The sequence below is a fragment of the Triticum urartu genome, chromosome 7 (assembly GCF_003073215.2).
Source record: "Triticum urartu cultivar G1812 chromosome 7, Tu2.1, whole genome shotgun sequence".
NCBI lineage: Eukaryota > Viridiplantae > Streptophyta > Magnoliopsida > Poales > Poaceae > Triticum > Triticum urartu.
This window is the reverse complement of record NC_053028.1, coordinates 430451852-430523679: the sequence shown is the minus strand read 5'-3', so window position 1 is coordinate 430523679 and position 71828 is coordinate 430451852. Positions and strand designations below refer to the sequence as shown.

Genomic DNA, 71828 nt, shown 5'->3' with positions numbered 1-71828 from the left:
TAATCATGCAATGTTTGAGGATTGGAACTAATGCATAAAAACTGGGAAATACTGGGATATGATCAAAGTGTTACTTGCCTTGCTGACGATCCGCGAATCCTAGAGACTCGTAGTAACACGCTTCGCACTCCGGGAATTCTATCGCAAGCAAACAATAACATACATAAGTAACAAGCAACGATGCACAAGCAAAACTCAAATAAGAGAGGTTAAAGTTCAACTTAAGAACTCCGGTACGCAAAAAGAATCAAAACAAACGGAGCAACGAAACTCAAACGGCGAAAGAAAGAAGCTTCGTTTACTAATCTGAAACTAGGTCAAATTTTACAGTAACAAAAACTTGTTTGAGTTGGTTAAACGGAAAGAGGGTTTCGAGGCGAAACTCCAGGCGCTTGAATCGCCTGATTCCGATAAACGAGCGAAAAGAAAAACAGAAACTAAGATCGGATCAGAAATCGCGATCAGAAAAATCGCGGAATAAATCCGATAAAAGAAAACTGCTAAACGGACTAACGAACGAGCGTTCGTTAGCTGTATCTAACGGGCGAAGAACCGTTAGTTAAAACGAACGTTCGGACGAACGTCCGCTAACTAGAAGAACCAAAAAAATCGGCGAATCCAAAAAAAACAGATCTAGGGTTTCTAAAAAAACCGAACGGTCTTTATAAAAAAACCGGTGGCGGGGCGCGGCGGCTACCTCCGGCGGGGAGGTCCGGCGAGGCGAGGCAGCGGCGGGGCGGCGGCGGTGCTGGCGGCAGGCGGCGGCAGCTAGGCGGCGCGGGCGGCGGTGGTGGTGGTGTTGGGGCGGGGTGGCGGCGTATATAAAGGGGCGGGGACGGCGACTTGGAGGAGGGGGCAAGGCGCGGCGGAGGCGGAGTCCAACTCGGACTCCGGTCCGAGTGGCGGCGGCGGCGCGCGCGCGCGCAGGAGGCGGCGGTGGCGGCCTGGCACGGCGGGCTGGCGCGGCTGGGCCTTAGCCCCAGTCGGCGCGGGAACCCTTTTTTTTATAAATAATTTCGCCGACCGAAATAAAATCCTAAAAAAATAAATAAAAATCTAAAAATGCCAAAATAAATTTTCACCGTCTAAATAAAATATTTAGGACGAGTTGAACATTTCTTGGCCCTAAAATGCAATTTTGAAAATGTGCAATTTTTCTAATGCAAATAAAATCCGAATAAAACCAAATAAAATCCAATAAATGATTTTAATATTTTTCCTCCGATATTTCAATTATTTTGGAGAAGTCATATTATCTCCACTCATTTGATTTAATATGAAATATTTCTCGGAGAGAAAAATTATAAAATCAAAATCCTCGTTTCATTATTTGATAAAAATCAAATATGAAAACCGGAAAATCCCCAACTCTCTCCGTGGGTCCTTGAGTTGCCTAGGATTTCGAGGATTGCGGAACGGAAATGCAATAAATCATGATATGCATGGATGATCTATGTATAACATTCCAAATTGAAAATTTGGGATGTTACAATAGGTCGACAAGGATATGTACTACTCCTGAGTGGTACGGTAATCCTATCTTAGATATCATGTTGTTAGACAACAATGAACCTACGAGCTATGGAGAAGCGATGGTGGGCCCATATTCCGACAAATGGTTAGAAGCCATGAAATCCGAGATAGGATCCATGTATCAGAACAAAGTATGGACTTTGGTGGACTTGCCCGATGATCAGCAAGCCATTGAGATAAATGGATCTTTAAGAAGAAGACGGACGTGGGCGGTAATGTTACCCTCTATGAAGCTCGACTTGTGGGAAAGAATCTTTTCACAAGTTCAAGGAGTTGACTACGATGATAATTTCTCACCCGTAGCGATGCTTAAGTCCGTCGGAATCATGTTAGCATTAGTTGTATTTTTCGATTATGAAATCTGACAGATGGATGTCAAAACAAGTTTTCTTACCAGTCTTCGTAAGAAAAGTTGTATGTGATACAATAAAAGGTTTTGTCGATCCTAAGGATGCTAAAAAGGTATGCTGGCTCCAGCAATCCTTCTATGGACTAGAGCAAGCATCTCGGAGTCAGAATATATGCTTTGATGGAGTGATCAAAGCTTTTAGGTTTATACAATGTTTGCTAGAAACTTGTATTTACAAGAAAGTGAGTGGGAGCACTACAACATTTCTGATAAGTATATGTGGATGACATATTGTTGATTCGAAATAATTTAGAATTTCTAGAAAGCATAAACGGTTGTTTGAAGAGTGTTTTTCAAAGGAAGACCTGGATAAAGCTGCTTACATATTGGGCATCAAGATCTATAGAGATAGATCAAGACGTCTGATGATACTTTCAAAGAACGCATACCTTGACATGATTTTGAAGGAGTTCAAAATAGATCAGTCAAAGAAGGGGTTCTTACCTGAGTTGTAAGGTGTGAAGTTGAGTAAGACTTGAAGATTGACCACGACAGAAGAAAGAGGAAGGACGAAGGTCGTCCCCTATGCTTTTGTCATAGGCTCTGTACGGTATGCCATGCTGAGTACCGCACCTGATGTGTGCCTTGCCACATGTCTGGCAAGAGGGTACAAAGGTGATCTAGGAGTGGATCACCAGATAGCAGTCAAAATTATCCTAATAAGGAAATGTTTCTCGGTTATGGAGGTGATAAAGAGTTCGACATAAAGAGTTACGTCGATGCAAGCTTAACACCTATCCGGATAGCTCTGAGTAGAGATACCGGATACGTATAATGGAGCAATAATTTGGAATAGCTCCAAGTGGAACGTGGTAGCAGCATCTACGATATAAAGTTTTGCGAAATACATAGGGATCTGAATATGGCAAGACCCGTTGACTACAACCTCTCTCACAAGCATAACATGATCAAACCTAGAATTCATTGAGTGTTAATCACATAGTGATGTGAACTAGATTATTCAGTCTAGTAAACTCTTTGGATGTTTGTCACATGGCGATGAGACATGTGAGTGTTAATCACATGGCGATGTGAACTAGATTATTGACTCTAGTGCAAGTGGGAGACTGTTGGAAATATGCCCTAGAGGCAATAATAAATTAGTTATTATTATTATATTTAATTGTTCATGATAATCGTTTATTATCCATGCTAGAATTGTATTGATAGGAAACTCAGATACATGTGTGGATACATAGACAACACCATGTCCCTAGTAAGCCTCTAGTTGACTAGCTCATTGATCAATAGATGGTTACGGTTTCCTGACCATGGACATTGGATGTCGTTGATAACGGGATCACATCATTAGGAGAATGATGTGATGGACAAGACCCAATCCTAAGCCTAGCACAAGATTTTGTAGTTCGTTTGTTAAAGCTTTTCTAATGTCAAGTATCATTTCCTTAGACCATGAGATTGTGCAACTCCCGGATACGGTAGGAGTGCTTTGGGTGTGCCAAACGTCACAATGTAACTGGGTGGCTATAAAGGTACACTACGGGTATCTCCGAAAGTGTCTGTTGGGTTGGCACGAATCGAGACTGGGATTTGTCACTCTGTGTAACGGAGAGGTATCTCTGGGCCCACTCGGTAGGACATCATCATAATGTGCACAATGTGACCAAGGAGTTGATCACGGGATGATGTGTTACGGAACGAGTAAAGAGACTTGCCGGTAACGAGATTGAACAAGGTATCGGGATACCGACGATCGAATCTCGGGCAAGTATCGTACCGATAGACAAAGGGAATTGTATACGGGATTGATTGAATCCTTGACATCGTGGTTCATCCGATGAGATCATCATGGAGCATGTGGGAGCCAACATGGGTATCCAGATCCCGCTGTTGGTTATTGACCAGAGAGTTGTCTCGGCCATGTCTGCATGACTCCCGAACCCGTAGGGTCTACACACTTAAGGTTCGATGACGCTAGGGTTATAGGGAAAGTATGTACGCGGTTACCGAATGTTGTTCGGAGTCCCGGATGAGATCCCGGACATCACGAGGAGTTCCGGAATGGTCCGGAGGTAAAGATTGATATATAGGAAGTATGGTTTTGGCCACCGGAAGTGTTCCAGGCATCACCTGTAGTGTACCGGGACCACCGGAGGGGTCCGGGGGTCCACCATGTGGGGCCACCAGCCACGGAGGCCTACATGGGCCAATAGTGGGAAGGGACCAGCCCCTAGATGGGCTGGGGCGCCTCCCACCAAGGCCCAAGGCGCCTCCTAGAGGGGAAGGGGGCAAACCCTAGGGCAGATGGGCCCTAAGGCCCACCCCAGGTGCGCCTCCCCCTCTCCCCCTTGTGGCCGCCACCCTAGATGGGATCTAGGGCTGCCGCACCCCTTGGGGTGGGAACCCTAGGTGGGGATGCAGCCCTCCCTCTCCCCCTATATATAGTGGAGGCAAAGGGGCAGCCCAGCACACGATTCGATCTCCCTGTTGGCGCAGCCCTACCCCTCTCCCTCCTCGTCTCTCGTAATGCTTGGCGAAGCCCTGCTGGAGTCCCACGCTCCTCCACCACCACCACGCCGTCGTGCTGCTGCTGGACGGAGTCTTCCCCAACCTCTCCTTCTCCCCTTGCTGGATCAAGGCGTAGGAGACGTCGCCGGGTTGCACGTGTGTTGAACGCAGAGGCGCCATTGTTCGGCGCTTAGATCGGAATCAACTACGATCAGAATCGCTACGAGTATGACTCCTTCATCCGCGTTCTTGCAATGCTTCCGCTTAGCGATCTACAAGGGTATGTAGATGCACTCCCCTTCCCCTCGTTGCTAGATTACTCCATAGATTGATCTTGGTGATGCGTAGAAAATTTTAAATTTCTGCTACGATCCCCAACAAGAACGTCGTTGGTCCACCCGAATGGGAGCACGAGGCCTTGGGTTCTGTAGTGTGGGTACAGTGTGCTAACCTCTGCAGAGTGTGTATAATCTATCGATAGTCGTGCCCGCGGATAAGGGCCCAGTTCATAGTAGGTCACACTATGAGTCAACAGTAATAATAACCTGACTAATAAACAACCCCGGTTTGATGAGGAAAGAAGTTGGTTGATCTTTATGTGGTTACGGGAGGATCACGATGGTATTCTTGATATTGATGAGGTGATCTTGTGAGGATCCCAATGGTATTCTTGATAATGATGAGATCCTGATGGTATTCTTGATAATGATTGAAGTGATCCCGTGACCATGATGGTAAGTAAGAGTGGCATATATTTGGTGGTTACCTGGTAACCCCGAACAGAGTAAGTGATATTTGTAGCATGTTGCATGCTAGTATCATCATTGTTCATGTCTCGAGTAGTATGTTCATGCCATGCTGATCTTGTTCCAGTGGTATCATGTTCTTATGCTCATGCCATGTTGTCCTAGTAGTATCATGCTCATCCTTGTTTAACCTATAAATGCCATTGCTATTGTTTGCCCTGATTGCTTTGGTTGTTGTGAGCTTGCAAGTACATTCAATGTACTGACCTGACGTCTCATGCTAGTTTGCAGGTCATGCTTTGTTTGCTTACTTGTTTGCGATGGATCCCTTGTTGGCGAGCTAGGATAAGCGTTCCAGCCAGAGTCCCTGCGGAGTGGAGTCTGTCACTATCGTCGTTATTTCGCTGCTAGAAGTTATTCCGCTGCTATGAGTTGTTCTACTGCTAGCATAGAGCAACCTGAGCATGCGTAGTGTCGCCGTGCCGATGTAATTCCCTATTATATCGAAATCCTTGTATCCATATGGATTGTAATAAGGAGCGGATTTGTTCTATGCAAAACATGCCGTATTCCAGAAGACTTGATCTCTGGGCTAGAATATGGGGTGTTCCGGTCTCTTTGAGCCGGGGTGCCACATAGGGACCGGTCCATCCCATTCTTGTCATGAGGGGAAGGAACATGATACCTTTAGCCGCTTCCTTGGCGGAATTGGCCTCTGTCTCCGATGTCGTGGGATTAATCACAAGCAAGGGACCAGCAGTGGATTTCATCCCCTCAAGCAATTCTTTAAACATAGACTTGACTTCGGTCATCATAGATGTCTTAAGTGAAGCCATAGCTTCATTTAAGTCATCTCGTGTGATCGAAGTCAACTCCACGGCCTCGGGCATTTCCTCCTTGGTGTCAAGCATACTCTTTGGGTGGTGAAGCCCTTAATAAAGAGATGAGGCTCTGATACCAATTGAAAAGATCAATATGGTTGACTAGAGGGGGTGAATAGGCAACTACCAAATTTTAACTTTTCTTAACAAATTAGGGTTAGCAACAAAGGTTGTCTAGATGTGCAACTAGGTGAGCAACCTATATGATGGTAACAACAACAACAAGTGCAAGCAAAGGATACAACACAACAATAGCATGCACAAAGTAAAGGTAAGAGATAACCACAAGTGGAGCCGGTTGAGATGAGGATGTGTTAACGAACTTCCTTCCCTTTGAGGGGAAGTATGTCTCCGTTGGAGCGGTGTGGAGGCACAATGCTCCCCAAGAAGATACTAGGGTCATCGTACTCTCGTCACCCCCTCACACAATGCAAGATGTCGTGATTCCACTAGTGGTGCCCTTGAAGGCGGCAACCGGACCTTTACAAACAAGGTTGGAGCTCTCTCCACAACCGAATTGGAGGCTCCCAATGAACCACAGAGCTTAACCATAATGGAATGTGGCTCCGGGGTGAACTCAACCATCTAGGGTGCTCAAACACTCAAGAGTAACAAGATCCGCAAGGGATTGGTGGTGGGAATCAAATTTCGCTTGGTGGAAATGTAGATCGGGGCCTTCGCAACCATTCCATAGAAAATCAACAAGTTCAATTGGCTAGGGAGAGAGATCGGGCGAAAATGAGCTTTGGAGCAACAATGGAGCTTGGGGAAAAGAGGTAGGTCTTCTTGGGGAAGAAGACCCCCTTATATAGTGGGGGAAACAATCCAACCGTTATCCCCTCATTCAGTCCACAGCGAGCGGTACTACCGCTCTAGGGAGCGGTACTACTGCTGGCCGCAGCGGTACTGCCGCTCGACCCAGCGGTACTACCGCTGGAACCACGCATAGTGCCTAAGGGGGAAGGGATAGAGGAGAGGGCCATTGAGCGGCACTAGTAGCGGTGGTAGGTGTGGTACTACCACTCCTACTGTCACTGCTACTGCCACTGAACTCGAAACGAGAAACACCGGTCTCGAGTCGAGGCGGTACTAGCGTGGAACCGGAGCGGTACTGCCGCCTATGTTCATGGGCGGTACTACTGCGCTGAAACAACGATACTACCGCCTGCGGCGCTAGGCAGTACTGCCGCTCTGGGCCACGGTACTACCGTTGGCACCTCTTCTATGCCACTTCCACGATAACATGGATACACCACGAATGTAGGAAGGAGGGATGAGAGCAAAAGAGATGTGTACGTGCAAATTCCACCGACTCGTTTCGATACGGGCCCCCTCTTGATAGTACGGTATCTCCTACGACTCAAGTCCACCAAAACCGAAATGAAGGAGACCTACACCGTCTTCACTTTGAGCTCTGAGGGGAATGAATCATCTTGTTCCAATGAATGAATATCTGAAATGCTCAATGCAAACGATTAGTCCGCAAACGCATTGTCAGCAAACACCAAGACCACTTTAGAGGGAGATATGCCCTAATAGTACCCAAACAGAAACCAGAAATAATAGCATAGACGAGATGCCTAAGAACCAGCCAAATTTTCTTGAAGAAAGCGATAGAGAAGCCATCAGGTCCAGGAGCAGAACTGGAGTTGGACGAGGATACCACCAAGTCAATTTCGTCTGTGGCAAGAGGAATCCTGAGCGATACGCACATCCGCCAGGCATTTGGCCGCTAGAAGATCAGAGAAGAAGGAAAAGACATCTCTTTAATGATCTCAGGATCGGCCACAACCTCTCCGTTGATACACAACTAAGGATAGAACAACGCCTACAACGGCCCTTAGCGATCGGAAAATATGACCGCGTTGTTGCCAATACACCTCCTCCTGTTTATGTAAGCCTAAAAGAGCACTTTCAAGTTCACATCTATGCGCCCAACCCTCCGCATCCATACCAACCGAGTCAGCAGTCGCATCAAGCGTCTTAACACCAGATAAGAGCCTATCTTTTTTTCCTTACGAGCATCCGCCACACGATTCCAGCTCCACCCTTCCAAAAACCGACTGAGGTTGGAGGAAAGGAAACGCCAATCATCAATCGGTCCAAAGGAGCCGTGCGACAACCCAAACAAACCTAGGATCTTAGCAGAAACCAACTGTGGGAAACCCTCAATGAGAAACCAGGAGGCATCAAACCTGAACGGGCGGGAATAGGTCAGGGAGGCCAAGCCAGAGTCCAGAAGGAGGGGGGGTATGATCACTGCCAATGGCAGATTCCGCAGCAAGAGAAGAACGAGGGAAAAGAATATCCCAATTAGGAGACGAGAACACCCTATCAAGAACTGAGCGAACCGGGTCCAGCTGATGATTTGACCACGTAATTCGTGCCCCAGATCTATGAAAAAAAGCTCACGAAGCGCATAGTTGAAGACAAAGTCATTCAAACCCTCAGCTCTAGACCACGAAAAGTTGGAATTGTTTTTATCCCATGGAAATCCAATGAGATTAAAGTCACCACCAAGCGGGAAAGGCTGTAACAGAATCCAACTTAGCAAACAGCTCCAACAAGAAGGACTGAGAGAAAGAGTGGTCGGCCGGACCATAAACCCCAATAAATTCCTAGTTTTTATCCAAAACCCTATGGTACTACACCAAACTAGCAAAGTTAGAGCCCGAGTCAAACGAAACCAAGTCAAAAACATCCAGATCGGCCCCTAAAAGAATATCACCAGACCGACCAATAGCAGGGAGCCAATTCCAACCGGAAGTACCATCCCCAGCCAAAGAAGCAAGATCAGAATGGGAAAACGACTCCTTATTGGTCGCTTGCAGACAAATTAAATTTGATATATTATTAGCGCTAATATACTCTTTAAGCAGGTTCCAACGCTCCCTAGCCCCGAAGCCCCTCATATTTCAAGCTCTCACTAGACCATGATGGCGTGCGTTGCTGCACCCGTCCATTTCTACAATCAGATGGTAAGATCTTTTGTAGCCTGAAAATTTTGGATTAATATAACTTCTGTTTGCATTTTCTACATGTATAGAAAAACTTGTTATGCTTGCACAGAAGGCGGATTTTGGCTTTTTCTGTTTGCCATGTTTCCTTTTATTTTTAATGCAATGGTGGAGGTAGTACTTTCAAATTTCAGTATAAGCAAAAAAAAATACCACATATGATATGTCTCGTTTTAATCACGTAGTCTGGAATTTCCACACCTCGGTAGAATCTGCGCATTACAACAAGATACACCAAAATGAAAGAAGTATCAAGGCTAGCTTGCCTGAGTACCGAATTGCTGAAAAGAAAAGTTACCTAATATGTTGAGGACAGAGAAAAGGGTTGGAACAGTACGCTTAGTCTATAGCAGCCAAATGGTGTCAATCCTTAATCTGAATCCTCAATAACTATAGCATAAAAAGTACGTTTAGAGATAAGAATGTCATATGTCTATCTACTTCATAAGGCATAACAATGCGGGGAGGTGTTTTGGCTCCGGGAGTCATTTTCTTCCGCGTGAACAATAAAATAAAATAAAATATTGAAATTTTTGTAGATGTTTGTGTTAGTGTCACAAGCATGCTTGACAATTTTCATGCGACACATGGAATTTGCATATGTACCTGGATCAGTTCAGAACCTTTTTGTGTGTGTGCGCGCACGTAAATGTCAACAACTTTGTGATAACAAAACACTTGGCATGCAGTAATAATATTACTCTGTTAAGTGATAATTAGAGAGCACAGGGGGAGATAAGAAGGGGTGTGACCGTGTGAGCATAATTCCTCAAGCTGTGCTAATATTTGCCTATGCGTTTCTAGTAGTCTTGTTATGCTCCCACTCGAATCTTAACAGCACACATAGGAATAGAGGATACAAGTCCCAAATCGATCTAGGGTTCTAAGGAAGAAGGGGATCGAGCGAGAGAAGAGTGCCGCCGCCAGCCGAATACTTTCTCCACACCTCACGCGGGAGGGCTCGAGTCCTACTTAACCCTACGCGCTGTCACCCAAGTGTGGGCCGAAAACTTGCTGTTGGGCTTGGCTTCACGTCTTGGTCATTCCCGTCCAGCCGCTGAAGATACAGCCTGGCCCGTAGTGGTAGCTGCAGGTGGGGCCAGGGTGGCAGGGACTGTAACATCCCCTCCCCCTCGAGACACAGCTTGCCCCCAAGCTGGCGCCTCTGGGAAATGGTGTTGGAGCTCCGTGGCGTCCTCCCAGGTTGCCAGTTCCAGTGGTTGGTCTGTCCAGCGCATGCGCACCTGCGATGCGCTGGTGCTTCCGCGCCGAATGACTCGGTGCTGCAGGATCTCTTCCGGGATTGGGCTTGCCGCTGCCGCTACTGGTAGTAGCTCGAGGGCATGCTCAGTGGGTGGTAAGGCTTGACGAAGCTGGGAGACGTGGAATGCCTGATGCACTGTGTTGGAGTCCGGCAGTTGAAGCTTGTAGGCCACTGCTCCCACGCGCTGCAGAATCTTGTAAGGCCCAAAGTACTTGAAGGCCAACTTTTGGTTGGTGCGGGTGGTCATCGAACGCTGCACATACGGTTGCAGCTTCAGGAACACCCAGTCATTGACGGCGAAGACGCGGTCGGAACGACGCTTGTCAGCAGACTCCTTCATTTGTTGTCGAGCTCGCAGAAGATGTTGCCGGATCAGCGCCTCCATTTGAGCCATGTCTTGCAGCCACTCCGCAAGGTCTGGTGACGAGCAAGCCACGGGGTCGACAATGCCGAAGAAACGGGGAGCGTGTCCGTAGAGAACTTTAAACGGAGTCATCCCCAATGCCGAGTGTGGTGATGTGTTGTACCAAAACTCAACGAGGGCTAGCCATGCCTGCCACTTGGTAGGGCAAGCATTGACGAAGCAGCGAAGGAAGATTTACAGGCATTGGTTAACCTGCTCCATTTGCCCATCTGTCTGTGGGTGTCATGACGTGCTCATGCGAAGCTTGGTGTGGGTGAGACGAAAAAAGCTCCTTCCACAGGGTACTGGTGAAGACCGAGTCGCGATCTGAGACGATCGACTCGGGCAACCCATGCAGCTTGTAGATGTTAGACATGAAGGCCTGCGCCACTTGAAAAGATGTGAATGGGTGAGACAAAGCAACGAAGTGTGCATACCGGGAAACTTGTCGACTACCACCAAGATGGAGTTGAATCCCGAGGAACGCAGAAGGCCTTCGACAAAATCCATCGTGATCATTTGCCAAGCTTGGGTTGGTACTGGAAGAGGCTCGAGAAGGCCTGGGTAGCAGACCCGTTCCGGCTTGGCCTGTTTGCAAGTATGGCATGCCTCTACAAACATTTTGACATGGTGTTTGAGTCCCGGCCAGGTGAACAACCGTCGGACGCGTCGGTAAGTTGCATTGAATCCCGAATGGCCCCTAATTGCTCAAGTATGCAGAGCCTCTAGCACTTGCTTTTGCAGGGGCACGTTGTCACCCAGCCACACTCGGCCATGTTGCTTAATGATGCCATCGCATAGCTGATACCCATCCTGGGCGTCCTGGTTTGTCGCCAATCTGGACAATAGGCACTGTGTGGATGGGTCGTCTTGATAACCAAGTTGGACTGCTTCCAGCCAAGCTGGCACTGCTGCGGTGATGGTCGCGAGGTCTCCCTGTGGAGGACCAGGAAGGCGAGAGAGAGAATCAGCCGCTCGGTTGTCCAAACCTCGCTTGTAGACGATGCGATACCGCAACCCCAGTAGCTTGACCATAACTTTCTACTGCCATGGAGTAGACAGCCTTTGATCCTCCAAATGAATGAGGCTTCGTTGATCTGTATGGATAATGAACTCATCATGTTGAAGATACGGGCACTAGTGATCGATAGCCAAAAGAATCGCCAGCCCTTCCTTCTCATATGTCGAGAGCATGCGGTTGCGCGGCCCGAGCGCACGGCTCAGGAAACCGAGTGGGTGCTTTTCTTGCATCAAGACCACCCCAATACCCAAATTTGAAGCATCTGTTTCCAGCTCAAATGTTTTAGAGAAATTTGGCAGGGCCAGCACTGGCGCAGTAACCAAAGCCTGTTCCAGAGCCCGGAATGCGCCATTTTCCAATTCAGTCCAGCGAAAAACTATCCCTTTCTTAAGCAGATTTGTGAGCGGCTGGGAGGTAATAGCGAAACCATGGACGAACTTGCGATAGTACCCCACCAAGCCGAGAAAACCCCTCACTTCCTTCACATTGGTGGGTACCAGCCACCTTTGCACTGCTGCAATGTTCTTCTCGTCGGTGTGCACCCCATTGTCGCTGATTTCATGGCCTAGATAGAGTAGTTTTGAGCTGGCAAAAGTGCACTTGTTGTATTGATCTTCAACTGCTGCTCATGCAGCAACTGAAAAACTTACGGAGCAGCCGAATGTGTGAGTCCAAGTCTTCACTATAAACAAGGATATCATCAATGAAAACGAGCACTCCATGACGAAGTAAGGGTGCCAGGACCATGTTCATGCCCCCTTGAAAGGTTGGTGGCCCACCGGTAACGCCATACGACAGGACTTTGAACTCGAAGTGGCCATGGTGTGTTTTGAACGCCGTCTTGTGCTCGTCCTCGGGTCGCATCCGAATTTGGTGGTAGCCTGCCCGCAAGTCCAGACTGGTGAACACCCGAGCTGCTGCTAGCTCGTCGAGCAACTCATCAATAACCGGCAGATGATAACAGTTCTTGACTGTGATTGCATTGAGGTGTCAGTAATCCACACAGAAGCGCCAAGTAAGATCTTTCTTCTGAACCAATAAGACCGGAGAGGCAAAAGGACTCACACTTGGCTGAATAATGCCTTGGGCTAGCATGTTAGCCACTTCCCGCTCTATCTCATCCTTTTGCATCGGGCTGTATCGGTAAGGGCGCAGGTTGACAGGTCGTGCCCCCGGCACCAAAGGAATGGCGTGATCAAAGGCCCGTTGCAGTGGCAATCCTCGTGGTTCCTCAAATAGCACGCCATACTGCTCAATGAGTTCACTAATGGCTGCTGGAATGGGTGGTTGTCCCATGTCTTCCGTGGTTGAACAGAGTTGCACAACTCGAACTACTGCCTCTTGGTTCAACAAACAATGCAATTCCTCCCTCGAGATCAGATCACAGTGAGTGATATCCACCCTCACCCCACTGAGATGCACCTGGGTGCCCTTGTACTCGAAGTCCATGGTCTTCTGGAGCCGATGTACTTTCATTGGACTATGGCACACCAGCCAGTCGATACCCAATATCACACCATAACAACCAAGAGGCAAAACCTTCAGATCTATCTCGAAATCGACTCCCTGAGAACGCCAGGTGCATGCTGGTATTTCCTGATTGCAATGAAGAACCCCACCATTGGCCACCCGCACCGAAATGGCACGCTTGGCTGGCTGCACTCCCTGTAGGTGTTGAGCCAAAGACGAGCTTACAAAACTATGTGAAGATCCTGAGTTCACCAGCATGAGAACTTCCCGCTGTTGCACCCAACCATGCAGACGCATTGTTGTCGGTGATTCTGCCTCTTCGACAGCTTCTCGCTACAGGACACAACAATCCGCTTCACTAGCAGTCACCTCCACTTGAGCTGGCTCGATCGGTGTTTGTTGAAGCATCTCGATCAGTTCTTTCGACCACATGAAGCTGCACAGTAGGGGCACAACGATGGTCGTGCCCCCACCGTTCGCCACAAGTGAAGCACAGGCCCTTGGCACGGCGGTAGGCCCGCAGCGCCGTTAGCTTGTCGTCGTTGGCCGGTGGTCGGGAAGTGTCCAGGGTGCGGCAATCGTCTTGGCGCAACTCGCTCGAAGCGATGCCGACCTTCATTGGTGGGGCAGGCAGCGGCAACACCATGTGAGGGATCGCCCGTCCTCCCACTGGCGTGGAGAGAGGCACCGAAGGACGTCGTTCGTCCTGCCGGAATGTGTCCACCACCTATTCCTATAAACAAGCAAGATCACAGCAGTATCCAAATTTCGTGGGCGATGAAGAACAACAGCGACACGAATATCTCGATGTAACCCCTCCATAAACTGGGTAACAAAAAATGCAGGATCCCAAGAAGTGTGGTGAGCTAATAGGTTATGCATAATTTGTGTAAATTTCTCAGCATACTCGGTGACTGTGCCCGTTTGTTTCAGCCTGTTAAACTGTCTAATAAGATACTAAAATTCCTCCTTACCAAACTGCGTACATATGGCAGTAGCAAACTCTCCCGAATCCTGATAGTGCAAGTGTGCTTGGGAAGATTGCAACCAAGTAAGAGCTCCATCTGTGAAATACATGGCAGCACAACCGACCCAAGTGTCTGGACTAAGCGTGCATACCCAGAAATACGCCTCACATTTGAGGCGCCATGCTCTGGGGTTCATCCCATCAAACAGGGGAAAATTGAACCGCAGTGGTGGTGGCATGCGGAGGTACCCATGGTCCCCGGAAAACGACTACTCGCCATGGTGATAGAAGTCGGACGTACCAGTGGCCGGAGGTAATCGAGGGGTGCGGATCTCCCCTGACGATTTCCCTCGAAGATCAGTGAAGATGACGTGGCCATCGGGCCTGTGACCAGTGTCACCACGAGCTAGAGTGTCGATGGTGCACAGATGGGACGCGTCGGCCATCGGTGATAGAAGCCGGGGCCGCAACCCGTCCGCGAGTTGGGGAAGCAACGGCGGGCAGCTCGCTGAGCCGCAGGGGAGGGGGTGGTGGAGCGGTCGTCGTGGCCTTGTCTGATGGCAGGGTAGTGGCGACCTTGTCGATCTGAGTCCGCAAGTGACCCACCTTCGATCGGATCTCCTCCACGGACTGCTCGATCAGGGGGCGCTATCCCTACAACTCGTGGACGATGGGGTGGATGTCTTCGATTTTGGTGGTGAGGGCCGCGATTGCCGCGGTCAGATCGGCGATTGCCTTGGTGTGCTCCTCCATCATCGTGGCCTTGCCTTTTCGTGGCTGGATGATCGATGGGAATCGGCCAGCCAAATTGAGGAGGGTGGAGAAAAATTTGGGGGTGGATCGGATGGGCTCTGATACCATTTTTTATGCTCCCACTCGAATCTTAACAGCACACATAGGAATAGAGGATACAAGTCCCAAATCAATCTAGGGTTCTAAGGAAGAAGGGGATCGAGCGAGAGAAGAGTGTCGTCGCCAGCCGAATACTTTCTCCACACCTCACGCAGGAGGGCTCGAGTCCTACTTAACCCTACGCGATGTCACCCAAGTGTGGATCGGAAACTTGCTGTTGGGCTTGGCTTCACGTCTTGGTCGTTCCCGTCCAGCCGCTGAAGATACGACCTGGCCCGTAGTGGTAGATGCAGGTGGGGCCAGGGTGGCAGGGACTGTAACAAGTCTGAACCAGAGGCGGCAATTGTTCAGCTTGCCGTCCGAAGTTCCTCAACAAGACACTTAGTTACCTCAATGCTGGAACTGTAGCAGCTACAGGAAATTGATAGTGACAGGACCGCATGCAGGAGCATACCAATTTGACATGGACTGATTTGCGGAAACTGGAGCTCGAAATGTTGTTCGAGGCTTGCAGCCGAAAAACAAAACAGGTGGTGTAAAAGACCTCCTCGCACAGGAGCCACGGCCGGTAGCTCGCCACCACCACTGCGCCCACCATCATCTTTGCCTCTGCTCTGCTCCAGCCCTCTCCTCTGAACCAGCGGGTAAGTTATCCACCGCCTCCTCATGCCCACATGTTGTTTGCCTCTCCTTGGCTCCACGGGTAAGTCGCTGCGCTCCCACCGACTGCGAGGGAATTGAAAGAGACCACCATAAACCCCCCACCTTTGATCTGATCTAACTGAACTGGAGTCGCACGAACAAGAGTTTTGGGGGAGAGTAAAGTCACACGAGACTAGTGCACGAGATTATTATTGGGCCACGGCCCGGTGTACGAGAGAGCGCATAGGACGATTTGTGGAGCAGTGGCTCAGGTATGTTAGCCGGACATCTCGCGCAGGCTCACGCGGGCTAGTGTGGGAGAGTGGTAGCTGTGGGATAACATAGAAAGATCTGGTGCGTTCGTGGGTAGATCCGACGGTGTACGATCTCAAATCGCTGTAAGGGGCCATATGCCGCTCTATTATACCGTTTAGTAATTGAACCGAGGAGGTGAAATGGCCGGATATTAATCCGGCGAAGGAAACATCAGGACTAGGCTTGGTTCAAGGCATTGCTTGTGGTGGTCGGGGCGGCGGCGGCGGTGTAGCACCAGCCATCGAAGACATCGATGCCCTGAAGATGGCGTCGACATAGATGCATCATGAGAATATGTAAACGAGGCGCGTGGCGAGGTGTTTGGGCAGAGACGCCTCCAGCAGCTCCCATTACCCAATCTACGGCTGAGATTAGGCCAACTCCACCGCGTGACCCTATCCCGTTCACCCCCGTCCATTTGGGGTAAAACGGACAAACGAGGCGGCCCAGCACGCGGGAGCAAACGGACTTTTGTCCGTTTTGTGTCTGCTTTAGACCCATTTGCAGCCCAAGTTTGCGCCGCTTTTGGGGTGAAACGGACACCACGCGGATGCGCGGGCCGTCTACGCGTGTCCTCCCCTGGCCCGCCCGTCAGTGGCACAGGGCGGGCCTTTTTCTATCCGCCTCCCTCCCTTCAGCCGCACCCCACTCCACTATTCCCCACTCTTCCCCTCGCTGCCGCCGCCGCTGCCATTGCAGCCTTGCAGTTCAGACACGCGCTCGCCCTTCCCCTTCCCCTCGGCGCCGCCGAGCTACCCAACCACGGCCACCTGGTTTGCGCACCCGCCGGCCGGATTTGGGGCGGATCCGGTCGGTCTTGAGCTCGCCCGGCTGTGGGAGGCGGGCCGCGCCATGGACTGGCCGGACACCTCGCCGGAAGGCCCTGGTAGGGCAGCAAGGCCACATGCAGGCAGTGGCTCCTCCTCCAGCCGCTCGGATCTGCACCGTCAGTGGTCCGCCGGCAGATACACGAATGGCGATCGGCCGGGCTCGGTGCTTGCCCAAAAGCTCGTCGGCGCACCGTTGCCACTCATTAAGTGCAACCACTGCCCAAGGATGGTCGTGCGCCGCGTGTCTACAACGCCGGAACATCCCGGATGGGTGTTCATCAAGTGCTTAAACGATGGGGTATGTGCTCTTTTTAGCTTCGGTTTGTGCTCTAGTTTTGACTAGTTGTGCTAACTACAAATTTTATTGTGTAGCATGGATGCAAGTTTTGGTATTGGGAAGAAGAGTACATCGATATATTGATAGAGCGAAATTTAGTACATGTTCGTGCACTTTTAGCTAGCATAGAGGCTGTAGATGAGACAAGTGCACTTGTTGCTAGATTAGAGGCTAGACACGAGACTAGGTGTGAGGAAGCAACATCTACATCTGGCTTGAAGAAGAAAGGAGGATGCCAGATCGAGCCTCCTCCACAGATCAACAATGAGTGCATCGATAAGGCCCTAACCCAACTCAAGGGGGCAGTTATGGAAGTTGGGTATCTTCTAAAATGTATTCTTGTTGTTCTTAATTTTTTTGTCTTGCTTTACTAGTCAAAATGTGATGATGTATTTTTATGTACCGAAAATGAATGATGAAAAGAAGTTAAGGACTTGCAAAGAAAAATGTATGCGGACAGGATGTGGCCGGGATGCGTCCGCTCGCTGGGTGCACGGCCACCACATCCCAGGACAGGCCCGGACACGAACCCATCGCCCTACCCAAACGGACAGAATCCGGACAAAACGGACGTCCGTTTGGGGTCGCGCGGTGGAGTTGGCCTTAGTCTAACAATGAAGACGTCGGTATGTCCATGCAGGTCAGGCCCACCTGGCAAAGTTGCGTGTGTTGAACGCCCAAGATATCAGGTCAGCTCATAACTTCGTAAGTGAAGACCGAGACTCTTCTCCCTCCCCTCCCCCACCCCCGCGCTCCGCCGTCGGCCACCCCGGCCCCGGCGTCCACCACCCTCGCGCCGGTGACCACTCCGATCCCGGCGGCCACCTCTCCTGTTCGGTCGCATGCCGCCCGCTCTCATGGCGGTGAGATCTGGAAGTCCGGAGTCCGTCTCGTCTGCGTTCCCCTGCCCTCGCCCGGTGGTCTCTGTCCTTGGCCTTTCGGGCTCTCCGTGCGCGCGCTCCTCCTCGGACGGCCCCGCTTCGGCTAGGTTGTCGGTGTCGGGGCCGGCTGGAACCGGGGCAAGGCCTCCCACAAGGCTCTCTGGCGGAGGCGCAAGGCGCAGCGGCGCGTCCAGGGTCCCCCCTGCCCGCCTGCTTCCTCTTCCTCGGAGCGCAGTCAGTACCCGTGCCATCAATGCTTCAGGGGCGGCCACCGCAAGCAAGGCTGCACCTTTCCGCCGCTTTGCATCCGCTGCAACCTGGAGGGCCATTCTTCTGGCCAGCACAAGAGGCCTCGCAGTCCCACCCCGGTCGAGGAGCTGCGCCGCGCCGTGGCGGCTAAAGTTGCGCGGATGGATGTCGGATCCCCGCCGGCGTTTGGTGCTGGGTGTGCTCCGCTGGATCCTTGGAAGAACGCGTTGTCGGCGCCGCCGGCACGGTTCTCGCAAAGTGTTCCTGTGGTGCGCCCCGCGCCTCCCATGCTGCCGGTGGGGGCGGGGGAGAACATCTGCATCCTCAGGCGCTCTCAGGTCATGGACGACATGGAGGCTAGACTTAGGCTGGCAGCGGCGGCGTACGTTGGAGGTGCAAGGCCACCAGTGTCCTGCGTGGAGGCAGCAGAGGCCATCGCTGCGCAGCTCAGTATCCCCAGGCACACGTTTTCGGTGCATCGTTTCCATCCAGAGGACTTTCTGATAGTTTTCGCCACCCCGGAGTTCCGCAACACCGCCACGGGCGCCGACTCGGTGAGGCACCAGGGGTTCGAGCTCTTCTTCCGGCCTTGGATCAGGCAAGCCTAGGCCACGGCCAGAGTGATGAGGGTGCTGGTTGACATCATGATCGAGGGCATCCCGTCCCATGCTTGGGATTGGGAGACGGCGGACAAAATCCTGGGTTCGTCATGCGACATCATCAATCTTGCGCCGGAGACAGCCAGTCGGGAGGACTTGTCGCTGTTCAAGCTTCGGGCGTGGTGTCATGATCCGGACCTTGTTCCTGTGGAGAAGCGCCTGTGGATTCCGGAGCCGGACGAGGAGGCTGAGCATCCGGCGGGCCGCTGGCAGGCTTGCCACCGTTTGTTAGAGTACCCCACCTTGGTGCACATTGGGCGCATGAGAGATTTTACACCACCAAAGAATTGGTGCCGGCCGGCGAGCTTGGATGGCAGTGGGCAGAGTGGTCTGCCTGACGACTCAGACGACTCGTTTGCCGGCGGCGAGCTTCAGGTCCTGCCCTGGACGAGAGGCATGCGTGACTCCCGCGGATCAGCGCGGATGGGCGGCGATGCCGCCGGCGCTGGCTCAGGCCGTTCCTACGCGCAGGCATTGGTGGGCAAAGTGTGGCCGTCCAGCTGGCGTCTGCCGCCCATGAGCCTCGCTTTGGGGGTAGACCCCGCAGGCCGCGCCACCATGGTGGAGTCGCCCGTTGCGAGGCTGCCAGCCAGTTCACCACCTGTCCCTGTCATGGAGACTGTGGTCAGATCGCCACTTGTCCCTGGCATGGAGACTGTGGTTGGCCTGGTTCGCATCGCCTCAAAGGAGTTGGTGGCGGCTGCCCCTATAGCGATGGACCAGGGTATGGGCCCGGCCATGGGATCTGGTGTCGCACCAATTATTATGGCGGCAGAGGTGCAGGCTGTCGAGTCCGTGACAGCCCCTGCGAGAGATCAAGCGGACCAGGCCGCTTTGGGGCAGGTGCCACGCATGGTGAGCAAGGAGGATCAGATGGGCCAGGAGGCTCTTTTGACTGACTCGCAGTTGGGCGCGGACCCCACGGTCGAGAAGGATCCCGAGGCGGCTCTGCCTGTGCGGGAGACAGGGGAAGTGGACGATGTTGTCCCTGCCGGATCCGAGCTGCAACTGGATTCGTGTGGCCCACTTGTGGCCACGGAGGTTGGTGTCTCATTGGATGCAGAGAATCCTGCGCCAGTTCCGATCCCATCATTGGATCCCGACAAGCTTATTCCCTCGGCTGGCATGGGCGTTGGGGCAGACGAGTGTAGCCCGGTGATTGGCGTGCATGGGGGTGTGGACGCTGGCCTATCAGTGAGTGGGGCGTCGATCCCGGCACGGCTTGGCCCAATCATGGAGTTTGTTTCTGCCGTTGACATGCACAATGACGAGCTGCCTCCCAGGCAGGCCCTAGGAGAGGTTTCGGACATGCAGATCGCTCTTCCTGGTGAACTCGATGGCATGTCCGCCCAGGAATCAGCTGCCTACTCTAAGTTAAAATGGTTTTGCTCTAGCCTTGTGAAGAAACTGGCCCCACCCCTTCTCAAGGAAGTCCAAGCATCCAACCTTCAGGCGGAGGCTGAGCCGTTCACCCCTCGACGCTGCACCTGTGGCAGCAAGAAACTGTCGGAGCACAAGAGCAACAAGGCCAGCCAGGCGGAAAATGTTCTCATGAGAGCGTTGGGACTCGTCCCGGATGACTTGGACGTGGACGACATGGTTGTTAACGAGCTGCAGAAAATCTTCGACTCACCGCTTCGGTATCAGCACGTTCGGGTCATCGCGGCTCTCTTTGGGAAAGAGGTGCTGCCCATGGATGTTCTGGAGAAGGGTTCGGCCTCGGCGGTGCGTGTGCATTAAGCGCTTGGTGGGTCCTGGAGTTTGTCGCTTAGTTCTATATGGATATAAACCTGCAAATACTAAGTTGGAACGTGCGCGGGCTGAACTGTCCTGCAAAGAGGGCGGCGGTTAGGAAGTTTGTGCAGGCAGCCAAGGTGAACTTGGTGTGCCTCCAGGAAACTAAGCTAGATGTACTGGATCAATTTGTGGTTCTCCAATGTTTAGGTCCGTCCTTCGACGGCTTCGATTACTTGCCGGCGTCTGAGACTCGTGGTGGGATTTTACTTGCATGGGACAGAATGGTGATGGATGTGGATGCACTAGTGCATGACACCAACTCCCTTAGTGGCATGGTTCATAGCAAGGACGGTACCAATTGGTGGATCACTGTGGTTTACGGGCCACGAGGAGATGAGCTTAAAATGGCGTTTCTTGAGGAGCTGAGGGCCAGGAGACTAGCCTGTCAGGGGCCATGGATGGTCCTCGGCGACTTTAACATGATTCTTCATGCTTCCAAGAAAAGTAATGCCAATCTCAATAGGAGAATGATGCAGCGGTTCAGAGGTTTTGTTGATGCTCACGAGCTCAAGGAGCTTTACATGCACAGAAGGAGTTTTACTTGGTCTAACGAACGAGATTTGCCGACCATGATGAAGATCGACAGAGTGCTGGTTTCCGTCGATTGGGAGCTCAGTTTTTCGGACTGCCTGCTCCAGGCCCTTTTGACTAACATCTCGGATCACGCGCCCCTTCACCTCTCCATGAGTGTGTCGTTCTGTTCCAAGAAGCGTTTCTGTTTTGAGCTCTATTGGACTAAGCTGGATGGATTTGAGGAGGCTGTCAGGGAGGCCTGGTCTTGCGACGAGGGGATCGTGGACCCATTTAAGCGCCTGGATGCTCTGCTCAGGAACACGGGTACGACCCTTCAGGCCCGGGGTCAGCGCAAAACAGGGAACATTAAGATCCAGATAGCAGTGGCGAACTGGGTTATCGCGAGGCTGGACAGAGTTCAGGAAACCAGGTTGCTTTCCCTGGAAGAGCTATGGCTCAGACGCACCCTCAAGCATGCGCTACTAGGTCTCGCTTCCCTGGAGCGAACTATCGAGAGACAGAGATCTAGGATCCGATGGATCAAGGAGGGGGATGCGAACACCAAACTATTCCAAGCTGTGGCAAACGGACGTAGATCAAAGAATTTCATCGCTCATGTCAGGCACAATGGCGTTATTTACACTGATCAAGATCGGAAGGAGGAGATCTTCACTGAAGCTTACGAAGGACTGCTGGGACGTGCACGTGCGAGGGAATCTGGCTTGAACCTTGACTTTCTAGGGATTCCTGTTGTTGATCTTCAAGATCTCGAGCAGATGTTCACGGAGGAAGAAGTCTGGAACACCATAAAAGAACTACCCGCGGATCGTGCACCGGGACCGGACGGATTTATTGGGGCCTTCTACCACCGTGCTTGGCCAATCATCAAACAGGACATCATGGCCGTGATGCTCAAGCTATTCGTTGGGGATAGCAGAGGATTCAGCAAGCTTAATCGCGCCCACATCGTTCTCATCCCGAAAAAGCCGGATGCGCAAGAGGTTGGTGACTTCCACCCAATCAGTTTGCCTCACAGCGTTGCCAAACTGTTCGCCAAGATGCTCGCGAGCAGAGCTAGGAAGAGGATGAAGGATATTGTTGCGGCCAATCAGCCCGCCTTCATCCTTGGCAGGAGCTTACATGATAATTTCCTGCTCGTGCGCCAACTCGCAAGGAGAATTCATGCCCACCGTGATCCCAGAGTGTTCCTAAAATTGGATATTTCGCGCGCCTTTGATTCCTTGGTGTGGCCTTTCCTCTTTGACGTCCTTCGCGCGAAAGGATTCGGCAACAAGTGGATTGGCTGGGTGGCTGCGCTGCTCAACTCGGCAAGCACCAAGGTCGTGGTGAACGGGGTCCCCGGAAGGAGTTTTGTGCACGCCAAGGGCTTAAGGCAGGGAGATCCCATCTCGCCCCTGTTATTCGTGATCGCGATGGATGTATTAACCAGCATCATCAACAAAGCAGAATCAGATGGCATTATCAGTGCGCTCACGGGAGTCACGGCTCTGCAGCGTCTGTCGATTTATGCCGACGATGTGGTCTTGTTCATCAGGCCTTCGGCGCAGGACTTGAGTTTTGTTCGGAACGCTCTCCAAATCTTCGGCGAGGCGTCCGGCCTTAAGGTCAATTACGCCAAATCCTCCGCCATTCTCATCAGAGGGGATGAGCAAGATCAGCAGAGGGTGGCGGACGTGCTGCAATGTCAGGCGGGTGAGTTCCCCTGTAGATATCTTGGAATGCAACTGGCGATCCGGCAACTCACCAGGGCGCAATGGCAACCCCTTCTAGATTAGGAAAAGCGCTTCGTGCCCGCGTGGCAGAGAGGGCTAATCCAGCGGGCTGGCAGGCTAGTTCTGGTCAAGTCTGTCGCGACAGCTAGGCCTGTCCACCATTTAATGGTGATGGAAGCGCCGATATGGGTTCTCGATGAGATCAATAGTTGGATGAGAGCATTCTTCTGGAAAGGAAAAGAGAAGGTTAGCGGAGGGCACTGTCAGGTCGCTTGGAACTCCATTTGTCGACCGACCCAATTTGGTGGCCTGGGCGTGAAGAACCTGCAATTACAAGCTTTTGCGCTGCAAGTCCGCTGGGAATGGCTCCGTAGAACAGACCCTGGCAGACCGTGGCAAGGTATCCCCATGACCGATGACCAGTCGGCAAGGCAGGTGTTTGACAGCCTTGTGTTGATCAAGGTGGGCGATGGAAGCCGCGTGCTATTCTGGAGGGATAGATGGATTCACGGGTTTGCGATCATTGATATCGCACCGCTGATTGTTAGCGGAGTGGATACTCGCACGCGCAACAGGAGGACGGTTCAAGAGGCCCTGACCAACAATAGATGGCTCCAGGATATACATGGCAACGTTTCCTTCACGGCCCAACTCCAACTCATGCACCTGGGGCACGCGATTGGAACTGTGCAGAGGTCCGCGCAGATGCCAGACACCTTCTCGTGGCCCTGCGACAAATCTGGAGTATATACGGCGAGATCTACCTATCAAAGGTTGTGTGATGGCTTGGAGAGGGTCCCCTTTGTGAAGTGTGTTTGGCGGAGCTGGGCACCCCTCAGGTGCAAAATCTTTGCCTGGTTGGCCGTGCAGCTGCGTTCATGGACCTCGGATCGTCGCGCCAGACATGGATTGCAAGATCATCCCTCTCCTTGCTTCACTTGCCTCCAGGACCAAGACAATATCAAGCACATCCTGATCCAATGTGTTTAAGCAAGGGAGGTGTGGTATCTAGGTTTTCAAGAGCTCAACATCCGATTCAGGACGCCGGAGCCCCAAGATACATTGATGGAATGGTGGCTTCGGGCGAGGGGCCATTTCAGGTGTGCAAAGCGGCGTGGTTTTGACACCCTGGTTATCGTCACGACTTGAGCATTGTGGAAGCAAAGAAATGACAGGGTGTTTAACAGGACGAGGCAATTCATAAACCCTACACAATTGTTAGGCTAAATCGGGCAGGAGATGAAGGATCTCATGAATGCAGGGGTAGGAGTAGGAGGTCTTCAGCGTTTTGTGAGAGAGTAGCCTTAGTCCGTCTGTATAGAGTTGGCTGGCTGGAATGTTCGCATTCTACGCTAGCGTCTTGTAAATATTTTTCTGCCTTTTATATGGTACGTACTCTCGAAAAAAAGACCGACGCCGCCATCATGAATCCGGACGGGGAGTCTCATCCCCGACCCGTCTTCTTCCCCAACCGATCCCCCGGGCACATTTCATCTTCTTACCTGGCCCGTCTTCTTTCTCCTCCAGATGCTCCTGCCTCCGGCGAGCTCCTGTCTGTGCCTCGCCGGTGAATCTACAACTCGCTACCGCTCGTCGCGGCATCCCCATATCTAGTTCGAAGTTCGTCTAATCTGACCGGGGGTCAAGATGAAAAGGCCACCCTCCCACTCGCACATGTCAAATCTCAGACTCGCCTCCGTGTCCAACGCCGCGGTCTTGGTGCCCTCTGTCTCCTGTCAAAGCCCCTCACGCATACAACCCCTGCAAAAATAAACAAAAGGTAAATCCCTCTGCATAAGCACGTTCTAGCTCATACTCCCTCCGTCCGGAAATACTTGTCATCAAGATGAATAAAAGGGGATGTATCTAGATGTATTTTAGTTCTAGATACACCCCTTTTTATCCATTTTGATGACAAGTATTTTCGGACGGAGGGAGTATAACACAAGTTATTACTACTAGTTACTAAATGGTGAACTTGAAAATGTTGTACTATACTGCTATCACAAGCATGAAGATAACGAATTCAAAAGAACACCAAAAGAGACATGGAGTTTCTGATCACGAGCTCACAGGCACCCTCATGAACAGTAAAATCAAACAAATAGAAACAAAATTCAAAACATTCTGAATGCAATAATTCATGAAGAAAAAACATTCCTAATGCTCTAGAATAAAAATGATGCTCCAAAAAGACTTTGTAAGCATTTCTGAGCATGAGTGCCAAAGTAATAAATCCTAGATATACAGATTTATTTACGAGTGCACTGACTGTATGGATGTCTTAATGAGGCGAAATAGCTGCAACTTAAATTTCTTAGAGGACGGATAGACACTGGTTGAATCAAGGCCCTATTTCATGATTCAAATTACATGATATAACATGAAAAATTGCCATGAAGCCTGGGTCGTTGTCTACTATACACTAGTTAAGTGGTGAGTTTTGTCTGATACTGCAAATTCAGAAAATGAATTTTCATATATAACAACCAATAGAAACAATGACCGCATTTTCATTTTGGTGTTACTGTTGGTGAATGCAAAGTTCCAATCCAATAGAGTACTATACTATAGGATATCATTCATTGAAGAAAAGGAAGCACTGATTCTAACTAGCTAATTTTATTGAGCTATGTTGACAATACTAGTCACCATATATACTGACGATAAAGAACATTCACTGGATAATACTCATGAAATATAAAATATTTGTTGGCAAGTGTGAATATGGGATAATACATATACACTAACCACGTTAGGAAAAGTAGATGTACTGTCTCAAAGTATGTGATATGAAAACATATGCTCCAAATGATAAGAGTTTATTGGGGAAATAAGACTGCTATAGGGTGCATCGTACTGATGCAGAGGCCAGGGGTTTCTACCTCCTTTTCGGAAAAAAAAGGAAATAAGACCACTATAAGGTGAACAACTTCATATTTTAGGGGAAAATGTGGGTGACACTGGCCCTGATTCCTCAGCGTGAAATCTAACATTGTCAAGCTCAAACTCTATATTCTTGAAGTTAGTAAGGTTGTAAAAGAAACCCAAGCTAGACAAGCTATTCAAGATCGGCTCGAGCCTCAAACGAGATGGACTCGAGCTCATGAGTCTAACAAGCTCGAGCTCAAATAGCACCACAAGGATTGCTTCCACGCATATTCATGTAGTTTCCACAACTTTGTCGAGCAAAGCCTACTCGAGCTTTATCGAGCTAAACCTATTTTTTTTCATATTTTGTGATAAAGGGAAATATATTTAGTATCAAGAGTCTTCAAGACGATGCCAAGTACATCCAACATCTACAACAACATAATGTCAAGAGATAGTCGAGACACCGAGCACTCATATGAGTAAACATTGACCTTTTTATCATTTTGTCAAGCTGAGCTCGAGTCTAATCCAGCTTGCTCAATTTCAAGTGAGTGAACTTCGGTTTTCGTTTGTTATTGGACTTTATGAAGCCAAGCTCGAACCATCGCAAGCTTTATTTGAGTAGAACTCGAGCCTAATACCAAGCTTGAAGATCAACTCATGGTTGTTAAGGGATCGACTTGGAGGTATTTGTACATAGAGCTTTTTTTATGATGTAGATAGAGCTTCTAAAACCTGTTTGTTGTGGTGGATATATAAACTGAATCCTTCCTTCTGTATCATTTTTTTGTTTTCATGAATATGCAAAGCTTGCATATCATTCCATTGATAGAAAAGTAGATGAAAGTATAGGTTAGGTTACATCACACAACACATACACTGCTAGGCGTGAGAGTGATGCCCGGAGCAAAGAGGGGGATGCTCAGCCTGACACAAGGTGATCTATCTCTCCGGGATGATGGTGCCAATTCCAGTGGCGTCAGCTCTAGCCCAACAGTGTGTGTGTGTGTGTCCTGGATAATCTGCAACCGGTGAGCGACGGAGGGCCAAGATTTGTCGAAGATACATCCGTTGCGGTGCTTCCAAAGGTGCCAGGACGTGAGTATGACGATCGAGGATAAACCTCAGCGCAGGGTGGTCGGCGCTTGGGAGCACAAAGACGCCTACCAGTCCACAAAGGGGGTTGTCGGACATGGGGGCGATGTCATTGATCGACACCAACCAAGAACCTCATGCAAAATTTGGTGCGAGAAAGGGCATCTGATCATGAGGTGGTACATGGTTTCAGGCACTTGATCGCAGAAGGAGCCCATCTGCTCGTGGGGTGGGCCCAGTCGGTCCATTCGTTCACAAACGATCGAGAACGGCCAGCCAGGAGAACACCTTGACCTGCAGGGGAGCCAAGGTTTTCCAACAGAGGCGCCAGTTGGGGTCTGGGATGGAACAACGCATTTCAATATGCTGGAGGCAAACCTTTTTGCCTCAACTATTAACACTCTCCGACTTCAGGGTCTACCTCTCCTCGACAGACGCTTTATTTGGTCAAACCAGCAGGAGGTGCCCATTCTTGTCCGGCTTGATCGGGCTCTGGCAAGCGTGGACTGGGCCTCAAAATTTCCGGATTTCTTTTGTCTTTCTTCTCTGGCTAAGACAACCTCCGATCACATCCCCATCCGGCTAACGGCAGCCACTTCCATCCCCAGATCTTCGGTTTTCCGCCTTGACCGCTCTCTCCTCAATGTCCCTTTATTCAAGGAACGGGTGGCCGCAAATTGGGGGAGCGTCGGTCCTCAGCATGCCCACCTTGGATCTGCTGGAACTCTTTCCCTCAAATTAAAGTGTACCAGGGATATGGCAAAAAAGTGGTTGTCCAACAGAAGATCGCCTAGGATCTTAGCCTTAAACTGCCATACCACTATCAACTTCCTGGACAAGCTGGAAGAGGCCAGGACGTTGTCGTCTCTCGAATCCGATCTTCGGCTTGCTGTCAAGATTTCGCTGCACCGCCATAATGCTGCCATTGCAGCCTACTGGAGGCAACGAGCAAAGGTTAAGGATTGCGTCTTCGGTGACGAAAACTCGGCATACCTTCATATTTGTGCCTCGGTCAGACATCGTAAAAACCAAATCAAATCCCTTGAAAACAATGGCACTACCTTCACTGCGCATTGTGACAAGGAGGCTGTTCTTTTGAACTTCTTTAAGAACCTGATTGGCGAAAGCCATCCGGTCTCCTTTTCCTTTGATCTCGATAGTCTACTTCTCCCGAACTCAATTACTTCCGCTCAGGCTTCCAACCTCTCTGCTCCTTTTACCTTGGAGGAAATTAAGGCTGCTCTTTGGGCCATGAAGGACGATGCAAGCCCAGGGCCGGATGGTTTTGGCCCTTCTTTTTACAAGTGCAACTGGGATCTTGTTAAATTGGATCTTCTCAATTTGCTTAATGACTTTCATGCTGGCTCAGGAGACCTTATGCGTTTGAACACAGCCCACATTGTGCTCCTTCCAAAGAAGTCCGATGCCGCTAAGCCAGAAAACTATCGCCCAGTGTCCCTTCAAAACTGCTCCGTCAAGCTTGCGTCTAAGTGTCTCGCCTTTCGGGCCCAGCCTCTAATCGACCACCTCATCCATGATGAGCAAACAGGTTTTATTCGGGGCTGTGGGATCGCCGAAAACTTTGTTCATGCTGCGGACATTGTCCAAACTTGTTTTAAACGGCGCATCCCTGCAATCGTCATCAAGCTAGATTTCCACAAGGCTTTCGACTCTGTGTCTTGGGTCGCCCTTGCCGCGATCTTACGCGCAAAAGGTTTTCCACCGTCCTGGTGCCGTTGGGTCGACCACCTAAACTCTTCGTTACCTCGGCCGTGTTACTGAACGACAAGCCGGGCCCTTGGTTCCCGTGTCGGCAAGGCCTGCGGCAGGGTGACCCTTTCTCCCCCTATCTTTTCATTATTGTAGCTGATGTCCTCAAGCGCCTAATTCTCCAGGCCTCCGCAAATGGCCTTCTTTCCCATCCAATTGTGGACGATATCCCTTGCACCGTCTTGCAATATGCTGACAACACTCTTATTATCCTTCCTCTAGATGCAGCGCAGCTGCGGACCCTCAAGCAAATCCTACTTCAGTTCTCCGAGGCCACCGGCCTTACCATCAATTTCCACAAAAGCACCTTCACACCTATTCACGTCGACCCGGAGCTCTCTAACAACCTTGCGGCCATTCTTGGATGCCCGGTCGCTTCCTTTCCGCAATCTTACTTAGGATTGCCTCTCTCCACCCACAAACTCACTCTAGAGGATTTTTTCTTTATCATCGATAAGGTCGACCGACGTTTGGCCGGCTGGCGGGGACTTCTTTTGTCCTTGGCCAGGCAGGCAATTCTCGTCCGCTCCGTTCTCCGGGCCCTGCCAATCTATGCTATGAGCGTTCTTCTTCTTCCCGCCGGCACTGTGCAAGAGATTGAGAAACGCTGTCGAGCCTTCTTCTAGACGGGCCAAGACACGGTCACCCGGGGTAACTGCAAAGTGGCTTGGGACATCGTGTGCGCTCCTTTCACTAATGGAGGCCTCGGCTTCCTATCTCTAACGCAAATGAATGTTTGCCTCCTCCTCAAACACATTTCCAAGCTACACGACGGTGCGGCTTCACGACAGCCTTCCTACCTTGTCTCCAAATACGGATGGTCTGGCACCCATGACGTGGGTACGGACGATAGTCATTCTACCCCTATCTGGCGGGATATCATGAAAGGCCTTGATTTCTTTCGTTCAAACACTCGGGTGCAACTTGGCAACGGCGCTACTACCTCATTCTGGCTCGACCTTTGGCTCCCTAGCACCACCCAAACCCTAGCACAACTTTTCCCGGCTCTGTTCTCTCACTCCAATCGGGTCCACACTCCGGTGACTCGTGCTCTGGGCTCGAACAACCTAACCTTGGACCTGACCCCTAGCCTGTCTCACACGGCTGAGTGCGAGCTTGCTGATCTACGCAATGTTCTGGCTTCGGTAAACGTGAATTTGCAGGATGCTGACAGAAGAATTTTGAGGGAGGCAGGCAAACTGTTAACCACTAAGCTGGCCTACCAAGCGGTTTGGAAGTCGCGGCCCAATGACAACCTTGTGTCGGCCATTTGGAGAAATTACGCACCGAATAAATGCCGAATTTTTGTCTGGCTCGCCAACAAGGACCGCTTGTTCACGAATGCTATGCGCTTCAGACGGGGCATTGCCACCAACGCCGACTGCCCCTTCTGCAACCAATGTGAAACCATTGATCACCTTCTTTTTCAATGCCGACACCTAGCTTCGCTCTGGGCAGAACTAAACAGCCTTTGCCATCATACACCGCATGGACTACTACATGCTTGGGAGGGTGATTTCAACAACAAGACATGATCGACAGTTATGATGGCCGTTCTCTGGAACATTTGGAAGAGACGAAACGCCAAGGTTTTCCGAAACATACAACTCCAGCCCCACACTATTGCTAGTTCGGCAGCCGACGATCTTCGACTTTGGTCCCATCGTTGCAGGACACCACAGAGGCAAATTATGCTCCGTGACTGGGGCTCCATGTTGTTCCATCTAGCCGGGAGAATGTAGTCCCATGGCATAATGTAATCTTTTCCTTTTCCTTTTTCCCTTCCCCAAAACCCCCTGTATTTCTGTTCCCTATGCTTGTAACACTTTGACGGTGGTTAATAAAGGTTCAGGCAGGCGTAAGCCTGCCGTTGACGCGTCAAAAAAAGAGCTAGGTAGCAGGACTTGGCAGAGTGCTGACCGGAGTTAGTCCATAACCATCTCAGCTCGTTGGACTGGTCGGAGAGCTGCACGTGACTGAGATGTCGCCAGAGCCCCACATATTGGACCAAGGCAACAGGGCCAAGGGACCCATGAATGTTGCGGACCCAAGCTCTCCCAAGGAGCCCCTGGTGCACAAAACAATCTCGTCGACGTCGCTTCAAGATCCAATTGAGGACCAGCGGGGCATATTCCGCAATAGATTCCCATCAAGCCATGGGTATATCTAGAAGCGGCAAGAGTTGTGGTTGCCCAGCAACCAAGAAGTGGAAGCGCGGAAGATCTATGATGCCTCCAGATTGGAGAGGATGTGAAGATGACTATGGGGTCGGGGGGTGTCAGTGCGTTGCAACCAAAGCGAATGCACTCGTACTGAATTTCAAGGGTTCATAAAAGGCTAAAGGATTATTTCCCGGGATAGGATTGCCGACGCATGGCTTCTATATACAGACTACTTCACATAAAGTGAAGGGTTTTTTCGACATCGCTTCCTGGATGAGCAGATATTGTTCTTGCGCGTAGACATCATTCTCCATGACAATCACTACGCGTAATCCGTGGCTAAATATGGATTTGTCAACTTCGGTTGTAGATGCTCTTAGCAAGTTGTACACTTAGCTCTTAAGCTTCGAGACGTGTATGGACTTGCGCAGTGGAGGTTCTTAGTCCTCCGTCAAAGCTGGCCTCGCATGGCGGCCAGGCCAATAGCCGGCATGGAGGAGGACAAGGACGCGGTAGTGGCGCTGACCACGGTCACAGAGGCTTCGGCGGCAACAAGAACCCAAGGGAAACAATGGGGGCAGGGGCTTTGCCAACAAGAATAATAACCCCCAAGCCAACATGCCAGACTTGAGGCAAGACAGGCCACACCACGTGGAAATGCTGGAAAAGGTATGGCTCCTCATACCAAGGTGAAGAAGAAAAGAGTGTCGGGTCGACACAACCTCATACGGCGTCTGGACATGGACACGGGAGCCACAACCTACATCACCAACGACCTCGACAAGTTGTAGACGATACAATTGCAATGAACAAGTCCACACTACCAGGTATGGACTTTAATCATGTTGGTTATTCACGCATTTTGAATCACACATCACTTCATCTTTAAAACGTCCTTCATGTCCCACAAGGTAGAAAAAGTCTTTTGTCTACTAGTCGTCTTGCTTATGATAATAGAAGGAGCTCTATCCTCGTAGACCCACTTCGTCCAACACAAGCAAGCGTGTGTTCAATGCCATCAAACAATCTTTGGAACGATGGCACTACCGTTTAGGTCATCCTTGGTCAGCTATGATTAAGTACAAGTTGCTAGTCAAAAGAACTACCCATGTTCCAGTGAGGACAATTTTTGTTTTTTGTTTTGAGGAATCACGTGGGAGAGGATCCCCACCTATATATATACTGCTCAAAGTGGCCAAAAGGCTAAGACCAACCAATGAAGGCCAACACATCAGGAAGGGGACAACACCTTTAACAAGGTAACAACCCAAGTGAGTCTCTGTTCATCCTGAGCAATAAAGGCTAGGACAAGGTTTTCACCCTGGAAATAAAACAGTGCTCCAATCAACATCTTGATGACGGATCTTCCAAGAGTCACATCAGCCAGTACTCCACTCCAGGCAGGAGTGATGCTAGCGGACAGGTGGGACGTCTTCCCACTTTAGCTCACTACCCATGACGCGGGGCAGATGTGGCCTCTGCCGCTCCACACCGGCGTGAACTGACATGCAGCATCCACCACGACCCCACAGTCATTGCCGCAGCATCCTCTGAGTGAACTATCTTGACAAATGTCGTCGTGCCAAATGCTGATGGGGAGCGTCCGGTACACCCCTGCCATATCAACGATGGATGTTGCCACAGGGACTGGGAGCCTCCTTGTGCCTAAGTCGCTGCCCGTGCACCGAACGACAACGGCCTCCCTCCATCCGGCTGGTGCATCGCAGTCCAAAGCCTGTCGTGTGTGGGACTGGTCACTGGACACATTGCGGCTCGTCCCTGCCTCCATCCCGAGTGCTGAACCCATGCCTCTAAGCGAAGACCCGCCGTCGTCGAAGGGCCATAGCCGAACCGGACGGAGGAGGAAAGGTGTCACGACCACTCAGTCTCGCCCGCTCCGCAGGATGGAGCATCGTCGCTGTCGACGGATGCTCTACCGGGTAGCCATGCCTCATCAACGGGAGGTCATCACACTCCTCGTAGTCGGCCCCGGTCATTGCGTCTGTGTGGGCTCGGTATAATGTCGCATCGTAGGCTGCATCATGGTTGGTTTTGCTGATGTCATCGGCCACCTGTGGCAGCAGGTGTGTGAGGATGTGGGAGGGGAGGAGGAGACAGTGTTGCCGGTGTGTGAGGATGGGGGAGGGGAGGAGGCGACAGTGTCGTCGCCGCTAGGATTATTGAGAGAAGGGAGAGTTGGATCCTATCTTTAGTTGTAATAACAACTGTATATAAGGAGATAGAATTCACAACAGAGCACAAGCAAGAATGAACAAGAAGTTCATCTCCTTCCTTTGCCTTTCTCCATCAGCTTCATGCATATGCTTGGAGGTTGATGGCTCTATGCATCAATTAATCCAGAGGCCAAGGGTTATCCTCCTTTTCAAAAGAAGAAATAAATGTGCTTGGAGGTCTTTGATTTCCCCTTGCTCACAACTACATTCTACCTTGTTTGCTACTTCTACTAAATTTGTCAAAGTCCAAATGGAATCCTAAAGGAGCTACCCAATCAAGTTGACCTACTACTGGGCTTCTAGAATAATGGAACACATCAAACCAGGTATTACGGTGCCTAATAAACAGTGATATTACCAGATTTTTTTTCTAACTAATTAGTAGTAGTACAGAACTAAATACTAGCTCTCGTCCTTGCAACCATATAGCATTAAAGCAGGAAGATAAATGGGTACCTGTCCAAAAGCATTGTTGTATCTCTTCAGTCGTTAAACCTGGCAAAAAGAAGCAACAGTTAGTGCTTGGTTGGCAAAAAATATCTTCCAAAACAGTTTGGCAGATAAAACATAACACGGTCCAGTTTCTCACACAGTTCCCCACTTAGTCATATACCCAGTATAAAATTTCCCGCCCCATGGCTACAAAAAGGTTTCTACCCACCAAGTCGAATACTGCCGGATGCAGTTATTCAATGACTGGATCGCGGAGCTAGGTCTCCGCGAACTGGACCGGACGGGTGCCCGGTTCACTTGGACAAACCGTCAGGCTGACCCGACGCGATCCGTTTTGGATCGCGTCCTAGTTTCCCCGGAATGGGAATTACGCTGCCCCCTAGCCTCGCTTCGGGCGATTACCAGGATCGGCTCTGACCATGTCCCTCTCCTCCTCTCCACCGCGGATGAGCGCCCCCCCCTCCTCGCCACGCTTCCGGTTTGAGCTCTTCTGGCTCAACCAGGCCGGCTTCCAGGAGGCTGTGGCTGCCCGCTGGATCTCTGCCCATTCTTCCCCGCATCGCACCATGTCGGTTGTTGACTCGTGGCACTTTTGTGCCAAGCTTGCCCGCCAATTCATGAAAGAGTGGGGTGCAAACCTTGGCCGGGATCTCCGAGAACGGAAAAAGGCCCTTCTGCTGGCGATTCAAGCTCTGGATGCCCGTGCCGACACATCTGGAATCTCTCCAGATGAGTGGATGTTGCGATATGACCTTGAAGACCAGCTTTCAACCATCTACACTGATGAAGAGGCCTACTGGCGTCTGCGTGGTACCCAGCGATGGGTACTCCGGGGAGATGCCAACACTGCATATTTTCAGGCGGTGGCGAACGGCCGCCGACGCTGCAACTCCATCCACTACCTCTGGGATGGAGAGACCCCTCTCGTCCGCCCCGCGGCCATCTGCTCCCATGTGGATGGCTTTTACAAGGCCCTATTTACCCCCACCCCTCGGGGTGGGGCTAGTCTTGCCCCCGACATTTGGTCGGGTGCGCAATTGGTCTCTGATGCGGCCAACGCCGCTTTAGTGGCCCCCTTCGCCGAGGATGAGGTTCTCCAGGCTATTAAAGGGATGAACCCTGCCTCGGCCCCGGGGCCGGATGACCTGCCAGTAACGTTTTTTAAGACGTTCTGGCAGACCATCAAGCCAGAGGTCATGGCTCTGTTTGAGGAATTCTTCTCAGGCTCTATGGATCTTGGGCGCCTTAACTATGGCATCGTGACCCTCATCCCCAAGGTCCCGGACGCCTCCGACATCCGCCAATTTCGGCCAATCACTGTGATCAATGTGATTTTCCGGATCTTGGCTAAAGGGTACGCCAATAGGGTGACCCTGCTCGCGGATGCCATTACCCACCCGAATCAATCCGCCTTCATTCAAGGCCGATTTATTCTTGATGGGGTTCTGGTATTCCACGAAGTCCTTCATGAGGTCCGGCAGAGACACCATCGGGCGGTGTTTCTGAAGCTTGACTTTCATAAGGCCTACGACACGGTCCACTGGCCCTTCTTGCGGGAAGTGTTGCTTCGCAAGGGCTTCGACGATCGTTGGGTGACTAGGGTCATGCAACTTGTCTCCTGCGGGCGGACTGCTGTGAACATCAACGGGGACATTGGACCCTACTTCCCCACCCTCTGTGGGGTTCGTCAGGGTGATCCTTTCTCCCCCTTTTTGTTCAACATGGTGGTTGATGCCCTGGCATCCATCCTTGATAAGGCCAAGGATGCTGGCCATATTCATGGCATCGTTCCTCACCTCGTCGGAGGGGGAGGGGTCTCCCTCCTCCAATATGCGGACGATACCATTATTATGGTGGAGGGCTCCACCCATGACATCGCTAACCACAAGTTCCTCCTCCTGTGCTTCCAACAGATGTCGGGCCTAACCATTAACTTCGATAAGAGCGAAGTGATGGTGCTCGGGTACCTCCCTGAGGAAGCACAATCCATAGCGGACCGCCTTAATTGTAGGTTGGGTTCTTTCCCCACGACATACTTGGGGATCCCCATCAGTGACTCGCGCCTCACCGTGGCGGACCTCCGCCCCACGGTGACCCGTATGCAACACCGTGTTGAACCCTGGAAAGGGCGTTGGCTGTCAAAGGTTGCTCGGGTGATCCTTATCAACTCTTCGCTCGCTAGCCTTCTATGGTTCCTCATGAGCTTCTATAGCCTCCATGAGACCCTCCATCAGGAGATCGCCAAGTACCAATCCAGATTCTTCTGGGCTGGCGAGGGGGATAAGCAGAAGTACCATATGGTTAGCTGGCCGGATATCTGCAAACCCAAGGATCAGGGAGGTCTTGGGATCCTGTCCTCCCGCCGCATGAACATAGCCCTCCTGACCCGCTGGCTCTGGTGCATTGCCAATGGCGACGGAGGTCTCTGGCTCACCATCATTCGGAACAAATATCTTCGTGGACAGCCCCTTGCCTTCTGTCAGCGCTCGGGCGGCTCCCAGTTCTGGCAGGCCGTCGTCCAGCTACTTCCGGTGCTTCGTATTGGCACCTCCATAGCGGTTGGTACGGGATCTTCGACACTGTTCTGGCTGGACCGATGGCTTGGGGACTCCCCCTTGGCCGCGCGATTCCCTGCGCTCTTCTCAATTGCAGTTGACCCTTGTATCTCTGTCGAGGCGGCCCTTATTGACTTAGGGTGCCTCGCCTTCCGACGCCCCTTCGGGCCTCCAGAAGTGGCTGCCTGGGACACCCTTATGCAGGACATTGCCCTCCTCCCTATGGATGGCGTTGGCTCCCCGGATATAACGTCTTGGCGGCTGGAGCCTTCTGGCTGCTTTTCCACCAAATCACTCTACGCGGCCATCGCCCCCTCGACGGCACCCGAACCCTTTAGTTTGATCTGGGATATCCGCCTGCCCTTGAAGATCCGGATCTTCTTATGGCAATGGATTCGCGGCCGCCTCCCAACTGGCGTGGAGGTCCGTAAGCGTAATGGACCTGGGAACGGGATGTGCCCCTTGTGCGACACGGTGGAGGATGCTAACCACATCTTCTTCGCGTGTCCTACGGCCCAGTTCCTCTGGTCCTGCTTCCGCGAGACAGTTGGGGGTCAGCGGTGTAACACCATCTTCCCTGACCTGCTTGCTGAAATCCATGCTTCCCCCCCGCGCTACCGCCATCTCAGATGGCTCTGCGTTGGGGTCCTCGCTTGGACGCTTTGGACCGTCCGCAATAAGCTTGTCATTCAGAAGGTCCCTCTTCGACGTGCTACTGACGCCATTTTTAAAATGTGTGGTTACTTGCAGCTCTGGCGGCCGCTTAGCCGACCACAGGACCGGGACGTCATCAACAACCTCATCGCCGACCTTCGATTGATGGCCTTCAGCTTGGCGCCCCCGCTCCCCCCGCCTCCTCCGGAGCCAGACTAGATGATGTGCAGCACCCTGTGTGTGCGTGCCTTTTGTTCTGCTTTTCAGGGCTTGTTGAATTGTGCCCTCAGCATTAACCCTTTGACTTCTTGTCGTGGTCAGACTTGTGCGTGTGTGTGTTGTGGCCGAACTTTGTTTGGATGTTGGGCTTTATCTATAAAGCGGGGCGAAAGCCTTTTTCGGTAACAGAGCAGTTTCAGTCATTATATAAAGTTCAGACAGGCATGGTAGACAAAGTCTAAAGACCTGTGCTACAAAGTTATGATGTCCCATTTCCTTTTTTGCGGGAAAACTGTGATTATTTCAATTAGATTACACACCACACAAAACCATGGAGAATACAAACATTATATCCGTCCATGTAAGGCCTTTAAATTTGGTGATCCTAACAGCATTGCAGTTCCCACTAGGATTTGGATCTTAACACCAATATAGATCTTCATTTCATTCCAACATTGGTGCCGTAGTTAATAGCACATACAAGGTTAGTTATATGTTAATTTATTTAGGAAAAATGGATAACTTTGGTCCCATTGATAGAGACAACATGCCCAAGGCACAGTTTGAGCATCTCAGCAAATTAATCTCACACGTCCTTCTGCAGCCAGGGACTTCTGTACGGAAGATTAACTCAAGCTATCAAGGAGGTGGATCCAATGATCTTGAAACCGAACAAGGAAGACCACACCCTGTTGGAATAATCTAGTTAGCTATTTCTCGGGGTTTTAGGTGGAGTGAAGCCGCGAGATGCGCTATGTGCGATCCATGGTGAAGTTTTAGGGCGCCGTGGGCGTGTGCTCGGTCGTGGGATGGCACAACCCGGTAGGATGTGCAGCACAAAATCTTTCTCTCTCGCTTGCCGTGTTCATCTCCATTTGCGGCTACAAGTGGCATCAAAGTCATGTCACACGCTCCGGCAGCCGGGATCGGTACGCCACCGCCTCCATGCGGCATCACAGGACCCGCCGCCGTGGCGGCGAAGTGGTGGTGCAGTAGGCGACCTCGAGTAGCGCCCTCCTGATGCCGACATGGATCGTCCTCTGGCGGGTCGACGACGACGCCGATCCCGATCTGCGCTCAGGTCAATGCCGACGCCGATCCTGATCTGTTGCTGGCTAAGGTCGTGGAGATCTCTGGCATGCCAGCGATTCCTCCCCCCCCCCGCGCAGCGACAGCGAATTCGGCTACCAGGGCAGTGCCGAAAACCATGCCATGGCAGCTAATTTGGGCGACCCCGTGCAGGCTCGCAGTGTGGTCTTCCTCAACGAAGAGAAGGTCAAGGTCGTCCCCGGCGGCGACGACAACCCTGTGAGACCGTGGTTGGGATGGCGCGCGACATGATGAAGGCAAAGGACATGTCGGACTACTTTTGGGAAGATTCGGTGACCACCGCCATGTACATCCTCAACCACGCGCACACTTGAAGCGTCAAAGCGATGATGCCCTACGAGGCCTCGCATGGCAAGAAGCCCGAGGTGGAACACATGCACGTCTTCAGCCGCGTCGCGCATGTCGAGACGGTGTGGCCAAACCTCAAGAAGCTGGACGACCGGAGCATGCCCATGGTGTTCATCGGGTACGAGCCGGGCTCCAAAGCTTATCGGGTGTACAACCCCACCAACCGCCGCGTGTATGTCTCTCGCGACGTGGTTCGACGAGGACGCGAATTGGAGCTGGAGCCAGGAGAAGGACCGCGTCGGCGGCACGTTCACCATCGACTTCATCATGGATGTAGGTGCGACGGCAGCGCCAGGCGTAAACACTGCCATGGCAGCACCAGGACCATCTGCGGCAACAAGCAAAAACACTGCCATGACAACCGCTCCAGTGGGCGCTTCCTCGACACCTAGAACTGCTGCCATGGCAGCGAAAACTCCATAAACCCGCCGGCACAGGAAGTGGAGTTCGCTATGCCGCTGCCGTATGATACAACGATGTTCGACGACGCTGACGACCCTGATTCCGCGCACCGCTACCGCTGGGTCATCGACTTGCTTGATCAGGGTGCGGCCAACCCAGGGGAGGTAGAGCTCCTTCTTATGCCGGAGGACGAGCCGGCGGCATTTGCCAAGGCCGAGCTCCATGCTGCTTGGCGGGCTGCGATGATGGACAAGGTGGCTTCAATTGAAGCTAACGGGACTTGGTCCGTCTGTGATCTGCCCGCAGGTCACCGACCTATCAGTCTGAAGTGGGCGTTCAACCAGAAAAGGAACACCACCGAGGAGGTGATAAAGTACAAGGCTTGGCTCATCGCAGAGGGCTACGTGCAGCGCACCAACATCGACTCTGAAGAGGTGTTTTGTAACACCCCGGTAGTTCAGCTGCAGTAATCACATGCTAGTATGCCATGTCACCGCTGTCACTGTTGTTAATCTCGCGTTGATTCAAATCCGATTTGAAATTTAAAATTAAAATAAAGTCAAATAATTACTTCTTAAGTTAATTATACAAAATAGTTCATGATATTGAAAATAATCCCAAAGCAGTTATAAAAAAACAAAACCAACATTTTATATAATATTTAGATGCCCTAAAACAATTAAAACAGGGGACAAAACAATATTTTAATCACTATTAAAATTATAAAAAAATTCCAAAGCTTTTCAAATGCCTCCCAAACTTTTTGTGGCAGTGCCATATAATGCATTGTTATTTATGTGACTAGTTACATGTTTTACAAAAGCCAATCAGTGACCAGAGAAAATTAGAAAACATAAAAGAAAAGAAGAAGAAAGTCTCCTGTGCACTTGGCCCACCATGAATAGTACAAGGCTCAGCCCAATCAGAGAGAACTGCCCATTCAAGGGTTCTCTCGATGTTGTTGAAGCACAAGCAAAAACTGGATTTTTTTTTATTCTTCAGCCCCAACCTCCAGATCTATGGTTGTGAGATCACCCGGAGGTCCCATTGCCCCAATCCCGGTGTTCTTCGTTTACTGGTGGCGGGCAGTGACTGTGTTTGTCTGTGGCAGGCATGTCCTTGGTTAGTGGCCAAGAAGCATGATGAGTACGTGTGCAACCGAGAAGGCACCGTGGCATCCGCAAAAGGACCTCTTCACGTGGCACACTCTTTCGAGAGTTTTCTCCAGGTCTGTTTTACTCTCTTTTTTCCTTGTGTATCCCCTGAGTAATTTCTGTGGGTTGTAATCCCTTGTTGGTCCTGTTTCTAGCCACATCTAGCAAATGGAAGCAGGTTTGCTGAAAAAAAAAAGCCAAAATAGACTAGGCGAAGCTGGTAGGCTAGACACAAATCATGAGGGGGATGGTCCTGTCACAAGGATGACTGAACTAGCTGTGGGTGATGGTAGGAGGCGTTGTTTGATGGACTATGCAACAGGGCCTTTGGTTGATTGTACTATGTTGATTTTGTACATGGGGAGGAGAGCCCATAGACGGTCGCGTTGAACCGTTAACAAATTCGGAGTCTTGTTGTGATTGCTTGTCCTCTGATGATCGACTTTGTGCCATGGGTTTTCTAACAATAAGCTTGCTCCCAAGTTATGCAGGATGTCAAGCCAATGAAGATGGACAGTGATGCTCGGGAGGTGCTACAAGTCAGGGCTACTGGGGGCATAAGGTTGTGTATGTCAGACACAGTGATGCATGAAGCCATGGACAGGACTTTGTCAATGCAGATATGAGACAAATTGAAGGCTCAGTTTATGTACTAGACCCTGATCTAGAAGGCCACAAGTTGTGGGAGAGAGAGAGACCTCTAAATATTGTCGGAACTGACGTTCCAAAGTAAACCATTCGTCTTCGGAGGCCCCGTATCCATGCTCCCGGTACATCAATTGGATTTGTGCTTGACTGATGGTCAGCAAACAACTACATCACAAAATTTGTACCACATATAAATCCCATGACCAAAATCTTAACTTTCTATTACTGGCAGTCGTGACTACAAAAAAATTATGCTCACCTCATTAACTTGAAAATATGTCCCATTAAGCGGAAAGCTTCCTCTCATTGCTGTCCGGCATGGTATCTGCTTGAATTTGTCACACAGTGATTATTTTTGCTTTATGGATATTATATATATGCACATAAATTTATCATCATGTTTAAAAAGGTTTTTCTGCGAGTAACTCATTTAGAAAACCTATTAGGAACTTGCCAGAATTGTTGTTCTGACTTTCTGAGCCTGAATTTCCCGTGCACTGTTGCCGCTAAAGCATGTTGAACTTCCACATAGTTTACTGGTTTCGTCGAAGTTACAGAATGTCTTTGGTGCATCAGCTGATTGTGCTGTTTCACCTGTTTAAATTTCCAGCATTATTAACATGTAACTAGGATAAAGTTTCAAGTGCATGCTCTTGCCTCGGGTCCAAACATAAAGATGATATCGACAGTGATCGTCTGGCTCTCTTTTGTCGAACTGCAAATATGTAAGCAAAACCCTGGCTTTAACGCATACTTGATTAATAAAAAAAAGTGCCTAAGTTGCTATCTGCTCGGAACTTACTCCTTTCAGAATAGGGTGCCAATCCGGCAGTTCATAGCTGCAAACAAATTAAATTAAATAAGTCAAAACAATAAGCTGCAAACAAATGAAATTATACATAGATAGATGTGTGTGTTCTCCATCCTGAGTGATGCAGATATTACAAAGGAACTCTGAGATATTCTAATTAGTTTAATATCAAGGAAAAATTCATACACTTTGTGTACACTCCTCAGGCGACTGACGTTCTTGAGCTTGCGAGTTGGAATAGATGCAGCTTCGGGACTTATAGCGACCAAGGCCTTTGACATGTCAGTGTCTTCAGTATCAATGTTATTTGCTTGCATATAACTCCTCAAGTTTTGTTTAAACTCCTCCATGTTAAGATTGATGGTAGGAATTTCATCAGGGTCGTCAGTGAAAAGATCCTGTACTGAAGCTTCTTGTGCTGCAATTTCTGGTTCAGGATCGGGGCTTGATGGTTCCTCCACAATTGGCTGATGATTACCAGAAGCAACATGGCCGTGATGGTTTGCATTCCACTCAAAATGACCCTCTGGTCTCGGGTCTATGTATGTTTGGTGGCACATCTCTGCGACCTTTAAATTTTCTGATGCAACCGAACTCTTCTCCTCAGGACCAGTAAGCAAAAGCCTTGCACTGTATTACACACATTATTGTTAGTGACATGTCAGCAAAATACAATTTGGATTCCACGAAATCTCAAAATTCACATAAAACTCACCATTTGAATATCAAGCTAGTAGAACAGGTAAGTGCGTGAACAGAAAATCGAATAGGTATGAGCTTTTCATTAATGCTAGCCCGATAATTTCAATCAAATTTTAAACTAGGGAGAACTGATTTACACTCCAGTATAAATGTAACTATATCTTATGATTAGAAAATAATCAGGTCGTGTATAGTTGTGCCAAGGTTGCTCGTATCATACACATAGTCTAGAGCTACAATTGTGAATTGCAATAGATAGAGAATATCATCCTTCATATATACTCCATGATCTAAGGTCTAAAAAATATTGTGTAGCTGGTTAATAGCTGAAGTAACAAGGATATCATGCAATTTAAGAGATTACCTTGCAAATGCACTAGCGAAGTGCTTACACTCAGCTCTCATGGGGCATGCATTGCAGTTAGGCTTACTTTTGGTACAGAAAATCTGAAAGAGGAAGAAAACAGTCCATCAGTTCATATTAACTCAAATTCCTGTTAGATCATTAGATAGATGCACTGTCTCGCGCCTGTCACCTTTCCAAAAGTTATCATTTGGTAGTGAAGCTCGTACCTGCATACTGAGAGGTGTTACTAAATGTTGGAAGCTAAGAATATTTGTTTTCTGAAATGCTTAATTTGACTTACAAAGTAAACTGATCAAGCTTGCATAGTCGAGGCCAAAGATATTTCTGTATGTGGTCCAGCACGGGATAACTTCGATGGAAGAAGATGATATATGTCAGACAAATTAACCGGTATATATGTATATGCTCCCTGTGATCAAGCTAACTCAAGGGAATAAGAAACATACAGTTTCAATAGGTGCAGTTGAAGAGAGTCAGGCAGAGGTTGAAGAGGCACCCAGCCAAGCCTGACACATATCCGAGCAACATTTGTGTCCACCTAAGGGATTAAACATAAAGATTCTCTGAATAAGAGTGTAACTGGGAGAAGCTTCTCAAGGTAAGGACCGAACATACCGGAAAAGCTACATGACCTAGTGTCAAAAGGCGAACACACTCAGTACTTTTGAGTCCAAGCCCTCTAATGCTTAGAAGGAACTCCCTGAAAGGGTGAAACAAAGGTTCTGACAGGTTAAGAAAATGCAATGGTCAAACGTAATTAAGAAAAAAATATTTAGCTATTGCTAATAGACAGGCCTGTATGACAAGCATGTTTGAGACATGCAAATCGCACATAGCACTCGGAATTTTCCGACACTCGGTTACTACTTAGTTGAATATCTTGGGATCAAATTGACTTATAAAAAATATCTCAGTATTAGCATCGTCACATAAGATTCTGCCATCTTATATACTATGTGCACTTCTATTACTTTACTATGAAGTTATCTTGTTTACCAAAAAAGGCTTTCGCCCTGCTTTATAAATAAAGCAACCACTAGAGCCAAGGTCCAACAAAGTTTAACAAGGTTCACGCTGCACACAACACGCACACACACACACACACACACACACAGCAGTACAACAGATTCTGCTGAGGGCATAGCTCAACAAGCCCAAGAAAAGAACGAAAAAACAAACAGGCACCACTGACTGAAGTTATCTTGTTTAGCATCTTTTGGTCGATTGCCTAGTCTTGTGCCAAAACTATGGCACCACTACGGCAGCCGGGTGTCTACTTCCAATCATGGTGGGCCTCCTCAGTCTTGTCTGTATTGCTGCTCAGAGGAAGGGCACAACATCGCTCATCATGATTGCAGCCTGGTGCCTGGAAGCAGCGGAACATCTGCACTCTCAGTGCTGCACGATGAGGCATCCCGCAGCAGCTGTGCAAGATTCAGGACGAGGCTCGTGACAGGTTTAGACTAGCTGAACTGTCGATGAGTTACAGTTTAAGAGGAATTTCAGTAGAAAGTAGCTACTTTGGCAGGATAAAGCACTCAATCTGGGCAAGATCTGAGGTACATATGAGGCCAGCCGGAACACAGCGGCTTAGGGTTTTAACCCAGTTACAAGAGATGATCGTCTCAGATCCAGAATGGTTGTTCTTATAGCCTTACAGGACAGCAAGCAAAAGAGGGGGAAACAGTAAATGAGCAAGCCCGTTGTCGGATAAATTAACAGTGACGGCTGGGCTTCGGTGAGCCGTAGGATGGACCACCTGTGGTTGATATTGCCGAAGCTGGTAGGAAGCGGTAAGTGGCGCCAGGAACCGTAAGATGCAGATTGGACGACGCAGGCTTCATCACTCAGAGGTGAAACATTACACCTCTATATACTGTCTTCAGTTCTAAGTGTCGATATTCAGCTTCGTCAGGCTTAAGAGCCTGGCAGCTCGTGCTTGGGACCAGAGGCGCAGAGCTAGCTGGTGCAAGGGGTGTGATGTTAATCATGCCCAGGGAGTAATCACATTGTGTTGTGACTGGGTGCATGGTTCAATCGACGAACCACGAGATATGCAAAACTCTCCTTTGTTTTAGGGCAATGAGATGCAAGCCTTTTGCGTATTCGTGGAAAGAATGCTTGAAAACAAGTGCATTATCTATCCCATGTGGCTATAAGAATAATTTATGAAACTAAAACAAGCCTTTTGCGTACCCTTATGGGATTCTATAGCTTCCCGGAATCCCTTCATCACGACATTGCCAAATACCAATCTAGGTTCTTTTGGGCCGGCAATGGCGATAAACAAAAGTACCACATGGTCAAGTGGTCGGAGATTTGTAAACCAAAGGACCAAGGTGGCTTGGGGGTTATTTCATCCAAACGGATGAACATCACCCTTCTCTCCAAATGGTTGTGGAGAATAGCCGCGGGCGAGAGCGGGTTGTGGTTAGACATCCTACACGCAAAATATTTGCGTGGCCAACCATTGGCGTTTGCCCCACGGTCTGGAGGGTCCCAGTTCTGGCAAGCGATAATCCAACTACTCCCGGTCCTCCGTATAGGATCTTCTATCTCGGTAGGATCCGGGGTTGGTACCCTGTTTTGGTTGGACCGTTGGTCGGGTACCAGACCTTTCGCGGTACGCTTTGCGCTGCTTTTCGGCATTTGTGCGAGACCTCATATCTCGGTAGAAGATGCCCTTGGTAACCTTGCCAACCTCACGCTTAGACGTACTTTTGGTACGGCGGAACGGGACCAATGGGAGGAGCTGATTGAGTGTGTGGCGCTACACACCCCCTCGCTTGAGAGTGACACCATCTCTTGGCATCTCGAGCCGAGTGGACAATTCTCCTCTAAGTCCTTATATAAGGCCATTGCAGCCACGCCGGGTCTGGCGGAACTTAATCTCCTTTGGGAGATGAAAGTGTCGATGAAGATCAAAATCTTCCTTTGGAAATTGGCGCGAGGTTGGTTACCCTCGAGTACCGAGGTTCGAAAGAGAAGTGGCCCCAGCGATGGAAATTGCCCACTATGTGATGTCCCGGAAGACTCCAGTCACATCTTTTTTCACATGTCCGGCAGCGATCTTCCTGTGGAGTACCCTTCAGGAGGGGATTGGTGGCGGATGGTGCCATGGCAACCTCCCAGATATGTTCCTTGAAGTGCGTAACATGCCGCTAGTCAACGACCCACAATGTGGGTGGTAGTAATTAGCGCTCTAGCTTGGACATTATGGACCATCCGTAATAAGCTTGTGATTGACTGATGATTCCGCGACGCGCTACTGACGCGATATTACAAATTATGTGGTTTCTTACAGCTATGGAGACCGCTCAGTAAGCGGTGTGCTCGCAACAACATTGACAGGATCATTGCCGAGCTTCGCTCCATCGCCTCCCGTCCCCGCCACCACCGCCGGAGCCGGATTAGCTTGTTGCTCTATTTCTTTGTTGGGGTTGTTGTGCTGTGCCCCCAGCTAACCTTGCACTCTTCTTCGGAACTAGACTAGTTTGTGTTTTGTTTGAACTGCTCCTGTACTGCTGGTGTGACCTTGTTTTGCTTGGTGGTTGCTTTGTAATATAAAGAGGGGGGAAAGCCTTTTTCGTCGGTCAATAGGTCTGATAGTTTTCTTAAAATGTAACTGGTTACTTACTTTGCTGTTTCTGGTTCGAGATCTCTCAGCCATTCAAGATCAATGCTTCCATGGTCTCTCACCAATCGATTTAGAAATTCCTGCACAGCGAATGACCAAGATTAAAATGGGCAAATTTAATATTGTAAATCAAACATGTACCACAGTTGAAATGTGGACATGTTTGACTGGCTAGAGTTTTCAGCCCTGTCATTTTGTCAAAAAGCTTCCTTATACCAGACTTACTTTTATTCGGCCTGCTAGCATATTGTTCAGTCCTCGCTCTCTAATGGTTTCAGATATGGCTTTCACATCTGCTTGCCGTACTGCTTCCCAATCAACCGAATCTTTTGCATTAGGACTTCTTGGTTTATCTCCATTATTGGCGAACAATTCTTTTCGTATTTTTTCCCAATCATAAGTTTTCTCTGTAGGCCCACACACCGTCTTTCCTTTTGATTCATCTGTAGGAACTTCCGATGAACCTTTTTGACTAACTTTTGATTTCCTTATGGGATCTGCAACTCCCTGTGAGACCTGTGAATGAGCATTCAGGTTTTCACACAAGTTTGAAGAACAATAATTTTCACATGTTTCTGCCTGAAGTCTGATAATGTTTTCCAGTTGGGGTTGGCTGCATCCTGACTGACCGTCCATTTGCTTTGCCCTTGTTCTGTATACCTCTTGCGAATTTGAACACTCTTGCTGTTGCGCAAATGGAACTTCAATGTCCTTGCTTGAAAATTTGTATTCACAAAATAACTGTTCTTTAGAAAGTGACTCATCCACTGAACTAATTAATGGCTGAAAGTTTTGTTTCATTATTGGTGAAAAATTCTCATTTTGCGAAGGCTCGGTAGGAAAATGGGACTTCTGCTGGACTAGTGACTCGTCCATACAATATAGAACATTGCTTGAACAATCAGCCTCTCTGGTTTTATTTCTGTTGGACATGCTAGAAGCAGATGGTAACTGATAAAAACTATCCTCAGGTTGTGTAATATTTGGATGAAACATGCTATCAAGGCCTGTGCAGAATGAATTGTCCAGATGGCTGACAAAAGGAACACTCGTCGAATCCACATGGCCATTCTGGAGATAGGAGGCGTAAGCCTGATAAGTTCTGTTTAGATCAAACAACACATCTTTATTCACACCTGGGACTGGAAGAAGATTAACTCCATATTCTGATGATCCGACCATATCATTATGCATGTTCTGGAAATCTTGCATTGGTGGATGCTCTGCATGTCCAGTTGAACTTGTCATCCTATTGGGTAAATTTATCACCATGTGGTCCTTTTCTGGGAAGTATGGCAACAAACTGAACCCCATTGGATCAGTTCTGTGAAAAGGGTAATCTGGCGAATGTTGAGAAGAAACAGAAGAATTTTGTGAAGAAATAGCATCCTCCATTGGTACTTCAGCTTCTATCACGCTTGCAATGCCACTTTCTGGGACAACAAATTTTGATTGCCTATTTTCATGGAGGTCAATTAGGGACTCCCTATATGGAACAGAACATTCTCCTGCTGCAAAGTTGAATCCATCTCCAGAAAAACTTCCAATCAATTCGTTACTGTTACTTCCTTCATGAAACTCGGTATTAAGTATCTCTTCAACAGAGAACTTCCCTTTCAGCTTGAAAGAATCACCAAATAGTCCAGAACAGCTATCATTCTGTCCAGGAGGCATATGAGACTGTTAGGAATATGCAACTTGTATTCCCATGAGGCCATAGGCCGATATATATATACATGTACAGGTGTGGAACATATGCAGGAAACCCCTCATACAACGAGATAAATACAAAGGGGTACATGACTTATATTATAACTCTAACACCCCCCCTCAAACTCATGGTGGATGAACAACACTGAGTTTGGAGAGATAAAAGCCATGTTGTGCTCTAGTCTGAGCCTTTGTCAGGAAATCCACCAACTGTAACTCGGAAGGCACATACTGAAGAGCAATAACCTGATCCTGCACAGCAGCGCGCACATAGAAAGCATCAACACCAATATGCTTGGTGAGCTCATGCTTCACAGGATCGCGTGCAATGCTGATAGCACCTGTACTGTCAGATAGAAGCAGAGTCGGTGTAGTGACAGAAACACCAAAATCCTGAAGTAACCACCGTAACCAAGTCACCTCTGCCGTCAAAAGAGCCATTGCTCGCAACTCAGCCTCGGCACTCGAACGGGAAACTGCAAGCTGTTTCTTCGTCTTCCAGGCAATGAGAGAACCACCAAGAAAAACACAGTAAGCAGAAAGTGAACGGCGATCGGAAGGATCACTAGCCCACGTAGCATCCGAATAGGCCTGGAGCTGTAAAGAACTGGAGCGAGGAAAGAATAGACGGTGAGAGATCGTGCCTCGAAGATATCGAAGAACACGAAGGAGATGACTATAGTGAACCGAGGTGGGGGCAGAGACAAACTGACTCAGAATATGAACCGGATAAGAGATGTCCGGACGAGTGACAGCTAGATAGACAAGACTGCCAACAAGATGACGATAACGCGTCGGATCAGGAAGAGGATCACCATCAGTAGCACGGAGGTGAACATTGAGCTCCATAGGAGTCTCAACAACGCGCTCGTCAGTAAGAGCAGCACGAGCAAGAAGATCCTGGATATACTTTTCCTGGGATATAAAAAAGCCATCAGAGGTAGAAGAGACTTCAATCCCAAGAAAGTAGCGAAGAGGTCCAAGATCAGACATAAGAAACTGCTCACTAAGACGGGCCTTGACAAAGGCAATATACTCGGGGTCATCCCCCGTGATGATCATGTCATCAACATAAAGAAGAAGAAGAGTCCGACCACGAGGAGAAAGGTGAATAAACAATGCGGGATCATGAGCACTTGCTAAAAAACCAGCAGCAGTGATCACAGAGGCAAAGCGCTCAAACCAGGCGCGGGGGGCTTGCTTAAGGCCATAGAGAGAGCGACGAAGACGACATACCATGCCATCAGGAACAGAATACCCAGGTGGTGGCTGCATGTACACCTCCTCACGCAGCTCACCATTAAGAAAGGCATTCTTAACATCAAGCTGAGATACAGACCAGTGGCGTGCAGAGGCAACGGCAAGAAGGGTACGAACAGTGGTCATATGAGCCACAGGAGCAAAAGTCTCATCATAATCACGACCATGCTCCTGCTGAAAACCACGAGCCACAAGACGAGCTTTGTGACGCTCAAGAGAACCATCAGAGCGAGTCTTAACCTTGTAGACCCACTTACAAGTGATCGGACGGACTCCGGGAGGAAGAGAAACAAGATCCCAAGTACCAGTGCGTTCAAGAGCAGCAATCTCCTCTGCCATCGCAAACTGCCATTCAGGATGAACAACAGCCTGACGGTAAGAAGTCGGCTCAAGAACAGCAGCACCAGCGGTGGGAAATCCAAAGCGATCAACAGGCGGACGAGGACGAGAACGCAAGCCATAAGTAGGCTGAGAGGAAGATGACGACCCATCCACAGAGACATCAACTGGTCGTGGACGACGAGTGTAATGCTGAGGAAGAGATGGAATAATAGAAGAAGGAATCGGCAAGGTAGAATCAGGGGGTGACGACGAAGAAGTCACCGGAGATGAAGGTGTAGAATCCGGTGACAAACTGGGAGAGGAAGTCACCGGAGATGAAGGTGGAGAATCCGGCGACATGCGAGGCGAGGAGACCGGGGAGGATGGTGGCTGCAAGTCAACAAGATGTGGAGAAGGAGAGGAAGTGGAACGGAGAGGTACAGTGTCGGCGGGGGTGATAGGTGAGTCAGGAAAAGTGAGGAAAGAGATATCCTGCACTGAAAAAGTCGAGGAAGATGGGCGTGGGTAGAAGGGACGAGACTCTTCAAAAGTCACATCTCGAGAGATACGCATCCGACGACCAATAGGATCCCAACAACGATAGCCCTTATGCTCATCACTGTAGCCTAAGAAAACACACTCAACAGACTGAGCGGTCAGTTTGGTGCGTTCGCGAGGGGCAAGAAGAACATAGCAAACACAACCAAACAAGCGAAGCATCGAATAATCGGGAGAACGATCAAAAAGTCGCTCGAAAGGAACACCACCCTGTAGAGCAGCGGAAGGCTGTAGATTGATAAGATAGGTGGATGTGGAGACGGCCTCAGCCCAAAAATGAGGCGGGAGAGAGGCAGCAATCATCAATGCACGAGCCGTCTCAAGAAGATGTCGATGCTTTCGCTCAGCCACACCATTCTGAGCATGAGCACCAGGACAAGAGAATTGAGAGAGAGTCCCGTGCTCAGCAAGAACACCACGCAACATCTTAGAGATATACTCGCCAGCGGAGTCAGCACGAAAAACACGAATGGGTGAAGAGAACTGAGTATGAACCATGGCAGCAAAACGCTTATAAATAGACAACACCTCAGAACGAGAAGTCATGAAATAAAGCCATGTGTAACGAGAGAAATCATCTATGAAAATAATATAGTATTTATGAACACCTTTCGAAGCGAAAGGGGCCGGACCCCATACATCAGAATGGACTAAATCGAAAGGACGCTTAGACACTGACTCACTATGTGAATATGGTAACTGAATCTGCTTGCCAAGACGACAACCCTGACACTCTAAAGAGACATCTCCTGAGACAGACCCCAGAAGGCCTCGACGAACTAAAGAAGACAACCGAGAACCACACAGATGACCAAGTCGATGATGCCACTGCTGGAAGGAACTAGTGACGGAGGCAACAGAAGCGGAAGAACTGGCAATGGTGGTGGCAGCAGAAGGAACATGAAGCCAGTCCAACTCCCAAAGACCCTGAGAATCACGGCGGCGAGGGCCAGCCCCAACCAGAGTGTGCGTGTGACGGTCCTGGACAGAACAAGAGTCAACGTCGAGGATGACGCGACAACCAGAATCCGTAAGTTGACCAGCAGAAAACAAATTCATGGTAAGTCGAGGAACATGAGCAACATCAGGAACAAAATAAGAAGGAGTAGTAAGATTGCCTCTACTAGCAACAGAAAGTGGAGTACCATCAGCAGTGAAGACATGAATAGGAGAATCCAGTGATCGAAGAGAGGACAAAGTGGAGGAATGAGAAGACATATGAAAAGAAGCTCCAGAGTCCAGAACCCATGGGGATGTACCTGACTGTGTAGAGGGTGATTGCTCAGTGCGGGAAGCATCAGTCACAGAACCGGCAGTACCCGTCGAGGAAGAACCTGAAGCCGCGAGCAGACGCTTAAGTCTCAGAATATCCTGCTCAGTCAAAGCAATGGCTGAAGCTGTCGAGGTAGACGACGAAGTCCCTGAAGATGATGATTGAGCCTTGCGCAGGTGTTTCTTCTTCGTGTAGCACTGAGACTCAAGATGACCATCATTGTTGCAATAGGCGCAGTGTGGACGGGGGCGACCTGAGCCTCCAGAAGGAGTGGGCAAGAGCGGCGGAGCACTAGAGCGAGAAGTGGTCGATGGAGCACGAGTAGCAAGCACAGAGGGAACCTCCAGCAAACCAGCACCACGTAAGCGAGTCTCCTCTACACGAATCTCAGAAAGCGCCTCCATGAGAGAAATACGGCCACGAGCAAACAACTGAGCACGCCGGGGCTCAAACTCCTTACGGAGCCGAGACAAGAACTCATAGACGCGATGAAACTCCAAATTGGCCTGGACAGCCTGGCAACAGGGGCAGGTACGACACCCAGCACTACGGAGAGAATCAAGCTGACGCCAGATAGCAGAACTCTGTGCATAGAAGTCATCAACAGTAGAGTCACCCTGCTGAAGAGCATGCTCCTGACGGATCACAGAGAGGTATAGGGCATCACCAGAGGGCTGATAGCGCTCACGAAGACGGATCCACATCTCAAAGACAGTAGAAAGACCCAGAAATTCAGAAGCAAACTGAGGCAGAACACTAGCAGTGAGAACAGCTGCAGCACGAGCATCATCATCAAGCCACTGGGTGTAAGCAGACAGAGCACCATGATACAACTGAAGAGCCTCCTCATAAGCCAAAACCCTCTCATCATAAGCACGATCAGCAGCCTCATCAGCAACCTTAGCCGCATCCTTGGCGGCCTGATTAGCATCCGTAGGAAGAACCGATGGAGTTGGCGGAGTAGGGGCCACCGGAGGAACTGGACGTGGCGGACAGCAGACCTCGCCAGAAAGAACACCCCAAAGACGAATGCCACGCATGTGAATGCGCATGAAGCCAGTGAACTCGGTGTAGTTAGTACCATCAAAGATCACCGGACAGCGAGGGACAGCAACAAAACCCGATGCAGCAGACATTTTTTTTTGTAGATCCGATGAGAACAACCAGATCAGGATCAGGCGCTGGCTATGGAGCAGCTTTCGAGTGGGAGAGCAGCGCTGCTGGGAGATCGAGGCCGGCGGATCAGGCGCTGGCTATGGAGCAGCTGCGAGTGGGAGAGAGAGGCGGGCGGGGGCGAGCGAGGCGAGACCACCAGCGACCTGAGCGGGCCGGCGCCGGATCGGGCGTCCGCTGGAGAGGACGCGAGCGACGGGCGTCTGCGGGAGAGGGAGCGGAGGGAGATCGAGGCCGGCCCGTCGATCGGGACCCGGCTACAGGATCTTGGCAGCTGGCTCGGTCACGAGCGGAACCAGTCGGCTGGAAGCGACGGGCGTCCGCGGGAGATCGATGGAGTCCGATCGGGAGAGGAGGGAGATCGCCCCCTGCGGCCGGCTGCTTCGATCTGGCTAGGCACTCTGCTTCGATCGAGAGCGGCAGCAAAGATCTGGAGAGGAGGGATCGAATGCACGAGTTGCAGCGTGCGAAAAAATTAACCTAGCTCTAATACCATGTTAGGAATATGCAACTTGTATTCCCATGAGGCCATAGGCCGATATATATATACATGTACATGTGTGGAACATATGCAGGAAACCCCTCATACAACGAGATAAATACAAAGGGGTACATGACTTATATTATAACTCTAACAGAGACATCTCTGCTGTAGATCCCTCCGGGCCTTCTGGTTTGACTGGAAATTTCGCAGCAACCGCCATGAAAGCAGAACTGGATTTTTTTTAAATAATGGCAGTTAGACTAATGTTGAAACAATAACATGCGAATTAGAAGCAGTATACTTATTCCAGATAGGCTAGAATTTAATTCTCAATAAATTAAATAGGCTAGAAGTTTGCTTTCACCTAGAAAGATGGTCGGCAACATTCTGAGTAAGATATACACCCACAACCGAGTCAACAACTGATCCTTTCCAAGGAGAGAATCGTCTATCCCCTGTAAAGAGATCCAGTATTGAAGTTTATTGTGCAAGCCAAAAACGCATCTGAACTGTAACCTAACACACATGTAACCATAGTCTTGTAACAATAAGAAAGAGCCATCTCTTCCATTCATATATTGGGATGGTGCATGATGGTGGTCCATGTAACATTCTGAAGCATTGTTTTCTTAACTAAAATTCAGAAGCACTGTTCAAATGCAATCAACTGATCTTCTTTTCGGATGCAAACCCTAACTACTTCATTTTTTTTTCAGGATCAGTCTCACAAATGCAATTTAGACCATTATCACGATATAAACACATATCTGTCGCGTGTTACTTTCTACGAAAAAACTATGCTATGATGAGATGAGATCAATCTAAATATTTTAGGACCTAAATAAAAACAAGTTGCATGCTCAAGGAGGTAACGAACTTTTATGTGACCATAGGGAGTAGTATATACCAAAGAGAACGCACTACAAATTTGATGTTGAAACAGAATTCATACCCTGAACTAGGTGCATGCGAGCAATAAATGCATCGATTCTCCCCCGGAACACTCTTCTTTCCTCATCAAGCAACTTCTCTTTATCCTTGTCCATGCCTCCAGCATCATCACTCATATTTGGTGCAATTAGTAAGTTCCACATCAAAGAGGTTACTGGATCGATGTCCACCCTGGGTCGAGAACGTTTTTTATTTCCATTTCTCTGAAATGGTACGAGCGCATCAGATGTGCCTTTATTACAAGCAGCTGCCATAACTTTATCTGATTTGCTAATGTATAAAAGGTTGAAAATTTCAATTTCGGCGTCTAAAGGATCAGCTGATAGTGCTATAAGTTCAGTAATGGCTCCATCAATATGCTCGGAACCGATGCTTCTATAATTATCACGGTCAGAGATCTCCAAAATGCTTGGTCTCTCCATACTTCTTTTAGACTCCGACGTTGCCGCCTTAGTAGTAGTTCCTGCAGAAAGTTCAGAGCCACAAGAAATAGGCTCATTGTCGGTGCATTTGCCTTTTGACGATAAACGTTTTGCAGGACGAACAGTTTCTTTCCTTGTGCCTCTGCCTTTTGGCTTCCCATTGCTTTCTTCCTTTCTTGGACGGCCGCTCTTTGGCTTTTTGGTAGGGTTTGCTTCTTTGTTTTCTCCAGAAGCATCTAGCAAACGGCGTTTAGCTCTTGTTGATTTACTTACTGGTTTCCCAACAGCTTCAATTCCTGTGTGTGTGATCTGCTCGCCATGAATAGCAATGCAGTAGTTGTTCACAGCATCATCATAAGCAGACGCGCCATGTGTTTCTGGAACTGATTCTGGCCCGTTAACCATGCGTTTTTCGAAGTACTGGAGTTGATGAATACCACCACTGGGGATATAATTTTCTATAAATGGATTCTCAGTACCACTGGGCAATTGTGTGTGCTCTGCAGTCGAGTATCTTGGCTGTTTGCCAGGTAAAGCAATACTACAATCTTCGTCAATGGAGTAATGCAGAGTAGGTTCGACTTCCAAAGTCTGAAGTTGATGGCTTCCCATCGTCTGGATATTACGTATTTGGTAGTACATTGTTTCCTCCAAGAGAATTTATGTATCTGGACTGTTTGTCAGGCGAAGCAACAAAAACTGTGTCACTGGTGTCACACAGGGACAGGGTAGGTTGGTTATGTTGTTGGACCCTGATGAGTTCAGAGATCCCAGAGCTAATCATTCGTTGGTGACATCGTGATTTATCAAGGGCCAACGACCTCTGGACATCAGCCAAGGTAAAAGCTCCAGAGTTTGTTGCTGAAACTTCATTTGTATTCCACTTACTGGGAAGATGCGCTGACGAGGAAGAAAACTCGCCCACAGCTCCAAACTGCTGATTCTTTTGAGACTCTGGTCTCATCTGTTGGCAAGTTTCAGTAAGATAAGATCCTCGAGAACTGCTGGAATGGGGGTCATTATGGATTGTCCTTGAACTATTTGAGTGCACAAAGCTTGTGTCTAAAGAAACCATAGGGCCATTGACAGCACTATGCTCTCTCTGATTACCTACTGGTGCAGGAATATGGGGAAAATCGTAAGAATTATGAAGACCAAAAGAAGCTTCATTATGGTTGTTCTGATTGGTAGCAAAGCTCGAACCATCGCCCTGCACAGAAAATCCGTCCATTGTCACAGCTTCTCTTGTAAAAGCTTTGGGGTTGGCATTTATTGAGCTGCTGGTGCCCCCCCAATGACATGCCACCCGCGCATGAGTTCTTTTAGCTGCATATATTGATGACCGAGGATCCTCTGGATTGAAAGACGCTTCAGTAACCTGGGCTTGTGATGCTAGATCAGCATTTTTTCGCCGATCATCCTCATTGAACTTCAAGCTTCTCCTTGCTTTTATTTTTTCAGCTCTGTTCTGCATATCAGAATCTTCTGCTGGAGGTTGGTTCGTTGTTGCGTTTAGTCCCTTTTTGCGGACATATTTCCTCTTGCCAGTTGAGCGAGTCTCCTTCTCCTTGGCAGGCTTTGCAGTTGTATACTTCTGTATTTTGGTTATTTTTTTCTCTTTGACTACCTTGGGCCTGTGCTTTTTCCTCTTAGGTATTTTGTCTTCTTTTCTACTGAAGCCAGTACCTTCAGCCGGACCAGCTTCATTGTTTGTCCCCAGCTCAATGGGTGAATTCATCTGAGATGCCTGAAACTTGCCCTCGTCCATGCTAGCTATTTTTTCCTCAAAAACTTAGTGTTCATCTGTAAAAAAGATTTACAAAGACACCATGCAAAAAGGTTATATAATGTCCAAAAGAGCAATGATCGCAGTGTAAGTAAACAGTACAATGATCGTGCGGCTTTGCTTAAACACTAAGTTTTTGCGGAAACACGTAGTACTACGTGGTAACTTCTTCAACTCTCGCATCGGCATGTTTTCTGCGTGTACTAAGGACATAGATTCGAGAGTAACTCAGCATTTTCATCTTATCTCCTTCAACCTTCTTATTTAGGAAATATATGTCCCATTTCAAACCATCAAAGTTGGTTCTCCCTCCGTCCTAAAATTCTTGTCTTAAATTTGTCTAAATATGGTGTATCTGATACTAAAACGTGACTTGATACATCCGTATTTAGACAAATTTAAGACAAGAATTTTGGGACGGAGGGAGTATTTCAATGGGATGGAACATGATCTTCTCAAGGACTAGCAAAGATTTCAATGGGATGGAACAATACAAGCTTGTGTGACGACATTGCTTCGACGTTAAGCTTTTTGTGGAAGCATCATATAACACGTGACTTTTTCACTCTCGCTCGGCATCGTGATCCATGTGTGTGCTTCTTTTGTTAGAAATGCTAGCAACATATGGCACTACCCGCATGCCATCCAAACCTATTGGTCATTAACTTAGATGTTCCCAATGTTTTGGCTGCTATCCAAATTACTCTATTATTCCAAAGCCAATGAAATATTCCAACTATCCAGTTATTAACGTGTGTCCCATAGCGTGGCTTTGCTTAAACACTTAGATGTTCCCAAGGTTTTGGCCGCTATTTTGAATTACCCTATTATTCCAAAGCCAATGAAAGTACATGGTATCACGTGGTACCATCTTCAACTCTCACCTCGACATGTTTGCAACGTGTGCTAAGGACGTAGATTTGAGTCTAAGTTTTCGCCTTCAAAAACGCTTGGCAACATTGGGTAAGCCTTTATGAATAGGTCGGAGGTCTATCCTCCTTTTCGGGAAAAGAACTGCAAAGAGGACTTTGCTTTAGTGTTAAGCATTCAAGAAACACTCGGCACCAAGTTAAGTGTTGGCATGCCTAGTGCCATTACTCGCTTAGGGCATGAGGCTTGTGTGGCGGCATTGATTTGATGCTCAGCTTATTGTGGAAGCACCTTATAACCCATGCCTATTTCACTCATTGGTTGGTATCGTGATCCATGTGTGTGCTTGTTTTTAGACATGCTAACAACATATGGCACCACCCACATGCCATGTTCTGACTATTCGGTTAATAACACGTCCATAGCACGGCTTTGCTTAAACACTAAGTTTTTTTAGGAAACGCATGGTACTGTCTGCAGGGACAGAGCCAGGATCCAAGAAGGGGGGGGGGGGGCAAACACAATTTACCAAGCTTTAGGGGGGCAAATATAAATTTAAAGGGTATATATGTAATTTTTTAAGGAAATCTCAAGGGTATATGTAAAACAATTTCAACCAGGGAGGGGGGCTCCCCTCACCCCTGGCGGTGGCTTCATGACTAACCATGTGGCGCCTTCTTCAACTCTCGCCTCGGCATGTTTATCACATGTGCCAAGTAGATAGATTCGAGAGTAAGTTGTCGCCTTCAAGAAACGCTTGGCGACATTGGTTAAGCGTTTATGCAGAGGCTGGAGATCTATCCTCCTTTTCGAGGAAAAAGTGTGAAGAGGACTTGCTTTAGTGTTAAGCATTCAAGAAACGCTTGGTGAAAAATGTCAATGTTGGCATGCCTAGAGCCATTATTCACTTAGGGGCATGAGGTTTGTGTGGCGACATTGCTTCGACGTTAAGCTTTTTGTGAAAGCATCTTATAACTTTTTACTCACTGCTCGGCATTGCGATCCACGTGTATACTTGTTTTTTAGAAACGCTAGCAACATATGGCACCACCCACATGCCATGCCAGCAATACGGTTAGTAACGCGTCGCGTGGCGCGATTTTGCTTAAACACTAAGTTTTTTTAGCATATATAAATGTGGTGCCGTGTGGCGACATTGTTTCAACGTTAAGCTTTTTGTGGAAGCGCCTTATAACCCGTGTCTCATTGCTCGGCATTGTGATCCATGTGTGCTTGTTTTTTAGAAATGCTAGCAACATATGGCACCACCCACACGCCATGTCCCGTCTATACGGTTAGTAATATGTCGCATAGTGCAGCTTTGCTTAAACAGTAAGTTTTTGAGGAAACTTGTGATACCGCATGGCGACATTGCTTCGAGGCTAAGCTCTTTGTGGAAGAACCTTATAGCCCGTGACTGTTTCACTCATCGCTTGGTATCGCGATCCATTTGTGTGCTTATTTTTCAAAAACGGTAGCAACATATGGCACCGCCCACACGCCATGTCCCGGCTATTCGGTTAGTAAGCGTCGTATAACGCGGCTTTGCTTAAACACTAAGTTTTTTAGGAAACACGTGGTATCGCATGGCGCCTTCTTCAACTCTCGCTTCGGTATGTTTGCCGCGTGTGATAAGGAGATAGACTCGAGCCTAAAGAGATAGACTCGAGGCTAAGTTTTGAGGAAGAAAATATGTCCCATTTCAACCCATAAAAATTGGTATCTCCATGGCAGTGGCGAGTCTAGTAGGTGAGCTTCATAGGGCTCTAGCCTACCCTCCAATTTTTTTTACTATACTACTACTCTTCTCTGCTTAGCCTATCAGCGAAACAATAGGCAACAGCCCACACGCAGGACTGCCCAACCAAAGCAACGAAGCACATAATGCACGCATCCAGGCTTCTGGACACGCCACACGCACTGCTCACGCTCCAGGTCCAGGGCTCCAGACCTAGCGTTGGTCGACGTTGGGGCGGCCGGCGGCGGACCACGTTGCAGAAAATTTCCAGTAAATACTATTACATGTTTTTAGTAGTATTCTGTGAAAGTTTGAGCATATTTGGACAAGGAAATTGTAGTCTTTACTGAAATTTTCCATAATACTACCGTAACATTGTCCCAAGGCTATTTAGCTAGGCAGATTCAAAATTTGGTTCAAACTATAATTCTTTTTCATAAATTCCACAAAAATCCCAGTGAACACTACATGTCTCTAGTAGAAATCTGGGAAAATCTTAGCTTATTTGAAAAAGGGAATTACGAGATGATGTTGTTTTTCTTCAAGCGATTGTTTCGTTTTTTTTCGCCGTTAACTTTGAGCCCATCCTCCAATTTCGTCCTGGATTCGCCACTGCTCCATGGGGATGGAACATCATCCTCTCAGGGGACTAGCTAATGATTTCGTCAAAGACGCGCTTGGGCGAAAGCAACGTACCAAAGCATCTGATCGGCTATCAAAACATGGTCACGGCCACAGACTATTATCTCCAGGAGTAAATGGGCATAAACATGGCAATAATCTTATAAGCATGCGCTGGATCACAAAGCATTAACCCGTCACTAAAATTGTAGCATTACCTGTTTCTTACACCTCCGAGCCAAACCAGACCCAATCCTGCAAGCTCTGCAGTCTCCTGCCGTCCTACGGAGCTGGATGCATCCGACAATCCACCCTAATAATAACATAAAAACTGTGAAATGGAAACAAGTGAACGAAAGAGCAAAACACAAAAGGAAACCAAGCCCGCAGGCGATGTGCACTTACTTCACTGGTGGAGCCAGAGCAGATCGGCCATGTACGACCTCGCGATGCGCGTCCCCCCGCGTCGGTGCTCGTGCAGAGACCTTTGGTGAGAAGTACGGAGCGTCGCTTCCTCCTAGGGTCCCAGTCCCCTCCTCTCCACCCCGGATCTGTGCGGTGCGGGGGAGAGAGAGAGGTGAGCAAGGGACAGAAAGGGAGGGAAACGAAAAGAGCAAGCAGGGGCGTCGCTGCAAGAGAGAGAGAGATCGCATTGTGCGGTCCGACCGAGCCGGTGGGCCCTCTCTTATAGCCTGCCGCATGCATGGTCGGTCACTCGGTTGGTGGCGTGTAGCGACACCTGTAGCCTTCACACCTCACCAAACCTGGTGCCGCATCGCGTACCACCAAACCAGCCCAAGCAGACAGGTTTCAGAGCCTTCGGCTTCTACGTCGTGGGCTCGTAATTGCCTGCCCGGCTCGGATCCAAACGGTGGCGATTCGGCGCTGCTCCTGGGCCCGGGCGGGCGAGATGCGGGAATCACTGAGCGTAAAGGCTATTTACTACTGTTGCCCGACCTTAGTTTTGAGACTTTGCGGCTGTTGCGGGGAACGATCTATTCTGCGACACCAATCTCCCGCCTTAAAAGCATGTCTAACGACATGGATTTTCAGCTCTCGGGTTTAGATGTACTTGGATGAATAATAAAATTCAAAAAATCATCAAAAGAAGTCAAAAAAACTGAAAAAAATTACTGTCAGCAAACATTGTTCACTGTTTTATCTATGTGCAAAGTTTTGTGAGAAGAAAACAATCGTGGTGCTCTAGGTGAAAAATAAAAAAATCGATGCTCCAAAAGTGGTTTTGTAAGCATTTTTTAGCACTGATTTTTTTGTCCAAATCATTACAAATGTTGGTACCATCATGAAATTTGCATGTATGTAGGAAACTAACCAATGTTTCTTGACAAAAAAACAGAAATAATAACTTTTGGATTGTTCATAGCAAGAGCATATGAGCTCGGGTGTAAACTGGCACTTTCACAAGTCTAATTCATCACTTAATTTGGCAACTCCTAATAACACACAACTAAAATTGAACTCCCAAAAAATCTGAGGCATTGGAGGATGGTATCTAACCCAGCTTCAATCTTAACTCTCAAAACTTGTTTTACAATGTGAACTTCATTTCAAACACAAACATGGCATAAACTCCATTAACTTATTCAATGTCATAGTACTGTACATAATCTGACGACTCGATAAACTCATAATTAAACATAAACTGCTACTTCTTATACTTATTCATCTAGAACACGATGAGGTGTCTCTTGCGCTTCTTCATAGTTTCCATGGTATAAACTTCCTCCCTACGAACTCTGTGGGGGATCATCCATGGATTATTGGGGTTTCTCGTCATTGTGATCATAATTAAACATAAACTGCTACTTCTTATACTTATTCATCTAGAACACGACGAGGTGTCTCTTGCGCTTCTTCATAGTTTCCATGGTATAAACTTCCTCCCTACGAACTCTGTGGGGGATCATCCATGGATTATTGGGGTTTCTCATTGTGGAACTCATAATTAAACATAAACTGCTACTTCTTATACTTATTCATCTAGAACACGACGAGGTGTCTCTTGCGCTTCTTCATAGTTTCCATGGTATAAACTTCCTCCCTACGAACTCTGTGGGGGATCATCCATGGATTATTGGGGTTTCCATGGTATAAACTTCCTCCCTACGAACTCTGTGGGGGATCATCCATGGATTATTGGGGTTTCCATGGTATAAACTTCCTCCCTACGAACTCTGTGGGGGATCATCCATGGATTATTGGGGTTTCCATGGTATAAACTTCCTCCCTACGAACTCTGTGGGGGATCATCCATGGATTATTGGGGTTTCCATGGTATAAACTTCCTCCCTACGAACTCTGTGGGGGATCATCCATGGATTATTGGGGTTTCCATGGTATAAACTTCCTCCCTACGAACTCTGTGGGGGATCATCCATGGATTATTGGGGTTTCCATGGTATAAACTTCCTCCCTACGAACTCTGTGGGGGATCATCCATGGATTATTGGGGTTTCTCGTCATTGTGGAAGTCGAGGGAGGAAATTACCGTGATGTTATTGCTCCTCTTAGTGGTCTTGGTAGCCTCCTCCTCGACAATCTTAGCCTCTAGCTCGACAAGGATGGTGTCAAGCTCCCTCCGACGGGCCTCGTCAACGGCAATTGCAGTATTCTGTGCCACAACCTCCTCTTCCTCGGCATCGACCTTCACCTCCACCTCTAGCTGGTCCTATGGAAGGTCTTTTGCAAGTACCCAAACAATACTATAATAATGTATGTGGATTTGTACGAGAATAGGATGTAATCTTAGGTTATCGGATAGATAAAGTGGAGTGATTTTACCCATGTTCGAGCCCATGCGATGCAAGTAACCACTCCAGTCCTGGTTGTCTACAGTTATATCAAGGAACAATAAAACAATGATTGCAAAGTGTGGATCTGGGGACTTCGATATGGAGTCGCTGGGTTTCGAGGTGCTCGAACTATACAGAGCATCATAGATCGAATCTATTCTAGGCAAAACTAGGGCTTCGATTCAGCCGTCTTGGTCATTTTGGTATTTATAGCTAGTCTTGGTCGGTTTGACCTTCCTTTGCCTCGATCTCTTGGTTCCGCACGTCTTGGACTTTGCCTTGCATAGAAATCCAAGTGTCGTCCTTTCCTATAGTTTTTTAGGGTTACCTGTTTGGGGTACTTACTCGTCCAGATGTGTACTCTTAGCGGGACGTGTTCATGGGCATGCAAGGCCTGCCTTAGGTTCATGTGATACGTTATAGCGTATAATTTGCTTGTTTCGTGCTATAATTATATTACTTTAGCATAGTCTTGGTACCAATTTTTATTTTTTTGTGGACTAGCCTATTAATTTAGTGCCAAATGTCAATTGTTGTTTTATGATGTTTTTGGACTTTTCAGAAAAATCAATTCTACGGAGCTATAGAATCGAGAGAATGCAAAAAATGAGTCGGGAATCATCCTAGGGCACCTGGCACTGCTTGGGGGGGGCATGAGGGCCCATCGTGGCTAGCCGGCATAGCCAGGTGTGTCTGCATGGGCCCTAGTGGACTCCATTCCACCGCCTCTTTCTTCCTACGTCTTTATATTGCTTCGATAACCCTATATTAATTATCAAGGAATTTTTCCTCCGCCGTGCCTCTATGTTCCACCGCGATCCAATCTGGAGGTCACCGATACTCTGTTGGAGGGGAAATTCATCATGGTCGTCATCTACATCAACCTTTATACTGCCATGATCACTTGTGAGTGGTTTTCTTTGGACTATGGGTCCAGAACAATGCCTATACGGTACTGATAATCCCCAAGTGTTGTGAGTTATTGTAGCACTCTCCAAGTTGGATGTGGAAGTATACACTACAAGAAAAAGACACGTCTATGACATTTTGGTCCGAAAGAAAATACTTTTTGTCATGGAAGTGACACTTCCATGACGATAATAGTGACAAGAACATGTATCATCATTGATGTGGTGGGCACCTACTTCTATGACTAAAAACTATGACAGAAAATGGGCTTTTCGTCTTGGGCGGGCTGGTGGCGCACCTACATGGAGTTCTTTAGGCCTTCCATGACGTAAAAAATCATGGTAGAAGTGGCGGCAAGAATTTTTGGGGGATTTCTCCGCCTCGTGGGGTATACGGTGGGTGGTTGGTCCCGAGCAATGTAGGGGTGGTTTGCGTGTGTTCGAGCGATCCCTTTGCATTACTGAACCTGAGCGAGCCCTTTGAATTACTGAACCCGAGTGATTGATGTGAGACTTGATCGATCGAACATTGCTCGTATGGGAGGCCCTCAATCAATGCAAGTCTCTCAATAGGCTACAACTTGCCAACCTTCTGTTGCCTACTGAAGTTCGTTCAGAATTTTTGAACAGTTTCAGTTGGTGACACCGAGTGTGGAAAGAGCTTAGGTTGTGAAAGCGCGGGTTTGCTCCCGGAGTGGGGTGAATGGGAGATTTTTAGAAATTCGTTAAACTCTGAAGAATTTGACAAAGAACAGAGTGTGAAGAAATAGAAACACAAGGCTACTAGTTCATCACAGAAGCGGAAAGCATGCATACAAGATACATATAGGTGAATAACATGCAATCATATGAGCATACAAGCATGAAGAGGATGAATTGAAGAAATGAAAGGTAGCATGATGAAAGTCTTCAGTTCAAATTCGTCAGAGGGTAGATCACAAATTCTTCAGCAGCGGAATAAATAAGGGTAGGGATGAGGAATTTGAAAGCAGGTAGGCTCCGTGAAGACACAACAATTTGGTAGACCAGTTCCAGTTGTTGTATCAACTGTACGTCTGGTTGAGGCGGCTGAGACGAACTCAGAGGACAATTAGTCCTTACTGTATTCCTCTTGAGTCAAGGTCGCTTAGACCTCGCCAAATCACTCGTGGTAAGTCTTCAAGGTAGACTTCCAAAACCTTCACAGACTTGTTCACCGGCACACCACAATGACTCTTGGGTGCTAAGAACACGACGCCTAATCATCTGGAAGAATGACAATCTTCAAAGGTAACAGGCGTCGGATCACATAGATCAATCTCTTCAGTGATGCTCAATCACTTTGTCTCTAGTTAGGTTTTCTCTCGTTTAGGATTCTCTCAAAGTCGTCAGAGGATGGGTTGCTCTCAAATGACAAGTGTAAAGTTCTCTCTAGAGTAGCAAACCAACAAGTGGTTGTGGTGGGCGGCTATTTATAGCCAGGGGCAACCCGACATGAATTGTCATAAATGCCCTTCTCAAACATGGCCACTGTGAGGATAAGGATCCACTCGATAGTTGGCACGCGGCGCAGCAATAGTCGGAAAATTGAACTCTCAATTTCGCCGGGGCACTCAATTTCCTCATGATAGGCATATCGCAGTGGCGACATCCTAACTCCTCAGCCTGACCAAATTCGTCAACGACTAGATGAACTTCGTCACTGTCGCTAACAAATTCGTGAGTATTCGTGAGTTGTTCCGGAGATTTTCAAAGGCTTCACTCGAAGCAGCTTGTGTATGTATAAGTTTGATCAACACTTTGGAAATGTGAATATGATTCACCTAGACCCCCTTTAACAATATTGTTTTTCCTATGACTCAAAATAAGAAGAAAGAAACTACGAAAACAAAAGTCTTCAAGCTTCAGTCTTCACGTCAATTTCCTCAAAGGTCGTACGAGTTTCATCACCAAGTTCTTCATTTGAAGAAATACATTTTTGGGGGTTGTCTTCCATGGGTTAAAACAAATCTTCAGGGACTTTAACTCCTATGTATACTCACAAACACATTAGTCTCTCAACCCATTTGTCTTCAATACTCCAAAACCACTAAGGGGGAACTTGATGCACTTACAGTCTTCCCTTTTTTGGTGATTAATGACAAATTGGTTAGGTTTTCAATGGGAGTAAATAATGAAAGTGTAAGTACTGAGTATGAAGAAATTGGTTATAAGATATTGAGAAACTCCCCCTGAAGATGTGCATATGAAGAATTTGCTTTGAATTGCAAATGCACATGGCATGTTGGAATTGTGGAGATCTCCCCTATATTTTGGAATCCAATCATGCATGATCATAAGATATTGAGGAATTTAAATGCATGATGAAAATTGGTGTCTGACGAAATTGTATATATATACATATAGGGTCGCGCTATTCGTCACCCTGGGTGAGGAATAGTTATTCTTCACCCCCTTCTATTTTACCATCAATGCACCGTAATTTTACGTTCCATAAGTTTTGTCTTATTTCTGACGCAAAAAGAGACCGTAAGAAAATATATAATCGCCGTAAAAAATATTTTATATTATGTAAAATTACAAACGTAAAAACATAGTTTAAAATACACATAAACTGCAAATTTTCTTGTCTTAGGACCTATATTTTTATTTTCTTATGTCAAATTTTACGTAGTGAATCAATAGGAATGTAACTATTTGAATTCCAAACGTAATTTAATTATGAAATGATCGTAAGATTACCTCGGGGTGAAAATAACTTATTCTGCACCTTGGGTGATGAATAGTAACACTATATATATATATTATGTACTCCCTCCTTCCATCGTGTTTTTTGAGGCTAACTTTGACCAAATATTAGAGCAATAATATATGACATGCAACTTACACAAAGCACACCGTTAAATTCGTGTGTAAAAGGAGCTTTCAAGGATATTATTTTTACATTATGCATGTCATGTACTATTAATCTTGTCAATAGTCAAAGACGGTCTTAAAAAACACATTAAACTCTATATAGATGGAAGAAGGGGGTATATAGGACAACACTATTCTAATCATAGAATAATTATTTGGATCACACCGCGCCTATACAGGGCCCGATGGGATCTTGCCGAACTCCCGAACAACCACCACCAGCCCCCGTTCGCCAACTTCCCTAGATCCCATCCCCGCTGATCTCCCGCTCCGCCATGGCCTCTTCCCTGGCTCCGCATCCCAATGCCGCCCCCTCGCCGGATCCCGCCTACTCCCGCGGCCACGCGCCGCCCCACCTGCAGCGGCGCCACCACCGGTGCGCGCCGTCCCAGCCAGCGAGCACCACCCCCAGCCGGTGAGCATCGCGCCTCCCGAAGCCCGCGGTCTACTGACCAGAGATGTCACAGGCCGCCACCGCTGCCGGTCATCTGGATTGGACGCCTCCGGGGCCATCTCCGCCGTCGACACGCCCTTCACCACCAGCATGCGCCATGGATGGCCCTCGCATGATCTTGAGAAGTGTCGCCGTCGCAATTAAAGGGCGCCGGTGCTCTCGGGTCACCGACTGACCACCATCGCACCCCAAGCAGAAGTCGCCGGTCTGCCATATGCACCATCCACAAGCTTTTGCCCCTCCATTCTGTGCGGGCCGTCCAGCGCCTCGCTTGCGAGAAGTCCTAGTGGGCGGCCATCTCTCCTTGTTGTCCGTTTTTTCATTGCGGTCCCTGTCGGTCCATCTGCATCGACGCCATTCTACCATATTGGCTGCATTCGCGGGCAGCTATTTCCTCAGCAAGGTTGACTAAGTAGCAGGTCGGACTCTGAAGAAAAAGCAGGTCGAAATCTGAAGAAGTAGCAGGTTGAGAGATTCGGCTTTCTCCGATAGGGATGCAGGCCACCGCCTGATGGTGTGCAGGATGTACAAGGCCGAGGACCACGTCGCAGGTGCCCATGTCACCAAATCCTCCTGAGTTGGTCTGAACGTGGTCGGCCGGGGGCCTGAACCCGAAGTGAAAATGTACGGAGAGTATAGAGAACAAAGAATAAAACGTGTGGTGGTAGGTACTTCAAGAAGATAAGATGTAGAGATAAGGACCAAAAGATGTGGTGTAAAAACAAGCACAACCTTGTATAGAAGCATTTATACCCAACGTCTTCCGGTGCGGCTAGCTTTGGTGTCCAGACACTACAACACGGGTGGAGCTACCGAGAGGAATGGATTAGTGCAAAACATGTGGTATAAACACATTCACAGATATTTAGTGCCCCCTGGCTAGCTCAAGCGAGGAAAAAAAGACCTTTTATCTTTTCAGAAGAAATGTTTAACTTGGCGTCAATGATTGTCACCACCGAGGACTAATTGGCCTTCTCGCGAGGGCCAACTCGACCTTCCCGAGGAGGGCTCATCTTTGGAATAGCCGCTCCCAACTCCTCCATCATCGTTGAGCTTGCCTGTCCCTGCTCTCGCCCGCACCACCCTGCAACGTTCCCCACCCGTCGCCACCGCTCATCTCCGTCCGCGAGCCACGGCTTTCCATGCAAGTGTGCCACCGCCCAGGATGCCTGAACTGCTATTTCACTGGACCAACTCCACCTGCCGTGCGGAGGCGTCATCCCATGCGATTGTGCTGTCGGTCGCAGTGTGCCGGCTAGAAAGATGCGTCCTGCACCACTGCTACTCGTGCGTGTGGCGGCTCGTGCACCCACTGCCGCGAGCGAGCTCGCAATGGTCGGCACTCGGCACATGTTTCTACAAGCTAGATTGGTCGACATGGCCGGCATGTCTGTGTATAATCCAGATGCGTCTGCACTAAAAAAAGTTTGCTCCTTATATGATGCGGGCCAGCACAGGATTGCATGGTGATGTTGACCTGGGCGCCGACCGTGAAAAGAGCAAAACATTGGCTCTTATACAAAACAGTTTTTTACATGCACGGCTCATGTTCGGTGAAATGTGTGTGTGAGCTAGACTAGTATAGTACTTCTTGTACGTGCACTTGTGTATGATTGGAGTGTTATGTAGTTTATTTTGCACCGTACCCTTTCTTTACTTTTTTGAGAATTGTACCCTTTCTTTTCTCATATACTAGTTTCCAGCTCCAACCAAATTTAATTTCATAGAAGTTCAATGATGACCAACACAGAAGGTCATAGAAAAAAGCATTTTTTTCATTAGAGACATTCAAGTTAGAAAAAAAGCCATAGATGTTCTCGACCTTTGTTGTTGTAAAGCATTTGTTGTGATCGCTCACTCCTGCTCTTGCTATTTAGGACTTCATCTACTATGCAAAAAATATGTTACATTTCTGAATCCTTGTACAAGACAAAAGTTGACCAAAAATAAACAAAAATATCGTTCTGAAATGCTTGCAGAGAATTCTTTTTTGCCCATGTTTAAAATTTAAAAAACCTTGAAGTTCAATTTGAAATAACTGAGAAGGTCAAAAAACCTAGAAGTTCAAAGGTAAAAACCTAGAAAATTGTTTGCTTATTTAAAACCATATTTTTCTCTAAGAAGTTAAAAGTAAAAAAAGAGAGAAGTTCAAAGGTTAAAAAAACTTAGATGTTTTCTCGTTACTAAATAATAAAATGAAGAAGTTGAAATTAAAAAAAGGAATTAAAGAATCGACCATGAAGATAAAAAAAAGTCAAAATCATGTTTATTTAAAAATCAAAAACAAAAACTTTACTAAAAAATAAAAAATGTGAAGTTCAGATTAAAATAACAAAGAAGTTCAAAGTATATTAAAACCTAGGATTTAGAATTCAAAAAAGGAAAAGAAAAAATAATGTCATTTTGGGAATTTTTCCCCCAACACTAAAGATAAAAGCAAAGAAGTTCAATTTAGAAAAATGAAATAGTTCAATGCATATTAGAAACTCAATTTTTTCTTGTTACTAAATAATAAAATCAAGAAGTTCAATTTTTTAAAACAGAGCAGTTTGATATTTATTTGAAAACTCAATTTTTTCCGGTTACTAAAGAATAAGACCAATAAGTTCTATTCGAAATAATGAAGAAGTTCTATTAAAATAAACCTGGAAGTTCAAATTTAACGAAGGGGCTCGACGTCTATCAAAAAGTAGGATTTTTTTCCATTACTAAAAGAAATAAAACGAGGAAGTCCAAATTAGAAAGATGGAGAAGTTTGATGATTATAGAAAACCCAGATTTCCCTCGTTATTAAAGAATGGAAAACAAGAAGTTCAAAAATTAAATAACAAGAAGTTCAACTTTTAGAAAAATAGAGCGCTTCAAAATTTCTAAAAAAGATTAAGAAAAAAACAGGAAGTCCATATTAAAAAGATGGAGAAGTTCGATGGTTATAGAAAACTCAGATTTTTCCTCATTATTAAAGAAAGGAAACAAGAAGTTCAAAAATAAAAAACAAAAAGTTTAACTTTTAAAAATAGAGCGCTACAAAATGTCATAAAAAGATTAAGAAATAAAACCAGGAAGCCCATATTAAAAAGATGGAGAAGTTCGATGATTATAGGAAAATCTCAGATTTTTCTCATTATTAAAGAATGGCAACAAGAATTAAAAAAACAAGAATTTCAACTTTTAAAAATAGAGCGCTTCAAAATTCACAAAAAAGGATTAAGAAAATCACATTAAAAATTCATAAAAACTCAGATATTTTCACATAACCGAGAGAAGTTCAGATTGATAAATGCTAGAAGTTCACGTACTACACGGTGTGCATTGTATTAAAAAGGAATAAAAAAGCAAAGGCTAATTTTTTTGTTGTTATAAGTTCAAGTCCTTCGTCAGAGAAAGTTTAAAAAATTATTTGAGAGTGGTTTGTACAAAAGGAATATCATTTGGGTAACACTAACGAATGGATGAGAAAATTACAAACGAAAATACGTCACAGAAGTTTAACGTGAAAACAGCAGGAAGTTCAACTACTAAACTAAATGAATTTCAGATGAAAAACTTTTAAAATCGTCGCGAGTATGAAAAAATGATCAACATGGGAAAGTTGCGTGTTTATAGCAGCTTTCCATCGGTATATCATTTGCTCAATTCCGGTGAGTGGATGGAGAGCTAAGAGCAAAAAAGCACGTGAAAAACAGACTGAAGTTCAAGTAGACATGTTGAGAAGTTCAGGTTCTTCACGCGGCGCATTTTCGAAGAATCTGTTTCACGATAAAGGCAGAACGAATGATCTCGTCATTTTCAAAATTACTTGAAAACGGCTAGGAATCAGAGAAAACCATCAACATGAATTTTTTCGCATTTTCCTTAGCTTTTCAACGATATATTATTTGCCCCATTCTGATAAAGTTTGTAGAAATTACGGTGAAAATACTTTTTTAGCCATTTTCAAAATTGACGTAAAACAGTAAGGAATTGGGAGAAACAATATATACCAAAAAGTTTCGCATTTCCTCAAGCTTTCCAACGCCATATCATTTGCTACATTCGGATGTAAGGTTAAAAAATTAGCTCAAAAATACGAACTCGGTGAAACTTAGACCGTTTTATAAATCACTTTTAAACCGTTCAAAATTAAAAAAAATCAACATGAAAAAGTAGCGCATTTTCATAAGCTTTCCAATGCAATATCATTTGCCTCAATTGGATTAGCTGTTTAGAAATGACATCGAAAATACAAACTCGGGTGTTCGGTTTGTGAAATTTTATGATTTTCCAAATTACTCTTTAACCGTAGGGAATTAAAGAAAACTTTCAGCATGTGGAGGGAGCGGTTTTGCAGCAGCTTTCCAACGCCATATTATTTGCCTCATTCCAATAAACGGTTTTAAAGTGCGATTGAAAATACGATTCACGTTTTTTGTATGAAGAAAAAACGATTTTCAAAACTGCTCTTAAACCGCGTACATTTTGCCAAAAATTTAACTTGGGTCATGATACTAGTGTCCATAGCTTTCCAACGGTATATCGCAAGTCCCATTTGGGAAATGTTGGCGGAAGTTCAACCTAGCACTAGGGGAAGTTCAGGTCGAACAACTCAGCTAGTAAAATTGCAAAAACACAATTTCATCATGACCCGAGAGCAAAATCCGCCAACGAGCGAGATACCTATTTAAAACCGGTATTTAGTTTCTAAAAAACATTTCTAGATTACACTAACATCATATAGATCACGATTAACTAGAATAATTCGCGGGGGAAGCCACGGTTGCGAAGATAGCCCGAAGGTCGGGTTCATACAAAGGGAAGTTCAGGCATGTTACTCAGGCAGTTCAGGTTGTGATTAGAATATTATTTTGATCCCGTGATCAGAATAGTGTTATATATATATATTAAGGATCAAGGCATGCATATGAAATGTAGAAAATAAGTCAGACCACCTACAGTAATTTAAGTTACAACTCATCAAAAAATCAAATAAAGTCTAAGAGTTGTAACTTAGTAAAAAAAGCCCATATATAGACCCACTTGAATACTAACTCTGACCTCTCCTCGTTTTGTCATAAAATGACCAAAAGGAGATGAAACTGAGAACTAACATCCCTGAAGAATATCATCATGAAGAAGTTGGAGGAGTGCCAACGTTGTTGTCGGGGTCGCGTGAAGCAGAAGGGCCTGTTGCAGTGTCTTCAGCATCTTCATTTTCATCAATTGAGGGCGATGGAGACACTGAGCTTGGGATGAGAGGAGGAATTTGAACCTTCTTGAAATTTTGCCGGGACGGATTGGCCCAATGAAAGTTCATCTGGAAGTACATTGCCGCAAGTTCTTCATCCGTCTTCAGATGTGAAAGTATGGCCCATGTTCTGTAAAATATCTCGTAGGCACAGTAGTGGTTCTTGCGAACGACATTATGCGTC

The 71828-nt window shown here is 47.9% G+C and overlaps 2 protein-coding genes across 2 annotated transcripts; both read right to left on the bottom strand.

Annotated features, from left to right (window-relative positions):
- Nucleotides 1–40169: 40169 nt before the first annotated feature.
- LOC125518904 (protein ROS1A-like) lies at nt 40170–59987 on the bottom strand. Its single transcript, XM_048683798.1, has 22 exons — nt 59756–59987; nt 59569–59663; nt 53915–56138; nt 53327–53417; nt 53115–53192; nt 51292–52490; nt 49757–49864; nt 48140–48234; nt 46409–47863; nt 46184–46263; nt 43162–43246; nt 42993–43084; nt 42827–42895; nt 42716–42752; nt 42544–42626; nt 41538–42107; nt 41469–41505; nt 41324–41381; nt 41139–41260; nt 40926–40991; nt 40717–40831; nt 40170–40201 (listed from the first exon to the last, which is right to left on the bottom strand). The coding sequence occupies exons 3-22, from the start codon at nt 54975–54977 to the stop codon at nt 40170–40172; spliced, it is 5535 nt and encodes a 1844-aa protein (XP_048539755.1). The 5' UTR covers nt 54978–56138; nt 59569–59663; nt 59756–59987.
- Nucleotides 50910–52453, bottom strand: LOC125520370. The gene is made up of 2 exons (XM_048685276.1): nt 51292–52453; nt 50910–51013 (listed from the first exon to the last, which is right to left on the bottom strand). Exons 1-2 carry the CDS (start codon nt 52439–52441, stop codon nt 50967–50969), a joined length of 1197 nt encoding a protein of 398 aa, XP_048541233.1. The 5' UTR covers nt 52442–52453; the 3' UTR covers nt 50910–50966.
- Nucleotides 59988–71828: the final 11841 nt, after the last annotated feature.

What these genes read in the sequence shown, in the direction of transcription:
- LOC125518904 (XM_048683798.1), bottom strand. Translation starts at nt 54,977, where the DNA reads ATGTACTACCAAATACGTAATATCCAGACGATGGGAAGCCATCAACTT. An exon ending in ATCACCCTCTACACAGTCAG is followed by an intron (nt 49,865 to 51,291) that starts GTACATCCCCAT and finishes GTTGACTTGCAG; the next exon opens with CCACCATCCTCCCCGGTCTC. An exon ending in TCTTTATGTTTGGACCCGAG is followed by an intron (nt 41,261 to 41,323) that starts GCAAGAGCATGC and finishes AAATTTAAACAG; the next exon opens with GTGAAACAGCACAATCAGCT.
- LOC125520370 (XM_048685276.1), bottom strand. Translation starts at nt 52,441, where the DNA reads ATGTCTGCTGCATCGGGTTTTGTTGCTGTCCCTCGCTGTCCGGTGATC. An exon ending in ATCACCCTCTACACAGTCAG is followed by an intron (nt 51,014 to 51,291) that starts GTACATCCCCAT and finishes TGTTCTGTCCAG; the next exon opens with GACCGTCACACGCACACTCT.